Genomic DNA, 72,089 nt, shown 5'->3' on the forward strand with positions numbered 1-72,089 from the left:
GATGAAACGAACACTGTACAATATGGCATTCATTGTTCTGCTTGTTTTCTTGCACGTGCCTCTTCCATCACTTCGAATTTGTTGAATAACGATCGTCGAGCTGCTGCGGCATTGCGTTTTTGCGTGTTGGAGCCACAACTAAATACGCACCCATACAGGGCATCCGAAGGTTGGAGCAACCCGATGGCCATCACCAGCGCAACTATGATATAGGCAGTCTGCAAACAATGAAATACATTGTATTATGCGCCGAGTGTGGTGATTCCTTCAAAAGATATGAATAATATTATGAATTTAGTTACCAAACATGCCAAATAATACTGTCAGTGCATCCTGTGGTTGTAACTGTCATTAGAAGAAATCTGACTTAGAGGTCTGGTGCAGAGCCACACACGATGCAGACTGACAAAACATTTACGAAATTGACTGTGGTGTGAGGTGAATTCATAAGACCGCCACGAGATGATTCCTGCAAGTTTCCCTATCTGACATGTGTGGCTACTGAGCGCTAGTCCGATGTTATGAGGAGATGTCTGAACCACATGAGCTGACAGGTAGTAATAAGCGGTAGTCAAACAGTTCGCGCTGTGTGTGGGTTTCAATGATCCACAGGATGATATAAGGCGCTCGGACATCGGGTATATGGCAGACAGACATTAAAGCTGACATGCAGGCATACCTGAAAACGCCTGTCCAACACGTTTCAAACGTCCTCAGATAGACTACCAGTAGGCCGCAGTGGCGCTACCGTATTCTCCAACAGAGCACTGGATGTGGAGCACAGATATGAGCATCAGTTCATATGTCTTACTATAAATAGCCATTACGACCTTGAGCGATCATTGTTGGAAATCGAATGCCACCTAATCAGACAGTTCCTCAATTCACGCATGGTTTGAATATTAGCAAAGCGGGAAATTGTTTTGCATCTTTATAACTCGAAAAATAGCTACGTGCTCCTATAATCATCACAGGGTGTCATGTTCATCTCCTGATTATGTATCTTATGAATTCACTTTGCCAATATTGTAAAAGGGCAAATTTTTAAAGGCCACTTTGAAACTGAAAATGGTACAGATGGCACAAAAGACGCCATTCTCTCAAGCTTGTACGTGAAATGAAATACTGAAAAATATATTCATTGACAACAACGGCCTCATGGCATAGTTGGTAAGACGGCAAGGATCAAGTGGCGAGAATTCCCAGTTCGAACCCGCTAGAGGAATATTTTTCATTTTTCTTTTCACGAGAGCAGTCAAGTAAGATGGGTGTCTATCATTTTTCAAGTGCAGCTGGTCGTTTGGTGGTCGGGCGTTGGTGTTTTCTAACTTGGCCGTTAGGGTTTTTATGCATGCATGTCAGTTTTAATGTAGTGAGATGTCTGCCAGACGTTCACATATTTGGCCGATTCCTTGCACCTGAAAGGTGCCAAAAAACACTGAATTCAACTGCTCAGGCTGGTCTTACCATGAAAACCCAGAGGAAATAACTAACTGATCCATATATAGAAATCATGATGATATTGTGTGTACCACCACCTGGCTTCACCATGAAAGCCCAGAGGAAAAACGATGCTCTATTACAGAATCTACGACGATGATCATTGTGTTTACCATGTTCCATACAGAGTTTGTAAAGAGATTTCTAAACTAATTTTTCATAAATACTGGATTTTTAGAGAAGTGTTTGCCTATGTAGTTACCTTCATGGTGTAGATATGTCTCAGATTGCAGTTACGACAGATAGTAGAATTGTGAGTGGACCTGAAAAAAACGAATTTCATGATTAAGATTGGGCTTGGCAAATTTTAAAGACGACTCACGCTACACCACCGTTAGAAGATCGATGTAGTTATTTGGTATATAGGGGCATTCCCATGCTGCCTGCTGCTCTCTCATATCCCACACTCTACACTGAGTTGACGTTTCCATCACCAAATTCCTATGAACTTGAAATATAAATAATCCGATAACACCACAGTGCAGCGATCGTCTCTAGGGATGAATGCATTATTGTCAATGCGTTGCTCCTTCAACTGTCTCGGACCCGGAGTCTTTTTAGCCAATCCCGTTTTAAGCATTTACACAATAACTCTGTGTATACACTCCAAAAATTAAATAGTAAATCATTTACCATTTGAAGTTGTTAACGATACGTTTACCAATAAGTAGTTAACATAACTATTTTCATAGTTAGAGTAACTACTTCAAATCCAAACAGCATGAATACTTTTTTACCATTTCAAGTAGTAAAATCAGCCAACCAATCAGAATCACTGATTTTGTGAATTAACCACTTGAAGTAGTAAGCTTCGACCAATCAGAATGCGCCCTCAGACAGCAGATGTCCAGCGTCGATCGCCGCCATTTTCAACCCGCTTCAAAAGCCAAACTTCGTTTTCGCTGATCTTTGAAATGGACGTTGAGGAAACGTTGGCCTCATGGGGGATGGGAGAACTAGTTAAAGTGTTCAAGGGTAAGATATAGCTTTTGTAGATATTCTTTTTTTCATGTTTCCGATAGCACAAAAGACATTTTTTTGACAATTTTGCATAGGCCTAAGGCAAAAAAGAAAACGCGCACCATTCGAAACCTGTTTTTAGTTCTCTTTTTCCTTCAGTTCTCACAACGCATGCACAGAACATTTTTATCACCAGTTCGATAGGCATGTAGGCTACTCTATTAATGAAGAATGCACTAAACTGGAAAAACAAGAAGTTTGTAGGCGATGTGATAAGTTAAAGACAACTTAAAAAGGCCCGCGAAAGTGCGCGCCCATCAGCGCTCTTGTGATAATCCGATGCGCGCCATGAAGAAAAGTGTCGCACGAAATTTTATGTGAACATTATTGAAAATTTGTTCCGAAGTATTAGTAGAGCATTCGCGCATTACATACATTTAATGAGATACTCGTTAGTTTGATTATTCCCGCCGAAAAAGTTGACGCAAGTGTGAAGTATTTCCGAGAGGGTGCACTCGGATCGAGTTAAAAATCGATGGAGGAAGTCGCCGGAACTGTTGACGTTTTATACTGATCTAAAATGCGATCGATTTCGACCTTATTCTGCCAAATGTTCCTTTTCCAAATACTTGCGAGCAGAAATTGTTGTCTCATTATATAGCAGAGTGTCAAATTCATGCATCTTGCGTGAAATGTCTTGCTGAAAAATGCTTCGGACACAGACGCTTCATTCAGAACAGATGATGTTAATTCATTCATGATTTGCATGCACTGACCCACCACCAACAGTGTATAGGCTACAATACATGTACATATGTACATGTAGGGCCCTACATGCAATGTAGGGCCATAGCCCTGTTAGTGATGAAGCCTGGCCACCATAGGCCTAAAGGCTTTGAAATGTCCACATTGAATTCAGTCGAAATCCACTGCCGAGACCAGAAGGCCTACTGGTCTGACTGGTCACTCGTCGTGAGACTGTTCATTCAATCTGGACGTTTTGATCTGGCATTCTGGATGGGTCATTGTCTGAATTGTCTGCAGTCTTATTGATAGTTGTAAGTTTTGCAGTGCAGTTTGCCTGAGACATATGATCATCCAGGACCACCAGGTCCAGTCAGTGTTCAGTAGTGTAGCTTATTCAATTCTATGTATTTGGAAAGAGAAGTTCGTTCTGTGGATGCTTTCTTGGATCCTTCCTGTCCTCTACTAAATGTCTTTATGATTATCTACCAACTCTGTATTTTTAACTGGTTATTATCGAATGAAATGGCCGGGTCGAAATTGAGTACTCTTAGATTACATTGAATAACAGTACCTGGTACATCATCGAATTGATATATCGGATCTCAGTAGGGTCTCCGCTTGATCCTCTCCTTTTGACAGGGTTCCGGGTATGGATACCTAGCAGCAACACAATGCTTGCCTGCATTAACAAGAGTGGTAGGCCTAGATAGATGGAAATTCTATAATGCATAGGGTTAGGGTTAGGGTTAATTCTATAATGGGGGGGGGGTCATAATTGGTAGTATTATATAATGATAGTATTGAAAAGTTTCACAACAGGGTGTACCAAGATTAAGTGCTGGTTTTTCAACCATAGGCTATAGATAGTGTGCAGCAGTGGTTGATGAATGATTGTGGTTGATGAATCTTTTTGTTCCAAAATTTGTTTTATTGATTCTAAATTGGCTGCTAGTGCTACAATAAAATTTGCACAGGATGTTGAAAATACTCCAAAATCCGCAAACCATTCCATTACATGTAGGCCGCTGAGAAGGGGTGGTGCTTTTGGACTACAACGTTTTTTGTGTCCATTTTGTGGGAGTTGAGGTTTTTTTTCTTTTTCTTGTAGAATTGAATCCTGATCAAAGTCAAACCAAGAATATGGAAGCATGTCAGTATTGACTGGCTGGCCTGTTGTCATTAATTACTGGTACTTAGTATACGTAATACCACCAGATTAAGCTTAAAGTATGGCAACCTTCATTTTTGCATGATTTTCATTTCTTTTAGGACTATATCTATTTTCAGATGAAGGCATTGATGAGGAGGCATTTTGTATGTTGGACGATGGAACAATAAAGGAGCTGATTCCAAAAATTGGTACCAGAACAGAATGAAGTTTACAAGGAAGTACCGCAATCTACTAGTCCCTGCTTTAACTGTCGACGCAATGTACCAGTATACACCATAGGCACGTAATTATAAGCGTTCAATAACTCCCCCGCCCCTCGACTGAAAAACACACCCTCAATGACAGCACATATAAAACTGTACGAGTGTTGACACTGTTGTCAGTTGGGCTGGAGCCTTTATCGTCATTTTCCTGTCAACGTCCAGGAATAAGGTAGGTGTTACAAAATATTCCAATGCAATAACTATTTCTGAATTGTATATGGTGCATTGCCACTTGCGATGTCGCAAAGCAAAAGCTTTTGCTGGTCTCGGTTTGGGTGCATAGAAGCATGATAGAGCAAAGGCGTGAACGTGCGTTCTCGCAATCGTCTTCAGTGGTAAACTACCATATAAGGGTGTAGGTAAAGGTCGGTCCCCGCCGAACGCGAGTTTGCTTGAATCGCAGAACAAACTCGTTTGTCTGGGTGTATTGGCGAGCGGTGGGGTGTAAAATAGCAAAGTCGCATGAATTGCGTGCGTTATTGCAATCGTAATAACATGTGGTGGAAATATCAATGAATGCAAATGCCTCTGGGCTTGGTCATTCTACGCCCCCTGCAAAAAAACGAACGAAATAAAGCTCTTGCGCGGATTACGACAAAGCATGGAACGCTTTTTCATTTCACGCCATACTGCACTGCCCTGAAACAAATCCAAAATCTCAATACGTAAAAATTAACACATGTATACTAGACCAGTTTGCTTCCATCGCCGCAGCAAACATGAGATCTTAAGCAGTATGTGGTGTGTTTACGAGCGATCAACGAATATAGAGTCAAATGAAGAATTCCGCAAAGCTGAAGAACTTCGAGTGCGCGAACATGAAACTCTATAGTCCTCCCAAAGGATGGATGGTGTTTCGAGCTATTCTCGAAGGTTTGGTTAAACCAGCGATCATACCTCAACCATTCTCCAAAACAGACATACCTTCTGCGTCAAATATCATTCACCGATGTCAGGAGGCAATAACTGAGGATTAAGATTATTTTGATATACATAGGGCCCCGGTATATATGTAGGTAGCATTAGGAAGGTCGCAATCAGTGACCTCTCCAAAGGTAACGGGTATAAACTCAAATGGAGGTGGTTAAATGCTGATTTTGTGCCTAACATAATCGCATTCTTGACTGTTTGCGCCACAATCACGGCATTGTGGATGTGATGATTTTTAAACCAATTCGGCAATGTAAACCGATTTTGAAGTGGGCGGCCAACCACACCACGACGTACACGTTTGTTAACTTTTTAAGAGAAATGGATTTATGGCGACAACTTGGTCAGGGAGAACCACCCTCCTTCGTGGTTACCCTCTGCTGATGTCAATGAGATAATATTTGGCAGAATTCACTTACCTTTTGTAAAATGCTACTGCACTACGCTTGGAGTCCAACGACTGAAATGGTTGTTGGTTCGGGCAAGGTTTAATATTTGTAGCCAGGTCTAGTAGGGCTTATTCTGGATGTGCGTCGAGTTATTGAGCACAAAGCTCTCATGAATGCTTGGAAATTCTGCTTCGTCACTGCACTGTCTGCAAAATTCCATTGACACTCGACTTCAACTTCAACCTGTTACTCCTACTCACTTGTTATTTTTCAAGTGGTTAGGATAGGTATGCATCTAGATGACAGGGCCCGGTGTGCAAGGGATAGTAGTCCTAGGGCTGATAGTCCGTGTAACAATAGCCCGCATTGCTAAATGTTTTGGTTAGGGTTAGCGGTACAATAGATCATGCTGCTTAATTGGTCAAATACAATGCTACCGGACTATGACTCCAGGGGGACTATATCCGCTGTCACACCGGATTTGAGAAGCCAGGATTTGTATTCTGGATGAATTGGCATGGATTTAGGACTAGAATTCCTCACATGCATTTGTGATGGACTCTATGATTTAGAATAGCATAATGCACGCCTCTGGAATTTTATCCTTAATCTCGTTAAGGATCCTAGGGTTCATTTCGTCAACCGGGATTCTTGTCTGGTTTATTCAAGTTCGTAAGTCTTGCTTACTTCCTCTACCTTGAAAACTATATCATTAATTTCCCCCAGGTTGTGCGGTTTGGACATTGGCATGTTGGACAATTCTTCCTTCGTGAAAACACGATTATGCGTTTTTGATCTCTTAGGTCCAGAGGAGATTCACCAAATTAATAACAGGAATGAGTGATCTAACATACTCAGTGAAAGGCTAGAGTCACTAGATCTCTTCAGCCTCAGACATAGGAGAGAGGTGATTTGATAAGCTTGTTCCAAATATTACATGAAACGGATTTGGCGAACTATCTGTGTGGCGGCGACGCATTACTCTCCGTATATAGGATCATGAATTTAAAGACAGACGACGTATCTGTACTCTGATATTTCCTTTAATTAATCATGCATTGCGTGAAAGATATTGTAAAACATCAGCAGCTTCAGGGTAGGGTTCATATCATTCAGCGGTTTCACAACGCAGCTAGACTCCCTGACCGGGGCAATCCATTGCGTCATTATAATTTGGTCTCCTTATGGACTGCCACAAAAAGCGGGAATTCGTGCAACTGGACGATTAGCCAATGGACATTGCTTTAACGAAACTGTAAGTGCATTTTCTGTCACCGAATCAGAATATTCGACGTATACCGCTCTGGCATTAATAGCGTAGCTGATATTTATACACTTCTTTCCCATACTGCATATCTCCCATGGTTTAGATGGTACACGCACGCACAGCGCTGTATCGTTAGTTGACCTACAATGTACCTGTGAATAAACATCAAACAACACGATTCATGGAGTATGAAGATGACAAATCGCTGTTGGCTCTAACACGTGAACAGGGTATCAATCTCTTTGTTCCAAAAACATTAACATATAAGGACAAAAGGTTTCAAAATCAATAAGAAAATATGAAGCGGACGGAAGAAAGAACAGATGACAAGGACCTAATAAATATGTCCATAACATCTCTGAAACAAGGCCTATTACTTCATGACTTTGCCAGAACAACCACAGATGTTACACCGGTATTGGTGTTGGTAGACATATGCCGAATCCCAGAAATAATAAATCCCAATCCATTTAATAGACTGTTTTTAGTCATAGGCCCAAGACATGCATCATACAACATTTGTGATATACATGTACTAGTTGTTTACACAAGAACGCAATACTACAGATTGGTTCAACAGAAATACCAGAGGACACACAAACAATCACCAAGATGCACATAATTTACAACAGAGAATATTAGGAAACCAGAAAATACCTTACAGGAAACATGAAAACACAAGAGAAACAAATCTGAATCTTTTAATTTTGGTTATGAACACTTCACTTTCTAAACAGTATAGAAAACAGGCATTCAAAGTACAAAATACAAACACAGGCTGCAAAACATGCAGAATGAACAGTCATGAAATGTACTGCAGATTACAGCACAGCAGAGTTAGTCAGTTTGTTGTTATTTTAACCATATTAACCCGTTGAATCACTATCATGAGGATTTTACAGGTCCAGTTTCACAGGGACGCGTACGGTGCGTCCTTTGCGAGTAACAATCGGCGGAGTATCAGCAACACGCGATGTCCCACTAGAGACCAGAGCTTCTGGCACAATGCCAACAGGCGCATTCAGCGGATCAACGGACACATCTGAATCGAGCGGCACATCCAATGAAACAGAAGAATTCGATTCCTTAGTCGAAGCAGGTTCACTGACAGGGGGCCTCACTATTATCATCAACACTACATAACTCCAAACTATGGAGTCTCTGGACAGCTCTCTGAAGGACACCCTTGGCTGTTCTGAGAGTAATACTCCTAACCACACCGTCAGGACCAGGGTGCAACTGGATCACAACAGCGAGAGGCCATTGAAACCTTTTAAAATATTCCTCCCTTACAAGTACCACAGAACCTACCTTCAACTCACCGTTCTCTTTGAATTTGCTCACAATGTGAGGAAGACTACCAAGGTATTCTTGGGTCCACATCTCCCAGAACCGTTGAAGTCTCACTTCCTGTAGCATCTTCCTCACAGTCAGCTTTTAAGCCGTTACCTGGATGTCTTCAAAGGGCACATCACCATCTTCAGGCTGAAAATGACATCTCCTGCCATCCAATGAGAAAATGAGAGAATGAGAGAATGAGAGGGTCAGTAGTGTCTACTGTGTCTCCAGTTAAAGTCAGAGGCCTGGAGTTGACACATCTTGGGTAACCTGACCAGCTTAGCCAAATCACCTCTCTTGCTTTCTCCGCAGCTGCTGATGCCATCCTCCTCCGTTGAGGCAAGGCACTTCGACACATTTAACACAGCCTCCGAAGCTGCATGCACGAGTTTTGGATACCATATCCAGCACTTTACCTGAAATGTTGATTTCAGTTTGGAGAGCCCCCTCTTCCGTGATGTGCATCTCCACCTCTTCTTGAGCCCGACGATAAGAACTCGGTCGCAGGTCAGGCTCGTCCAGCCCTGATTGGATTATCGCTTCGTCTATGCCAGTATCCTCTGACTTATGTTCAATGAGGGGCAATTCAAGATTTTTCACAGCTCGGGTTAGCCAACCCTGGGCGTAGCTGCGCCTCTTCAACGCTGTCTGCAGCTCAGCAGACATGCTTCATGTACTATAAACTACACTACAGTCACATGAACATGGCGATGTACACACGAATGTACACTGCTGTGTTTGGTTGTCGGAACACAACACGCCGATCAGCCGACGGATAAAGTTAACTTTACCAGTTCTCTACCAAACAGTTCAATTCGAAGCCTCCGCACCGTACGGAATTACACTTCCCGGGTTTCGGCTCCATTAAATGTCGGGGATCTTTCCCGCATATAGGGTCAAACCCTTCCTTTTGTCGATAAACAGAACGAAACACCTGATTCTACAAATCAACACGGCGCACTCCTCACACACGTGGGTTTATTCTCATTACCATACAAACACAAGAACATTTCTAGCGACGCACATTTACATACAGGGTGTGACAAAGACAGTCCGCCACATTAGTAAAGAACCAGTTGAAGACGATGTCGTTTTACCTTGTTCTCGGCCGATCTTGAATACACATGGCTGCTATTTCTTCTACTGTAAATCTGATGACCTTCATCACTGCTACTGAGCTTGCACAACTCTATCGACGAATCAAACTCAAACGTCTGGCATGGTGTTTTTTCATGACAAACGGAGGAACACGCAAGCAAAGATAGTGTTTGGCAATTTCCCAGGTTTGGTCGTTGGATAGACAACTCAATATAAGCTCTTTGAAACGATGATGACATCCATAACGCCAGTAAGGATTTCTGCTTTCCGACATGCATTAACAAAAAAGCCAACTCGTACCAGAACATTGTAGTCATTTTACCGTGAAACTGAACGAAGCTTTGAACAAGGGCAATCACGGGCACGAGCCTGCGCAGATGCCAATTGTTTTTCGATCGCCAGTGATCTGAGTCATATTTGACTTCCCGGTCGGCTGTAAGTTCTCGTTAAGTCCTCGTGAATGCTTTAATAATGCTGTTGTATTGTAGACGCACATATTGACCACTTATGGAAAATGAACCTTTACCACCTGGCTCATTTCTCCAGTTGCCTTTTAGACTCGATCAAATAGAACTTGGATAAGAATTGACCTGGATATATTTTCCAATTTAATCGCAATAAAATCTAGTTTTATCACCGTCCAAAGACGGTATGAAATCAGACATTTGAACCATTGCCTGGTTTGATTGATTATGTTTAATGGCATCGAACAATCATGTGCATTAATTTAGGCGTTACGTTTGATATTCAGGAATGGTCTTAAATCGGGGAAATTAGATTGTTCATAAAATTAGTAAACTATGAACTATATTCGACCGAAGCCAATCGCCGGTTGTAGGTTTGCCCCGGAGCACGCGTTGGTAATTTCTTTGACGATATCAGATTGATGTTTTGCGTTTTGTCGCTTATCTTTTCAACATCCGGGCCTATATGACCTTGTCGGTGTGATGTAGTAGCGTCCTTACTCGGCGACCTCTTCCTGGCCAGGCTGCTGTAGTGCAACCTCCTTGGATGTTAAACCTTGCCACACAGGGTGTACCATAGAGGCTGGTCTTGGGCCTGATTCCTGGTTCTCCGAGTCTACTGTTGTGCGTGTGATCTATCGCCAATGTCAAGAGAACTCAAATCGTTTGAGAAACGCTCAACTGTCGACGACCGATACGAGAACTCCAAATGGATCGAGACAGACGGAACAAATTTAAAGTAAGTGCCCGCAAGCGGACTCAATTTCTGCACATTAGATGAGTGATGCGTTGGAAACAGTCCTCCACGATTCTGCTATACCAATAGTCAGACTCTGAATAACTTTATTGAAAGTATGATACATAAATATGGATTATGGCTGCCTCATTGACATTTTGTTATGTCCCTGGTCGATATGAAGTTTGGTAACAATGAATAAATCGATTAAGGTCGACAAATAGACAAAAACAGGAAAGAAAATGTTGTAGTATCTGATCTCGAAATAGAGGAATCGCGGCGAGAAGGATATTGAAATGGTTGCCGGGTCAATTAAATGTTAGAGGGTGTAGTTGGATTCCTGTTCTCTAATAAATGCGAGAACCTTACATCTCGGGGGTTAATGTTTTCAAGCCAAGTTGGCGCACTGTTATGCATGTAATTATAAAACTTATAAATAGCCATAAATAGAACACTGCTTAGAAATGCATCAATAAATTCAATATTGATACGACAAAAATAATGCAAATCACAAAACAAGAATTAATGTCGGGTATCGATCTGAGGTTGCCCAGCTCATATACGAGCGGTCCTACTAACGCCACAAGAGCCATTCGCGAAAACGTCGAGCCAGAGAGGCAAACTATCCTGCTTCTGACGATGCATGTTGCGTATGAACAACGACAAGCTTCTTCATTGCCTATACGAGTATATTCCTTTAGATCATGTCTTTCACCATAATTCCCTGGAGAATTTCAGCAATTTTGCCCCAAAACATCCCCAAAAGTATTCCGGGATAAACCAGCCACTAAATGTCCATAATATTTCATCAATATATCCCTATAACCAGCCGAAATGCGGCCTTAGTTTGATTTGTTAAGCACTGTAGATAAGGAGATGGTGTCGCTCGAGGAGAGATACGTACTGGTGGGCGATAGCGACCGGTTAGGGATGATATTGATGAAAATCAGTAGCCGGATATCGGCTGGTAAGGTTTTATTATATCTAACAGGGATATAATTAGGAAGCTCGTGCACTTAATCATTCTAATATAAATGTTGAATATCCGCTGTTTATCTTTGACAGGCTAAGAACAAACTAGGGAGTCGTTGAAATCATATCTCTGAGAACGGATACATCACTTTTGAAGAAGTAATAGGAAAATGTTTAAGTCCGATGAAAGGAAAACGTTGTATTTCCATAGTTTCCCAAAGACGTATTTTGGTGGTCAAGCCGATTATTGTATGGTGAAGTCGTAGATATAGCCGTAAGAGTGAAAAGGGGTATGGGATGATAACTCCAAAATGACAAAATGATCATAAAAATATTTTCACGCCGATGTAATGTTTTTGGTTGTTCAACATATTTTTGTGTTTTAAATGCAAAAGCCTCAAGTTCGATAGTTAAAAAAGTGAGCAACAGAGAAAACCGTGATAAACTGCCTCTCAAAATTCCCAAATGACTAGAAGGTGACTCTAGAAACGGAAACACTCAAAACCGTAAAAGCTGTGGAGAAGTTTGAAATGTCCTTTGTTATATTGTCTCGGATCAAAATTAAGAAGTAATATTATGTGCTTTTAATGCACCGGTGAGTCGGGAGCTTGTACCCCTCTCCCTCAAGCATCGGCACAGAAACGTTTCTTGTCCCAAAACGAATGAATCTTGAAGGAATAAAGGTATATGCATTGCGAATCCTGAACCAAATGTGAATGCCCGTCGAATTGACGTCGAACTCTCATCTGACAATCAGTCGCCAAAACGGGTCCATGCACAGGGGAAAAAGCACTGGTCATGCCCTTATTTCATGCTTAGCTAATTAGAATACCATATTGTTCTTTTGAAAGGGCATTGGAGTATCATTTTAATCTACTCGTTACCATAACACATTACCTTTTTGTATGCAAGTTATTACCTTTAATACTCAATGGGTCATATGAATAAAAACTAGCATTTGCTTTCTCTACCGATTTTGAAGCATTTGCTTGTACTCGTATGAATATAACCGTAGCAAATGCTTGGAAATTTAAGTCTTTGCTACAAGTCAAAGCAAACGCTTTTTAGTCTCTAGAGTATGCTTCGAAAGGGAGGAAATGCTTGTCTTCATATGAATAAAGCATAGCTTGCTTTTTACTTGATAGGAAATTCTTCGGTTTTTCAAGGTTGCTCCTGAGGTTGCTAGAAAATTAAAGTAAGAGGTTTGCCATCTTCCGAATGGCTAATTTCATGCGTTTTGGTCACGAAAATTGTATTTGCCATTAAAGCCATGTCGCGTAGATATATATCATTTACTGCATCGATTTTATGAGGCCACGTGTAGCGGAGGTCGAAGCACTTGACAATTTATTCGGAGGAAACTCGAGATGGGTCTTTGAGCACGAAATACCAAATGTTAAGTGTCACTTCATAATCTGCGAGAACTCAGGTTTCGGTCTGGCGAGGTGGACGACAAATTTTTCTATCAAAGTAAAACAATTGCATAGGGGCTCTCCCTTAGCAGTAGAGGCTCTATGATGTATAACGAGGCAAATTATTAAAAGGATGAAGGACTTCCCCAGTTAGATGACAGGTGAGTCGGATGATGGTGACGCGAGAGAGTGTGTCAACGAGGAGAGAACACTTAGCACTTTCGCCAACATCTTTCATCAGAAGACCTCTTGACCCCCTATCCTCGAATACCAGGGTCAGCCGTGTGCTCCTCTCCCACACACATCACTCAAAAAAATTGATCATTTATAGGTGCCAAGTGAAAAGCCCTGACGTTCAGGATGGTTTAACCCCTTCTAATTAACAATACAAAAACCACAAAATGAAATAGATTACCAGCACCGACCATTCATAAGAAATATGACATCGGGACTGACGTTCAAGAATTTGCTAGAAGATTTTTAGCAAAGCTTCTGCAGTGAAAGGTCCACATTATTCATACGAAAACAAGCATAATCTTCTACTTTTAGCAAATACTGCCTACTTTAAGGATTTGTTTCCAAGGAAATGCTAGTTTTTATTCATATGGCTCATTGCCAAGTGAAAGGTCCTGATTTTCGGGATGATTGACTCAAAGATCCTTATACGTATACACGTAGTAATACTGAGTTATACGGTTACCTTGGAACTATTTGCAACCAATCACTCTTCCGCCAGCGTGACCTAGCCACAATCATGGCGCGTACCCTAAGGCCTGTCTTCAGATTGCCGAATATCTAACGTCAAACATGAACGCCCTGATAGCTCAGCGGTTAGAGCGCTGCGCTTTAGATTGGGTGGTCACGGTTCGAGCCCCGGCGAATGTATTTTTTCGTTTTTTTAAAATGTCTTCTTTCCATTTTTCATCCATGAACGTTTTATCAGGCGCGGATTCGAATTAGATTCAAACCCTGGCGAATATTATATCGGGTTTTTTTAAAGCTTTCTTTCAATTTTTCATATATGAACGTTTATCAGGCGCGTATCCAAAGGGGTGCACCGCGACACGCCACCTGATTGTTATAGAATCTTTGTAATTGACCATGAAATTTTGGAACACACCTGTAGTGCAGCAATTATGATGAGAAATGCAGTGCACGCTCCCTCTTCTTCCAGTTCCTGGATCCGCCAGCGCTCTTAAACCATCATCATTATTATCATTATCAATATCATGATGAAGAAAACCCCTTCACGCGCGAACTTTTCAAGGTGAAGTCATACTGATTCCAGGTTTTCGAGCACTCCAGGGAATGGTTTGACTATCAGTCGGCGGAGCTTTCTAAATGCAATTGCCCGGTGCATCTGCACTTTCGGCTTCCAAAAGAATCGACTCGAATCTTAATTCAAATCTGCCATTGCCGACATCATTGGCGCCAAAAACTATTTCTTTTGACCCTGTTGACCTCGCTTCTAAAAATTTTGTTTTTAAACCATTCAAACATTTTAATCAACTGCAAACATTTTCAATAAAATCACCGAGCTATATATATACGATATATTAAGAAATATCTATAGTAATATTGAGTTATACGGTTACCTTGGATTTATTTGCACCCAATTACTCTTCCGCCAGCGTGACCTAGCCACAATCATGGCGCGTACCCTAAGGCCTGTCTTCAGATTGCCGAATTTCTCACGTCAAACATGATACTCTGCAGAAAGAGGAGTAATGTTTTGTACCTTTCTATCCGTATACGCATAAGGATCCGTGATAAGGCCCTGATCTCAACCTCCTTATCATGTACATGTAGAGTCGGTCTTCCAACGCAAGTCTTGTCTCCCAATCACCGGTAATGCAGGAGTTCGGAGCAGATATGACCAGATTCCGAGAAATGTCTGTGAATTGGCTGTACACATGTTACACTTCTTAATTAAATCAAGAGGAGTCGTAATTGTGAGTCGATTTGGGTATGTAAAGTGCCGCTATTCCGTATCTTAATTATAGGCTCTCCCTTAACCTAGGTCTATGATATCGTAATTAGAGTCTCTCCCTTAACCTAGGTCTATGTTATCTTAATTAGAGGTTATCCCTTAACCTAGGTCTATGATATCTTAATTAGAGGCTCTCCCTTAACCTAGGTCTATGATATCTTAATTAGAGGCTCTCCCTTAACCTAGGTCTATGATATCTTAATTAGAGGCTCTCCCTTAACCTAGGTCTATGATATCTTAATTAGAGGCTCCCTTAACCTAGGTCTATGATATCTTAATCAGAGGCTCTCCCTTAACCTAGGTCTATGATATCTTAATTAGAGGCTCTCCCTAACCTAGGTCTATGATATCTTAATTAGAGGCTCCCTTAACCTAGGTCTATGATATCTTAATTAGAGGCTCCCTTAACCTAGGTCTATGATATCTTAATCAGAGGCTCTCCCTTAACCTAGGTCTATGATATCGTAGTTAGAGGCTCTCCCTTAACCTAGGTCTATGATATCTTAATCAGAGGCTCTCCCTTAACCTAGGTCTATGATATCTTAATTAGAGGCTCCCCCTTAACCTCGGTCTATGATATCTTAATGAGAGGCTCTCCTTTACCTAGGACTATGATATATTAATCAGAGGCTCTCCCTTAACCTAGGTCTAGATGTATAGCGAGGCAAATAATTAAACGGATGCAGGACTTCCCCGATTTTACACTCTTAACCATCAGAGTTAATCGGTCCGTTACCTCCCCTCATACCTGCCATAATTCTGTATCTCATTCGCCTCGAGTTGTGGTGAGCCAATCAGAACGCTGCTTTCAAAATTGTGAATTTCATGAATGAGTCATTTTATTCCCTCCTCCAGTCTTGATCCCATCGGATTGGCATGCTGCCAATATAAACTTTCGATACAGCGGTTTTGAACGTAGAAGACTAGATGCGAGGTTGTTTAGATCATGATCAAAGTGCGCTAGGCCTTCTGATTGGTTAATATCGGCGGTAGTGTGCGATCTAGTGAGGAATAACAGAACCAACTTATACAGGCAGATCTGCGTATTGTGTCAAGGGTTTGTGTAACGGAGTCCGAGTCGGCGGAGTGGATCCAAGGCTTGAGGGTCAAGATGCGATTTTGTTGATGACAGAGTCGGATGATGAAGACGCTAGAAATGGTCAACGAGGACAGAACAGCACCATCGCCGACATTTTTTCCTTAGGAGACATCTTGACCCCCTATCCTTGAATACCAGGGTCAGTTGTATGCTCAGCTCTCCCACACACATAACGGAAAAAGCTCGGTCATACAATGACATAGTAAGTGCCAAGTGAACGACCCTGAAGTTCGGGATGATTGACCCCCAACCAACAATACCGAAACCACAAGATGAAAAAGATTACCAGCACAGACCACTCATAAGAAATATGACATCGGGACTGATCTTCAAACATTTCCTTGAGAAAATTTTAGGAAAGCATTTGCAGTAAAAGGTCAATATCATTCATACGAAAACAAGCATGATCTTTTACATTTTGCAAATACATCTTCTACTTGAAGGATTTGCTTCGGAGGAAATGGTAGCTTTTATTCATATGACCGATTGTCCCTTACACATCAAGTATCATACAGCCTTAACCATGTGTTGTGTAGTAGATCGAGTAGCTCCTTGGTACTAACGAGAGAATAACTTCTTGTGCGATGGTTCATTGACCAAAGATCTCAGTGCCTTCTTAACATTTTTGTAGATGGTTATTTCTGACAAGATATAGTACAATTTATTATTTGTGAGGTGACTATGGCAATACTGCATAATGTCACCATTATAACGAACAATAAAATGATGGCAGCCTTCAAAATCAATTTGAGTGAAACTGAGTTCTCCATCAGTTGAATTGAAGTGGAGCATTCTCGCCCCATTAAGTACAACTATTAGTGTTCGTCTTACCAAGAAAACATTCGTGACGTGAACGTACTCTTCAGTCTGGAGATGAAGCTTTTTTTGCAAGAAACGTTTAGATGTCGGGTCATAAAATGATATAGTTATCAACTGATGAGATGAGGTAACCGTTTTTTTCAAAATACAAGGAATATTGTAATACGTATGATATATAGCATGTGTCTGTTTGAATGGCCTTATCTCATGACTACACATGGCAATAACAGAAATATTTATTTGGTGTTTTTTCATTGTCACATGCTCCACAATATTGCAATGAACTAGGTAGTGCCTACGTTTTCGAATCAAGACAATCATCGTCATACTTCGTTCATAAAACCAGTAATGGTAGTAGGTATACGAATGCCTAGCTGGTAAGTCTTTTGCCAGCCTGAGTTTAATGTGGCCTTTATTCCTGAATTTAGAATCATAGAGAATGTGTTTACTAACAATGACAAAGCTCTTATATTCTCCACGTATACGGAGATAGCCTGAATGTGTTAAGGTTCTGACGAATGCTGGATATCCACTGAGAATACGTGAAAGGTTAAATATATAGAAAACAAGCCGTGTCTTTGTAATCCCATATCTGAGGACGAAAATATCATTATTGAAGAGGAAGTAGGAACGGTCATATTTAAGGAAGTGTCCTTTGAAAGAAATTCGACTCCGAAGGTAACTGAGTTGAGACTTTCTAATCTAAAAGATTTATGCATGATTAACGCAAAGAAATATTTGGACCGTAACTCAACATTTGATGATTTGACATGTTATTGTCATGGGCTTCTCCGGCATAAAACTCTCCACAATAAGTTAGTAACATGGTAAAGGACTGAAGCAAATGGGAATTCCCGCCGGTATACGATTTTTCATTGTTCCCGTTTTCAGGTGTTTTCATGCAATAAACAGGACAGGATCGGAGTAATAGGGAAACAGAGAAAACCATGCTAATCTGTAATACAGCGATCATAAACAATGACAGAGTAAACACTCGGAGATCTGTATAAAGTCCTGTCGAACGATGATGGCATTCTCAGCGAGAACGAGCTTACAAACAATTGCATCGCTTCTAAATTATTCACATTAATTGAGATAGCTTGCATGTTTGATCCACCTGATGAATATTGGATATCCACTATCAGTGTTAGAAATGATAATGAAGTAGAAAACACTACGGGAATTTGTAGTCGCGTCACCGAGAGCGAAAATATCATTAATGAAGGAAAGGTAGCAGGAAGAGGCATATTTAAAGACTCCTTTGAATTGAAAGAAATTCAACTTGGAACGTTACTTATTTGCGACTTTCTTATCTCAAATACTGTCTTTGTGTACCAAAAGAAAGGTCAAGACTCACATGAGTACTGAACTCAAAAAACATTGTCTTCGCGCTATGCATACTCTTTAAACTATCATTGTACTGCCTGTATAGTCTTTATAATATCCACTAGCGTGTTTCGTTACGATTTAACATCATATTACATAATGATTATCTAAGGTCTAGCCTCGCTAGCCAATAATCTCTGCCCAATTTTCCAAAGTGACAAATCGCGTCAGTGGGTCCAGGCCTTGTTAGTTGTCGGGGATCTGCCCACATTTAGGGTAAAACCCTTCCTTTTGTCGATAAACAGAAGGAAACACCTGATTCTACAAATCAACACGGCGCACTCCTCACACACGTGGGTTTATTCTCATTACCATACAAACACAAGAACATTTCTAGCGACGCACATTTACATACAGGGTGTGACAAAGACAGTCCGCCACATTAGTAAAGAACCAGTTGAAGATGATGTCGTTTTACCTTGTTCTCGGCCGATCTTGAATACACATGGCTGCTATTTCTTCTACTGTAAATCTGATGACCTGCATCACTGCTACTGAGCTTGCACAACTCTATCGACAAATCAAACTCAAACGTCTGACATGGTGTTTTTTCATGACAAACGGAGGAACACGCAAGCAAAGATAGTGTTTGGCAATTTCCCAGGTTTGGTCGTTGGATAGACAACTCAATATAAGCTCTTTGAAACGATGATGACATCCTTAACGCCAGTAAGGATTTCTGCTTTCCGACATGCATTAACAAAAATGTCAACTCGTACCAGAACATTGTAGTTATTTTACCATGAAACTGAACGAAGCTTTAAACAAGGGCAATCACGGGCAGGAGCCTGCACCGGATGCCAGTTGTTTTTCGATGGCCAGTAAACTGAGTCATAGTTGACTTCCCGGTCGGCTGTGGAATCGGTCGGCTGTAGGCTCTCGTTACTTAAACGTGTTGAATCCTCGTGAATACCTACATAATGGTGATGTATTGCAGAGCGTTTGACCGTTAATCGAAAATAAACCTATATTCTGGATGTTGCCCTTCAAACTCAAATTGAACTTGGATAATAATTGCCTGTAAATATTTTAGAATTTAATGTTTTGAAATAAACTCTAATTTTATCACTGTCCTAAGACAGCATCATTACTTACCCGGAAATCGGAACAAAGGCGATGTCGAAACATGAGTTATTGAAGAAATCAGACATTTAAACCATTGCCTGGTTTGATTGATTATGATGAATGGCATCGAACAATCATGTGCATTAATTTGGACGTTACGTTTAATATTCAGGGACCATATTCATGAAGCCTTCGTAACTTTGTCACTAAGAACGATTTACGTGGCTCTTAGTAAGACTTTAGTAACATCCTAGTAAGCCACTACGTATTATTCACAAAGCATTATTAACGTATTACTACCGCGTTACTTACTAAACCTCTCGTAACTACCTATATGCGTGAACGCGTTTGAGCTAACAGTCATGGATGTGTTATGTAGTTTTTTAGTTTTAGTTTTATTTATTTATTATAGTGACAAGTATACAGTCATAATATATGTACAGATATCTAGAAATTAACTTAAGTACACCCAGCCCTCCTGGGCTTATTTGTCACTTCGAACTAAAAAATACATAATAGTTTTTAAGTGTCCAAAACAAATAGAAAAAGTACACAATATGACGGTGAAAAATAAATGAATAATAATAATTAATTACCACCTGTGTTTAAACAAGAGTAAAAGAAACAGCACCCACCCCAAAATATATCTCTCAGGCAGGGAAAGTACGGACCGACCTTCTGTTTATTTAAACAAAATATCAGTCCGCACCCTCCACGCCCGAGAAACAAATTTTGAGGTTTGTGTTTGCCTATTGGTGCAACAGAAAATTAACTTGGCCTCCTCGGACATTGCTACAAATTCACGATGTGAAATACTAATAGAATTGAAAAAAGTAGCCCTCAATTCGTTAAATCGAGGGCAGGAACATAAAAAGTGCTGCTCATCTTCACATGTGTTTAAATTACAAAGTTTACAAATTCGAAGTGCAGGTGGCGTGCCACTGAAACGACCCGTTTCTATTTCCAGGGGGAGTACCCCACACCGAAATTGTGCAAATAAAGAACGCTGGTATCGCGTTAAAAATGAAAATACATAAGGTTCCGTTTGAAATAAGTGCTTGAACTTTACGTAAGTCCTCAACTTGGGTTTTATTCCTAATGATTGCTCCCAAGTCTCGGAGTGCAACATTCTGATCCGATCCTTAACCTCCGCAAGATTACACGATGTCGGTCTATTACTATCAACAAGATGACCCATATCAATGTTAGCCAGAATTGATCTCACTTGGGAACACCAGTTGGCATTATCGTGACTACGCCTCAGGTCCTCCCTGAAGACATCCCTCAGTATGCCTTCTCTATTGAGGCCACACAGCCGGTTCCAAAAAATAACAATCTTAATCCACCTTCTGTATCGACCCGGAATCCACCCAAAGTCCCCCTGGTACCCTATGATCGGGGCCCGGGGTGGCAGTCCAAGGAAATAACGTATTGCGCGATTTTGTACAGTTTCAAGTTTCTCGAACGCTGCAAATCCCCATACTTCTGACCCATAGTCTAGTATTGGGGCCACACCAGACTCAAATAACTTAGTGTACGTACTAAATCATATGTCTCTGAACTCACGAAATTTGTGAATAATACCACCGAGGGCTCTGCCACCACTTTGGCTTAGCAGCTCTGCGTTTGAGTTCATTTCCAAAAACTCGTCAAAAGTTACCCCTAAGTATTTATATTTACTGACTAGTTTGAGGGGGGTTTCATTTACTGAAAACTGGAATGCGGTTTGCCGCCGCCGCTTTTTTCTAAAGTGCATCACTTGTGATTTGTCCGCGTTAACCTTTAACCTCCATTTGTTACACCAGGTACCAAGATGGGAAAGCATACACTGTAGATTCTCCTCGTTCTCGCTCAAAAGAATAATGTCGTCTGCGTAGAGAAGGCAACATATATGTCGACCATCAATATTAAGACCTTTACCAAGCAAGTTTAACTCGTCTACCAAGTCATTCAAGAAAATATTGAAGAGAGTCGGAGAAAGCACATCGCCCTGCCTTACGCCTGTTGTAGTGTTAAAGCATCCTGTGTAAGAGTTGTTAAGCTTCACACTGGATTGTGTACCTTGGAACAGGTTCCTTATCACTCGAATAATTTTACCATCAATGTTATATCGCAGGAGCTTAAACAACATTAAGTCTCTATCCACCCAATCAAAAGCTTTTTGCATATCAACAAAGCATGCAAATGTCGGCAGGCCATCCTCTAGCCTATTTCTTACCAGAGAAGTTACAGTAAAGATATGATCTGTGCACGACCTTTTCTTACGAAAGCCATTTTGTTCATCGTTATACAAGTTGAGAAACTCCATATAATCCACAATTCTCCTGTTTAAAATTGAAGTAAAGACTTTATACACAGATGACAAGAGGCTTATCCCTCTGTAGTTCAACGGTACACATGGGTCTGGGCTTGCATTCTTAGGAATAGGAATAATTAGCGCTCCAGACCATACTGTCGGAAAGATGCCAGTGTCAAAAACACTATTAAAGAAGCGATATAAGGCTAGGGTGACTTCATCATTCTTCAGTGCCTCATTTGGAAGATTGTCTATGCCAGGGCTCTTATTACTTTTTGCACACAAACTTGCTTTTATCACCTCGTCATGACTTATTTGGCCATTCACAAATTCATTCTCAACAAACTCTGGCTCTCTCATCTGGTCCTGAGCCTCTGTCATTTTCGCCTTAACCTGATCGAAAAACCGAGTATCAAATTCCCGATTTGCCTCCTGTGGCCTGTTATATAGATTACAGTACGCATTCTGCCAACTATTTAACACAGAGTTTTTATCACCAGTGAGCGTGCCGTTTTCATACACCTGTTCTGGCACACAATTCGTTTTACGGGGTCCTAATTTCTTTATCGACTCCCAGAATGCCTTTGGGTCCGATGTTTGAATCTCATCAATATCTATCAACTTACTCCTAGAGTACCTACGCTCAGTGATTCTCAACCGTCGGTCAAAATTAGACCGTGCTTCAAAGTACACCGCCCTTAAACGTTTAGCTTCGGCCCGGACCGGACACCTAACAAACGCCCGTTCCTTATTTACCAAGTCGGTCCATAAATCTGACAACTCATCGTTCCAAAACGGTTTTGCACGTCTATAACGTTTCTTTGTTTTACGACCTATTCCTGATAACCGCAGATGAGAATCCATTTCGTGTAAAATAGTTTTACAGAACTGATCGTAAACCTCATCAACCCCTTCCTGGTTTCTGCGTAATTGCAACATATTTTCTAAGATGATGTTTATAGCACGTGACCACAAGTCATTATTCATAAAAATGTCTGGGCGCCCATCAAAGAAATACCTTACACTTCTAAAGCCTTTACCGACAGGATCTTCAACCGGGTCCCCAGGATCAGTGTCTAAACCAAGGTCATTTTCTATAAAATCTATAGTAACAGTCAGTATCGAGTGATCTGGGCTTTTGCAACGTTCAGTTAGCAGCCTTTGCATGCCTAACGTATCTATAAGATCGGAGACTAACTCAACTCTACAACTGGAGCAGTTTTTAATAAAATCTTGTGGCACCACCAAATAGTCAACAATCGATTTGCCTCTGGGTGACACAAAAGTAAAGTTGTCCAATTCGGGAGTAATCCGCCCATTCACAACACAGAACCGTATGTCCTTTAGGAAATCAATAAATTGTTGGCCTTGGTCATTGCGAGAATTATCTAAGACCACTCGAGGTGGAGCGCAGTCCTCTCCGTCGATGACGTCACTCAAACTACCAATCCTGGCGTTGAAGTCTCCCCCTAAAATCATACAGTCTGCATAGCTAAAGGCGTATATCTGAGCTATCAGATGAGCATAGAATTCTGTTGCATCATTACAGTTTGACGAGCTTGGAGGTAGATAGCATGCTACTACAACGAGCGTGTAATGAGTAGATTTATTCCTTAACTCCAAAATCAGTATCCCCTCCACGGATTTATCACCAATATTAATATCATACGTGTCTGCCAGCCTATCGCGCACTAAAATGCCGACACCCCCCGACCCATGAGGGGCATCTCTATGAATGAGTTTGCGTTTGTGATCGAACCATCTATAGTCCGGCACTTGAACTGAACTAGAACCGGTGAGATGTGTTTCATTCAGGCACACTATATCGCTATTGACATGACGTATAATTTCACTTTGCAGTTCCTCGTTTTGGGGCTTCCATCCGTTGGTATTCCAACTCGAAACAGTTATCTGTGAGGGCTGGGGGTTGCCCTACCTTTGAGCTCCCCGTCCAAAGGTGCCGAAACCCCCCCTTCTCCCACGTCCACGAAAACCATTACCACCGCGTCCTGCCCCGTTGATACCAGCTCCATCTAGCGGCTCTTTGGCCAAATCAGCGTCGTGCTTGTCTGCTTCGTTTACCGTCTTGTCTTCGGGCTGGACGGCTCCCGTCCGGACTAGTCGTCCACTGCCAGTGAACCGGAACTTTTGGCCATCGGGGACTACTTTGAGAATTTCTCTGAAGTTGAGATCGATTATGTAATTCAGTTGCGCACGACCTCATTGTCTAAAGCGAATATTTATACAGTGGCTGGACTAGCTAACGTCGTTTCGGAGATATTTGTCACACTGTAAACATGGAGAGTCAGAAATCGAGGAGCAAGACCGTTAGCCAGCAACGTGAGGAGGCAAAGGGGAATCGCCGGAAGGCGAATTTCTCGCCAAGTGAAATTATGAAGTTAGTTGATCTAGTCGAATTGAATTGGTCCGTGATTTACAATAAATTTTCCGATATCGTAACGCTTAAGAGGAAGGCCGACACGTGGACAGAAATAACAAGAAAAATCAACAGTGTTGGAAAAGTCCTAAGGACTACCAAAGCGGTTCATCACAAATGGGATGACTTGAAGTCGAAGGCAAAGCAGAAGGCTGCCAAAAGGAAAACGGTGATGAACCGAGCCTCCATCGATTTTTCCATCTTCCAAACGTACGTTCAGTGATACTTCGAACTCGCCTGTGGTGAACGTTGTATCGTCTGTCGGCTGCATCTGCCGGGCGGGAAACTGGTGTCATGAGGCAGGGTCTGAGTGAATAGGCACTGTCACCTAGTAGGCATCCTTCATCATTAAGTAGTCCACGTTCCATATTTACTTTCAAGTTGCAGTTTGACCAAATAAACGCATCGTGTGTGGCACCTGGCCATCGGGCAACAATATTTGTGAATTTCATATCATGAGAACAAATACCCTGCACATTTATCGCATGGCACTGTTTCCTGCACACGTATGATGCCTCGTTTACGGATGGGCACTTTACTGGAATAAGGGATCCATCTATGCAGCCGATGACATTTGGAATCCGGTACCGTTCTGTGTAAAACCCCTCCTTTTCACGTTCTTGCTCGTCAGCCGTTCGAGGAAATGTTATAAACTGCCGTGCTTTACGTTCTGAAGCGGCTGCAACTCTGGTAACATTCCTTGATATTGTAGGTTGACTCAAGCCACTTGCCATGTCGCCATTGGCAAGCTGCAAACTTCCGGTAGCGAAAAAGCGGAGCCCAACGCAAACTTGGAGAGATGCTGGTGCGGCATGGGAGCGCAAGGTGTCCAGGGCAATTCGGTCCTCACACAGGTCGATGACTTCAAGAAGGACTGGTCTAGTCATCCGGTAGCGCTGATACAAATCTACGTCATCATAGATGTCAAGAGGCTGCAATCAGTCTCTAAACACACGCTGCCTTCGTAAAGCCCGTCTGGCTTCTACATCTAAAAAGATCAACTCCTCTGCCATGATCGCTGTATGTGAAAGTGTCGCCAACTGTCTAAGAAAACGCTACGAACCCGAAAACACCCCACGTAACACTAGTAACGACTTACGAAATCGATTGAAGTTACGAGTGCTTCATTAATATGACGCAACTCGCTAAGAACGACCTACGAGTACGTAAACGCTCACTAAGGAATAAGAAGGCTTCATGAATAAGGCCGCAGGAACGGTCTTGGGAATCGGGGAAATTAGATTATTCATAAAATTAGTAAACTATGAACTATATTCGACCGAAGCCAATCGCCGGTTGTAGGTTTGCCCCGACCGGAGCACGCACACACGTTCGTAATATTATTGACGATATCAGATTAATGTTTTGCGTGTTGATGCTGTTCTTTTCAACATCCGGGCCTATATGACCTTGTCGGTGTGGTTTAGTACCTTTCTTTCTCGGCGACCTCTTCCTGGCCAGGCTGCTGTAGTGCAACCTCCTTGGATGTTAAACCTTGCCACACAGGGTGTACCATAGAGGCTGGTATTGGGCCTGATTCCTGGTTCTCCGAGTCTACTGCTGTGCGTGTGATCTATCGCCTATGTCAAGAGAACTCAAATCGTTTGAGAAACGCTCAACTGTCGACGACCGATACGAGAACTCCAAATGGATCGAGACAGACAGTACACATTTAAAGTAAGTGCCCGCAAGCGGACTCAATTTCTGCACATTATGTGAGTGATGCGTTGGAAACAGTCCTCCACGATTCTGCTATACCAATAGTCAGACTCTGAATAACTATATTGAAAGTATGATACATAAATATGGATTATGGCTGCCTCATTGACATTTTGTTATGTCCCTGGTCGATATGAAGTTTGGTAACAATGAATAAATCGATTAAGGTCGACAAATAGACAAAAACAGGAAAGAAAATGTTGTAGTATCTGATCTCGAAATAGAGTAATCGCGGCGAGAAGGATATCGAAATGGTTGCCGAGTTAATTAAATGTCAAAGGTTGTTGTTGGATTCTTGTTCTCTGATAAATGCGAGAACCTTACATCTCGGGGTTTAGAGTTTTAGAGCCAGGTTGGCGCACTGTTATGCATGTAATTATAAAACTTATTAATAGCCATAAATAGAACACTGCTTAGAAATGCATAAATAAATTGAATATTGATACGACAAAAATAATGCAAATCACAAAACAAGAATTAATGTCGGGTATCGATCTGAGGTTGCCCAGCTCATATACGAGCGGTCCTACTCACGCCACAAGAGCCATTCGCGAAAACGTCGAGCCAGAGAGGCAAACTATCCTGCTTCTGACGATGCATGTCGGGTATGAACAACGACAAGCTTCTTCATTGCCTATACGAGTATATCCCTTTAGATCATGTCTTTCACCATAATTCCCTGGAGAATTTCAGCAATTTTGCCCCAAAACATCCCCAAAAGTATTCTGGGATAAACCAGTCACTAAATGTCCATAATATTTCATCAATATATCCCTATAAGCAGCCGAAATGCGGTCTTAGTTTGATTTGTTAAACACTGTAGATAAGGAGATGGTGTCGCTCGAGAAGAGATACGTACTGGTGGGCGATAGCGACCGGTTAGGGATTATATTGATGAAAATCAGTAGCCGGATATCGGCCGGTAAGGTTTTATTATATCAAACAGGGATATAATGAGGAAGCTCGTGCACTTAATCATTCTAATATAAATGTTGAATATCCGCTGTTTATCTGTGACAGGCTAAGAACAAACTAGGGCGTCGTTGAAATCATATCTCTCAGAACGGATACATCACTTTTGAAGAAGTAATAGGAAAATGTTTAAGTCCGATGAAAGGAAAACGTTGTATTTCCATAGTTTCCCCAAAGACGTATTTTGGTGGTCAAGCCGATTATTGTATGGTAAAGTCGTAGATATAGCCGTAAGAGTGAAAAGGGATGATAACTCCAAAATGACAAAATGATCATAAAAATATTTTAACGCCGATGTAATGTTTTTGGTTGTTCAACATATTTTAGTGTTTCAATGCAAAAGCCTCAAGTTCGATAGTTAAAAAAGTAAGCAACAGAGAAAACCGTGATAAACTGCCTCTCAAAATTCCCAAATGACTAGAAGGTGACTCTTGAAACGGAAACACTCAAAACTGTAAAAACTGTGGAGAAGTTTGAAATGTCCTTTGTTATATTGTCTCGGATCAAAATTAAGAAGTAATATTATGTGCTTTTAATGCACCGGTGAGTCGGGAGCTTGTACCCCTCTCCCCTTAAGCATCGGCACAGAAACGTTTCTTGTCCCAAATGAGTGAATCTTGAAGGAATAAAGGTATATGCATTGCGAATCCTGAACCAAATGTGAATGCCCGTCGAATTGACGTCGAACTCTCATCTGACAATCAGTCGCCAAAACTGGTCCATGCACAGGGGAAAAAGCACTGGTCATGCCCTTATTTCATGCTTAGCTAATTAGAATACCATATTGTTCTTTTGAAAGGGCATAGGAGTATCATATCATTTTTAATCTACTCGTTACCATAACATGATACCTTTTAGTATGCAAGTTATTACCTTTAATACCCAATGGGTCATATGAATAAAAACTAGCATTTGCTTTCTCTACCGATTTGAAGCATTTGCTTGTACTCGTATGAATATAACCGTAGCAAATGCTCGGAAATTTAAGTCTTTGCTACAAGTCAAAGCAAACGCTTTTTAGTCTCTAGAGTATGCTTCGAAAGGGAAGAAATGCTTGTCTTCATATGAATAAAGCATAGCATGCTTTTTACTTGATAGGAAATTCTTCGGTTTTTCAAGGTTGCTCCTGAGGTTGCTAGAAAATTAAAGTAAGAGGTTTGCCATCTTCCGAATGGCTAATTTCATGCGTTTTGGTCACGAAAATTGTATTTGCCATTAAAGCCATGTCGCGTAGATATATATCATTTACTGCATCGATTTTATGAGGCCACGTGTAGCGGAGGTCAAAGCACTTGACAATTTATTCGGAGGAGACTCGAGATGGGGCTTTGAGCACGAAATACCAAATGTTAAGTGTCACTTCATAATCTGCGAGAACTCAGGTTTCGGTCTGGCGAGGTGGACGACAAATTTTTCTATCAAAGTAAAACAATTGCATGGGGGCTCTCCCTTAGCAGTAGAGGCTCTATGATGTATAACGAGGCAAATTATTAAAAGGATGAAGGACTTCCCCAGTTAGATGACAGGTGAGTCGGATGATGGTGACGCGAGAGAGTGTGTCAACGAGGAGAGAACACTTAGCACTTTCGCCAACATCTTTCATCAGAAGACCTCTTGACCCCCTATCCTCGAATACCAGGGTCAGCCGTGTGCTCCTCTACCACACACATCACTCAAAAAATTTGATCATTTATAGGTGCCAAGTGAAAAGCCCTGACGTTCAGGATGGTTTAACCCCTTCTAATTAACAATACAAAAACCACAAAATGAAATAGATTACCAGCACCGACCATTCATAAGAAATATGACATCGGGACTGACGTTCAAGAATTTGCTAGAAGATTTTTAGCAAAGCTTTTGCAGTGAAAGGTCCACATTATTCATACGAAAACAAGCATAATCTTCTACTTTTAGCAAATACTGCCTACTTGAAGGATTTGCTTCCAAGGAAATGCTAGTTTTTATTCATATGGCCCATTGCCAAGTGAAAGGTCCTGATTTTCGGGATGATTGACTCAAAGATCCTTATACGTATAGTAATATTGAGTTATACGGTTACCTTGGAACTATTTGCACCCAATCACTCTTCCGCCAGCGTGACCTAGCCACAATCATGGCGCGTACCCTAAGGCCTGTCTTCAGATTGCCAAATATCTAACGTCAAACATGAACGCCCTGATAGCTCAGCGGTTAGAGCGCTGCGCTTTAGATTGGGTGGTCACGGTTCGAGCCCCGGCGAATGTATTTTTTCGTTTTTTTAAAAGGTCTTCTTTCCATTTTTCATCCATGAACGTTTTATCAGGCGCGGATTCGAATTAGATTCAAACCCTGGCGAATATTATATCGGTTTTTTTTAAAGCTTTCTTTCAATTTTTCATCTATGAACGTTTATCAGGCGCGTATCCAAGGGGGTGCACCGCGACACGCCACCTGATTGTTATAGAATCTTTGTAATTGACCATGAAATTTTGGAACACACCTGTAGTGCAGCAATTATGATGAGAAATGCAGTGCACGCTCCCTCTTCTTCCAGTTCCTGGATCCGCCAGCGCTCTTAAACCATCATCATTATTATCATTATCAATATCATGATGAAGAAAACCCCTTCACGCGCGAACTTTTCAAGGTGAAGTCATACTGATTCCAGGTTTTCGAGCACTCCAGGGAATGGTTTGACTATCAGTCGGCGGAGCTTTCTAAATGCAATTGCCCGGTGCATCTGCACTTTCGGCTTCCAAAAGAATCGACTCGAATCTTAATTCAAATCTGCCATTGCCGACATCATTGGCGCCAAAAACTATTTCTTTTGACCCTGTTGACCTCGCTTCTAAAAATTTTGTTTTTAAACCATTCAAACATTTTAATCAACTGCAAACATTTTCAATAAAATCACCGAGCTATATATATACGATATATTAAGAAATATCTATAGTAATATTGAGTTATACGGTTACCTTGGATTTATTTGCACCCAATTACTCTTCCGCCAGCGTGACCTAGCCACAATCATGGCGCGTACCCTAAGGCCTGTCTTCAGATTGCCGAATTTCTCACGTCAAACATGATACTCTGCAGAAAGAGGAGTAATGTTTTGTACCTTTCTATCCGTATACGCATAAGGATCCGTGATAAGGCCCTGATCTCAACCTCCTTATCATGTACATGTAGAGTCGGTCTTCCAACGCAAGTCTTGTCTCCCAATCACCGGTAATGCAGGAGTTCGGAGCAGATATGACCAGATTCCGAGAAATGTCTGTGAATTGGCTGTACACATGTTACACTTCTTAATTAAATCAAGAGGAGTCGTAATTGTGAGTCGATTTGGGTATGTAAAGTGCCGCTATTCCGTATCTTAATTATAGGCTCTCCCTTAACCTAGGTCTATGATATCGTAATTAGAGTCTCTCCCTTAACCTAGGTCTATGTTATCTTAATTAGAGGTTATCCCTTAACCTAGGTCTATGATATCTTAATTAGAGGCTCTCCCTTAACCTAGGTCTATGATATCTTAATTAGAGGCTCTCCCTTAACCTAGGTCTATGATATCTTAATTAGAGGCTCTCCCTTAACCTAGGTCTATGATATCTTAATTAGAGGCTCCCTTAACCTAGGTCTATGATATCTTAATCAGAGGCTCTCCCTTAACCTAGGTCTATGATATCTTAATTAGAGGCTCTCCCTAACCTAGGTCTATGATATCTTAATTAGAGGCTCCCTTAACCTAGGTCTATGATATCTTAATTAGAGGCTCCCTTAACCTAGGTCTATGATATCTTAATCAGAGGCTCTCCCTTAACCTAGGTCTATGATATCGTAGTTAGAGGCTCTCCCTTAACCTAGGTCTATGATATCTTAATCAGAGGCTCTCCCTTAACCTAGGTCTATGATATCTTAATTAGAGGCTCCCCCTTAACCTAGGTCTATGATATCTTAATGAGAGGCTCTCCTTTACCTAGGACTATGATATATTAATCAGAGGCTCTCCCTTAACCTAGGTCTAGATGTATAGCGAGGCAAATAATTAAACGGATGCAGGACTTCCCCGATTTTACACTCTTAACCATCAGAGTTAATCGGTCCGTTACCTCCCCTCATACCTGCCATAATTCTGTATCTCATTCGCCTCGAGTTGTGGTGAGCCAATCAGAACGCTGCTTTCAAAATTGTGAATTTCATGAATGAGTCATTTTATTCCCTCCTCCAGTCTTGATCCCATCGGATTGGCATGCTGCCAATATAAACTTTCGATACAGCGGTTTTGAACGTAGAAGACTAGATGCGAGGTTGTTCAGATCATGATCAAAGTGCGCTAGGCCTTCTGATTGGTTAATATCGGCGGTAGTGTGCGATCTAGTGAGGAATAACAGAACCAACTTATACAGGCAGATCTGCGTATTGTGTCAAGGGTTTGTGTAACGGAGTCCGAGTCGGCGGAGTGGATCCAAGGCTTGAGGGTCAAGATGCGATTTTGTTGATGACAGAGTCGGATGATGAAGACGCTAGAAATGGTCAACGAGGACAGAACAGCACCATCGCCGACATTTTTTCCTTAGGAGACATCTTGACCCCCTATCCTCGAATACCAGGGTCAGTTGTATGCTCAGCTCTCCCACACACATAACGGAAAAAGCTCGGTCATACAATGACATAGTAAGTGCCAAGTGAACGACCCTGAAGTTCGGGATGATTGACCCCCAACCAACAATACCGAAACCACAAGATGAAAAAGATTACCAGCACAGACCACTCATAAGAAATATGACATCGGGACTGATCTTCAAACATTTCCTTGAGAAAATTTTAGGAAAGCATTTGCAGTAAAAGGTCAATATCATTCATACGAAAACAAGCATGATCTTTTACATTTTGCAAATACATCTTCTACTTGAAGGATTTGCTTCGGAGGAAATGGTAGCTTTTATTCATATGACCGATTGTCCCTTACACATCAAGTATCATACAGCCTTAACCATGTGTTGTGTAGTAGATCGAGTAGCTCCTTGGTACTAACGAGAGAATAACTTCTTGTGCGATGGTTCATTGACCAAAGATCTCAGTGCCTTCTTAACATTTTTGTAGATGGTTATTTCTGACAAGATATAGTACAATTTATTATTTGTGAGGTGACTATGGCAATACTGCATAATGTCACCATTATAACGAACAATAAAATGATGGCAGCCTTCAAAATCAATTTGAGTGAAACTGAGTTCTCCATCAGTTGAATTGAAGTGGAGCATTCTCGCCCCATTAAGTACAACTATTAGTGTTCGTCTTACCAAGAAAACATTCGTGACGTGAACGTACTCTTCAGTCTGGAGATGAAGCTTTTTTTGCAAGAAACGTTTAGATGTCGGGTCATAAAATGATATAGTTATCAACTGATGAGATGAGGTAACCGTTTTTTTCAAAATACAAGGAATATTGTAATACGTATGATATATAGCATGTGTCTGTTTGAATGGCCTTATCTCATGACTACACATGGCAATAACAGAAATATTTATTTGGTGTTTTTTCATTGTCACATGCTCCACAATATTGCAATGAACTAGGTAGTGCCTACGTTTTCGAATCAAGACAATCATCGTCATACTTCGTTCATAAAACCAGTAATGGTAGTAGGTATGCGAATGCCTAGCTGGTAAGTCTTTTGCCAGCCTGAATTCAATGTGGCCTTTATTCCTGAATTTAGAATCATAGAGAATGTGTTTACTAACAATGACAAAGCTCTTATATTCTCCACGTATACGGAGATAGCCTGAATGTGTTAAGGTTCTGACGAATGCTGGATATCCACTGTCAATACGTGAAAGGTTAAATATATAGAAAACAAGCCGTGTCTTTGTAATCCCATATCTGAGGACGAAAATATCATTATTGAAGAGGAAGTAGGAACGGTCATATTTAAGGAAGTGTCCTTTGAAAGAAATTCGACTCCGAAGGTAACTGAGTTGAGACTTTCTAATCTAAAAGATTTATGCATGATTAACGCAAAGAAATATTTGGACCGTAACTCAACATTTGATGATTTGACATGTTATTGTCATGTGCTTCTCCGGCATAAAACTCTCCACAATAAGTTAGTAACATGGTAAAGGACTGAAGCAAATGGGAATTCCCGCCGGTATACGATTTTTCATTGTTCCCGTTTTCAGGTGTTTTCATGCAATAAACAGGACAGGACCGGAGTAATAGGGAAACAGAGAAAACCATGCTAATCTGTAATACAGCGATCATAAACAATGACAGAGTAAACACTCGGAGATCTGTATAAAGTCCTGTCGAACGATGATGGCATTCTCAGCGAGAACGAGCTTACAAACAATTGCATCGCTTCTAAATTATTCACATTAATTGAGATAGCTTGCATGTTTGATCCACCTGATTAATATTGGATATCCACTATCAGTGTTAGAAATGATAATGAAGTAGAAAACACTACGAGACTTTGTAGTCGCGTCACTGAGAGCGAAAATATCATTAATGAAGGAAAGGTAGCAGGAAGAGACATATTTAAAGACTCCTTTGAATTGAAAGAAATTCAACTTGGAATGTTACTTATTTGCGACTTTCTTATCTCAAATATTGTCTTTGTGTACCAAAAGAAAGCTCAAGACTTACATGGATACTGAACTCAAAAAACACTGTCCTTGTGCAATGCATACTCTTTAAACTATCATTGTACTGCCTGTATAGTCTTTATAATATCCACTAGCGTGTTTCGTTACGATTTAACATCATATTACATAATGATTATCTAAGGTCTAGCCTCGCTAGCCAATAATCTCTGCCCAATTTTCCAAAGTGACAAATCGCGTCAGTGGATGCAGGCCTTGTTAGTTGTCGGGGATCTTCCCCACATTTAGGGTAAAACCCTTCCTTTTGTCGATAAACAGAACGAAACACCTGATTCTTCAAATCAACAAGGCGCACTCCTCACACACGTGGGTTTATTCTCATTACCATACAAACACAAGAACATTTCTAGCGACGCACATTTACATACAAGGTGTGACAAAGACAGTCCGCAACATTATCTCCCCGCATTGGAGGAACTCCAAAGAGTAAGACTAGGCCTATGCCTAATGTAAGGACGGCTGCTTAATCTTAAGTGTATCACAACTCCTATTACTTATAGTGTGTGAGGGACTGTTGGAAATCTAATCAGAGCTATAGAATTACTGTATACTTTCCAACTGATTATACATTCAGTTCAGCTTGAAGCAAGTCTCAAAAGTAAACAGACAATCAGTTATACATGTAGTATTCACTTCGATTATCAACTTGAACTTATAACTCAAGATACAACTTGCAACTTAAAATCAAGTACTAGACGCAAGGGCCCAGCGCGCCGCGTAGCGGCAAAAAAGCGAAGCTGGCGAAACATTTATAACGGGTCACCGTCACTTATTATTGGACTTATAGCGCATTTACGGGGTTGCAACTATTGGCTCACTGTCTATAGTGACCATTAAAGTTGCATGGGTTTTTTAACCTCATTTTGCGATAACCTCGTTTGTCCATAAGGGCTGACCGATTCGGGCGCAATCGGCATCATTGGCTGTGTTTGGCATCATAGGTGTGTCTCGTGAAGTGATTTTGGACAACAAACCATCGTATATATCTGTTTTTTTCGTTTTTCCATGTAATTTTGCCACGCCCCTTTTCCAGGGTGTTATTCATATTGATTTATTATGGTCATATGTACGTACATTCGTACAAGGGGACGAGCTTACTATGTTCCAACAAATCGAGTACATTCGCAAAATGTTGATTTTTTGGACGCGTGTGAGTAGTGCAAATCGGCCACAAACAATTTATTCCATTTGATTCCATTTGATTCCATCGACAAATATTTAAAGAAAAGAACGAATATCGTGCCAGTTCGATAGTTTCAGGTTTGATTAGTAAGGTTTGATCCGGGGGGGGGGGGGGGGGGGTGATAATGATATGCTACATTAGCCGATAATCAACCTGGGATCGATGAAGTATTGCAGGTGTATGACTGTATGCAACTAAGCTTATGGTGAGCATTCGGAACGAGGTAATCACCGTAATTCCCGTCATCCTTTAATGTTTACATCGTTCACTGCTTGCTTTCCGTACAAAATCAGTAAGTTTTCAGATGTCGAGGTGATGGAAATACTCATCGAAGTGTCAATTAGTTGTCTGTGAATCGCTGGCAGCATTGGTATGACCTGGTTTGGGTGACACTGACTGACAGAGTTGCACTTGCAGCCTGATGCGGATGGCCGGTGAATTCTGAAGTCAACGTATACGTATAGGCCGGACATCCTAAACAGCGTCCACCAGCGTCCACCAGGTTTCAAAGTTATCAAAATTATATTTTCTTGACATAAATCAATAATATTATCAGTGCAGTGCCCTAGTAAGCGCGCAGCGCCTTTAGGTTGGGGGAAACCCCCCAAACCCCCTGGTTGGGACCCTGCTATAGTTCCTCCGCCAATTTTTTGTTTTGATAGACATTTTTCTCCGTGTATCGCATTAGCAGTAACTCAACTCCATCGTCATAATAGCCGGCAATGAAATGGAAAATGCCCCCCCCCCCCCCTGAAAGGTGTCCAGACTATCGTAGTCTGGGACTCTGGCAGATTCTAATGTAAAGTGCAAGCTCTATTGAACTCGCGCAACTGTCGCCATGGAGAGCCCCCCCCCCCCCCCCCCCCAACCCCCGTCCTTCTGACATGTTTTAGCCAGTGCATTGGGGGAAGGCCCCTCAAACCCCCTATTGGCCTCTCAATAAGTCCTTCCGAGCTGCTTACCCTGGGGCGCTCGAGTGGAACCCCCAAACCTTCATGATGGTGCAGTCCTTTGACAGAGCGAGGAAGAGGTACTCCTTTGATGGTACCCTAACTGCAACCCTCAACCATCATTACCCTTCCTTTTCACTGGCATGATATTGGCAAGACTCCCACGAGGTCGTACTGGTGGCTTCCTTGAGGCAATTGCTTGTGGTCGTACCTGGGCAACCAATTCAAGGGGTCAGGGATCTAGGGATCAGGTTTTTCCCCCACCAACATGTTGCCGAATGGTTAATGCATAAAAAATTGGTTGGAAAGGGTTTTTGCTGGCCAAGAGACTTGAAGACACTTTACTCTTGAGGAACACCAGACTGATGAACAAAGAACTCAAGGAACCCTCTTCATACCTGGGAGCATAAAAAGCCTGCTAGCGAATATTGATTATTCTTTAGAAAAAAACAGAAGATCTGCAAAACCAATGGTACCCCATAAAAACATGCATTCCTCCTTATGGTGTCTTCGGATCCCACCACGGCCCATGTGGAATTCGTTCAAAAGGTTTATTGAAATCTCAAAATAATTTTTTTTTTCGGAACGCCTTCCCGTCTTTTGCTTCATTATTTCGGGATTATATCCATTTTAAGCATCTTTTGGATATCATTACTAAAGTCTCAAAAATCAAAACACATATTTCGGGGGGTAAACCCCCAGAAATTGAAGTTTGATTAAAAAACAGTGAGAATAATCGTCTGGTTCTCTCTCGGAGCTCAGAATAGTCGAGTTACTACTTTCGCGCGTTTATCTCTTCTGGCGGCCATTTTAAGTCAAATTTAAGCCATTTGAAACGAATCCATGTACTTGAGAAACATTGTTTACATTGGATGACGTCGTATGCACGTTAACCATAGTAGCGCTTCGCAGAAAAGCCTGCTGCGCGCTTAAAATAGGTTATTTAAAACATATTTTGCAAGTTTTATTGCAATATAGCTTCACACCACAAGTTTGTTGTGGCAATCTACGTCATCATGTCTTTAGTGGCCGCATCAGGGACACCATGCTAAGTCACATAAAGTGTGTCGTGGAGGCGTGTCCGCCAGACTACCGCGTGATTGGTTGACCTAGTTGATATCTGTGTCAATTCGTTGTTTTTGCGACGACCAATAATGACGAATCATCAGCAAGAGTATTGACTTGTCGTAGTGGCCGGTAAGGGCGATGGGACGAGGCCTTATCACTAAGTCCGTAGTGTAACTACATGTAGTTGTAACAACCCTTCTTGGTTTATGCACTTATTTATACCCTTAAAGAAGCAAATGCTTTCAACACATATAATCTGTGCCTCTTATGATTCAGCGATATCTAGAAATCATCACTTGCGTGTTTCCAGGGAATGTGAAGATTTTTTCATATTTTTGCATTTTTCTCCAAATATAGGGTTTAAAATGTGCCTTAGCCTGATTATACTTCTAAGCTCTTCAATTGGTACTCGCATTTTAGTCTGGTGGTCCGCCATCTTGGATTCAGTAAGTGAACCAATTGGTCCAGTCCCTGTTGACAACATTATAGCAATCATTTCTCACAGTGAGCCATTATCGCCGAAGGGCTTGTTTTGCTTTATAGTGTCACCAGGAAAGAAAAGCATGCGACCTAACGCCGATCTATTTGTATAAAGTGATAATTGAAAGGTATATAGTAGGAAATATCAATAAAATAATCATTCCATGTCGTCTTTTGAGGGCATTTTTGATTGTAAAAAATATATGTGTACGTCACCGGAGTCTCTGCAACGATAATTTTATCACAGCAGTCTCGCGCAAGTAGAAGTTCTTTACCTATTAGTTCTTCACTTATTAGTCTGGCGCAAAGCCAGACGTTTTCCATGACGATTTCACTACGATGTTTGACCAGAAGGAGCAGTGCGCGAGATATGCTAATGAGCAGACTTCCCTCGCTTGAGTTTCGGAAGAATGTTCCATATCGCGCTAAGCTGACCACTGATGACCATGACAGGCGTCCATTGGACTGGTACAGGTTGGAACTGAACATTGAATATGCTGGTGGTGACGCTTTCTGATGAGAAGTTGGTCATAACTGATGCAGTATCCTTGGACTTGTCCACAGCATCGTTCAATCATTGCTCTCTGAGCTGGCTTGATTCTGTACCTACACAAATACTGAGACCAAATGCCTGTTGTGTTGTGCTTTAAGAGAGGCTGGCGCCATGCCTAGTCTCTCTTTAAGCACAGTCAACAGACACCAACCCCCTCAGACTCAGAAACCACAAACGCCCAACTCTTCCTGCTACCTTAATACTTCTGAATTGCCAGGTTACAAAATGATTTTAGACCGAAACTTCTATTTACTTCACAGTATTACTGGCTACAGTAGAAGAGCAGGGCTTGTGATATCTCCCAAAATACCAGACTTATTTCAATGTGGTTTGAACTGGGTTTTCACAAATCTTGTTGTTTATATAAACATTCTAATTTCAGTGAAATGTGTCATTGTCTTCATTATGTAATCGACCATTTTAAAAAGGTCAAAAAAATAACTTTTTTATTTCAGGAAAATTTCCACCAAAAATTACACTAGTGTTGTAGTACAGCAAGAATTAATGCAAGTATCAATTCGTGTCTTGTACCCCCCCTCCTCAAGGGTACGACACCTTATCACCCTATAACGACATCTTAAGGCTCAAGCATCACCCTTTTTTCACCAAGGCTACTTTTTCTTTCGTCAAGACATCACCATCAACAATACATCAGTTGTCACCATCATATAAAGTAACCGGACTAATTTTACTGGGTAAGGCTGTATGTTCGACAAGACATCGACACATTAGCATCCTTATTCTTTCCAGCTTCGCCAAATTTTCACTGAAGGAAATATAAACACTACTCAAGCATCGGCAAAGATTAGTGGTGATAGCTCAACTACCCTTGAGGAGGGGGGTACAAGAAACGAATTGATACTTGCATAAGACTTTCTGGGATGTTTTCATGTTGATATCTTATCAGCTGTGTTCTCACTGAATCCGATCTGAAGTCGTTCTCCGTAAAACGTCCGACGGAAAACGTTTTAGCAAAAACGCACACTAGATTTTAAAAGCGTTCTCAAAGCGTCTTCAAAACGTTTTGAGCGGGTCACACTGAAGTCGTGTTGGTTGTAGATAGGAGTATTTCTATGAACGTTTTGCATCTGCCCCTCTACGTCCTCGTCCCTCCACAGGCCCAGGAGGGCAAGAACTTCAATCCTGGCCCACACATTACCTCTCCCAGCCATTCTAAGCGAAGCAAGCACAAAATAAATGAAATGTCAGACACACGCAGCATCCAGGCTTCAGAACGGAAGTAAAGTAAAAATCACTAATGCGCATGCGTACACCACAGAACCGTTTTAGCTGAAACGGTTTCAAGACGACTTGAAAGCGCATCATGAACCGTTCTCGTTAAAACGGTTTCAAAACGTTTTAAGGACCCTCTAGTGTGGCACCCTAAACCGTTTTAAAGACTTAAAACGTTTTCAAAACGTTTTAAAGGCCCAGTGAGAACACAGCTTAAGATGATGCTCTCAAGCCAAAGTCGCCGCTGCCGGAAGTAACATGATGCAGCTTTACAACACTTCCGGAAAATACGAACAGGTGCATTGGCAAATAATTGAAGGCATAGAGAAGAGTCTATAGGATAGAGAAAAACCAACTGCAGAGAAAGGCTGATCACATCTTGTAACGACTCAACCAACCAGCACCAGTAGCCCACTACACCTCCCACCAGCAGAGACCGGCATGGACGTCAACAGTGACAGACAACAAGTTTCCAGGCTGACCCAGAGGATTGAGGCTTGGTATCCTGTGTCACACGGTGGGTCAACAGTCGACTCCCTATCTACGTTATTAGAGAACTGATCTTGTTGCCAGACTGTCCCACAGGATTGCGGCTTGGTATATATCCTGTGTCTAACGGCGGAACCACAGTCGACTCACTGACCCAGAGGATTGTAGCTTGGTATCCTGAGTCACATGGTGGGACCACAGTCGACACACTATCTGCTCTACAAGAGAACTGCTCTGGTTTCGAGACTGTCCCGTCAGATTGTGGCTTGGTATCCTGTGTCACACGGTGTACATGGGACCACATTCGACACACTATCTGCTTTACAAGAGAACTGCTCTGGTTTCTAAACTGGCACAGAGGATTGTCGCTTTGTATCCTGTGTCAAACGGTGGGACCACAGTCGACTCACTATCTGCTCTACGAGAGAACTGCTCTGGTTGCGAGACTGGCCCGGAGGATGGCGGCTTGGTATCCTGTGTCTAACGGCGGAACCACAGTCGACTCACAACGCAGATCTAGAGGATTCTGGCTTAGTATCCTGCTTCACACGGTGAGTCAACGGACGACTCACTAACTGCTCTATGAGAGAACTGCTGGCCTAGAGGATCGCAGCTTGGTATCCTGTGTCACACGATGGGACGACAGTCGACTCATTATCTGCTCTACAACAGAACTTCTCTGTTTGCGAGACTGGCCCAGAGGATGGCGGCTTAGTATCCTGTGTCACACGATGGGACGACAGTCGACTCACTATCTGCTCTACAACAGAACTTCTCTGTTTGCGAGACTGGCCCAGAGGATGGCGGCTTAGTATCCTGTGTCACACGATGGGACGACAGTCGACTCACTATCTGCTCTACAACAGAACTTCTCTGTTTGCGAGACTGGCCCAGAGGATGGCGGCTTAGTATCCTGTGTCACACGATGGGACGACAGTCGACTCATTATCTGCTCTACAACAGAACTTCTCTGTTTGCGAGACTGGCCCAGAGGATGGCGGCTTAGTATCCTGTGTCACATGGTGGGACGACAGTCGACTCACTATCTGCTCTACAACAGAACTTCTCTGTTTGCGAGACTGGCCCAGAGGATTGTGGCTTGGTATCCTGTGTCACATGGTGGGATCACAGTCGACTCACTATCTGCTCTACAAGATAACTGCTCTGGTTGTCAGACAGTCCCGCAGTATTGCGGCTTGGTACCCTATGTCACACGATGGGACCACAGTCGACACACTATTCACTCTAAGAGGGAACTGCTCAGTGGCACAAAGGATTGCGGCTTGGGATCCTGTGTCACACGGTTGGACCACAGTTTACTCACTATCTGCCCTATAAGAGAACTGCTTTGGTTGCCAGACTGGCCCAGAGGATTGTGGCATGGTATCCTGTGTCACACGGTGGGACCATAGTTTACTCACTATCTGCTCTATAAGAGAACTGCATTGGTTGGGAGACTGTCCCAGAGGATTGTGGGTTGGTATCCAGTGTCACACGGTGGGACCACAGTCGACTCACTGGCCCAGAGGAATTCGGCTTGGTATCCTATGTCACACGGTGGGTCCAAAGTCGACACACTCTCTGCTCAATAAGAGAACTTCTCTGGTTGCGATACTTGCCAAGAGGACCTCCCTCCAGCAGAGATCGGCCTGGACGTCAACAGTGATAGACAAACGTCGCCAGACTGTCCCGCAGGATTACGGCTTGGTATCCTGTGTCACACGGTGGGACCACAGTCGACTCACTATCTGCTCTACAAGATAACTGCTCTGGTTGTCAGACAGTCCCGCAGTATTGCGGCTTGGTACCCTATGTCACACGATGGGACCACAGTCGACACACTAATCGCTCTTCGAGAGAACTGCTCACTGGCCCAAATGATTGTGGCTTGGTATCCCGTGTCACACGGTGAGACCACAGTCGACTCACTATCTGCTCTAGAACTGCTCTAGTTTCGAGACTGGCCCAGAGGATTGTAGCTTGGTATCCTGTGTCACACGGTGCAGTTTTGACCACAGTCGACACACTATCTGCTCTGTAAGAGAACTACTCTAGTTTCGAGACTGGCCCAGAGGATAGTGGCGTGCTTTCCTGTGTCACACGGTGAGTCCACAATTGATTCACTATCTGTTCTACAACAGAACTGCTCCGGTTGCCAGACTGGCCCAGAGGATGGCGGCTTGGTATCGTGTCTAACGGCGGAACCACAGTCGACTCACTGGCCCAGAGGATTGTGGCGTGGTATCCTGTGTCACATGGTGGGACCACAGTCGACACACTATCTGCTCTACAAGAGAATTGCTCTGGTTGACAGAGTGTCCTGCAGGATTCCGGTTTGGAATCCTGTGTCACACGGTGCACGTCGGTCCACAGTCGACACATTATCTGCTCTATAAGAGAACTGCTCTGGTTTCGAGACTGGCCAAGAGGATTGCAGCTTGGTATCCTGTGTCACACGGTGGAACCACAGTCGACTCAAAGGCCCGGAGGATTGTGGCTTGGTATCCTGTGTCACACGGTGAGTCCAAAGTCGACTCACTATCGGCTCTATAAGAGAACTGCTCTGGTTGCGAGACTGGCTCGGAGGATGGCGGCTTAGTGTCCTGTGTCTAACGGCGGAACCACAGTCGACTCACGGGCCGAGAGGATTGTTGCTTGGTATCCTGTGTCACACGGTGAGTCAAGGGTCGACACACTCTATCTGCTCTCTAAGAGATCTGCTCTGGTTGCGAGACTGGCCCGGAGGATGGCGGCTTGGTATCCTGTGTCTAACGGCGGAACCACAGTCGACACACAACCCAGATCTAGAGGATTCTGGCTTAGTATTCTGTTTCACACGGTGAGTCAACGGACGACGCACCAACTGCTCTATGAGAGAACTGCTGGCCTAGAGGATTGCGACTTGATATCCTGTGTCACACGCTGTACCGCACCACCACATTGATGAGTGAATCTTAAATATCAAGAATCGAACTTTTGGCCATGGCACTACACAACCTCATTAAGGAGTAACTATCAAGAATCGAACGTATGACCAACGCAGCCTTTCATCGCTTTCGAGGAAGAAACGACATTTTTTCTCTCATTTCAAGAATGAAACAGATGCCTTTATTTGCTTTTAGGAAGAAGCGAGAGGTTTTCTCCTATTTCTCGAAGAAACGGCTGCCTTTCATTGCTTTCGAGGATAGACGTATGGTGATCCAATGATTCCGAATACATAAAACTAGGTTTTAAAAGCAAATAAAAACAAATCAGTGCGGACTGGTATAACTATTTGTGATTTATTTAGTATTGTGGTAATACATCATATTTTGAACTCTTGTGACGCACTCACGTGGATGAAACGAACACTGTACAATATGGCATTCATCGTTCTGCTTGTTTTCTTGCACGTGCCTCTTCCATCACTTCGAATTTGTTGAATAACGATCGTCGAGCTGCTGCGGCATTGCGTTTTTGCGTGTTGGAGCCACAACTAAATACGCACCCATACAGGGCATCCGAAGGTTGGAGCAACCCGATGGCCATCACCAGCGCAACTATGATATAGGCAGTCTGCAAACAATGAAATACATTGTATTATGCGCCGAGTGTGGTGATTCCTTCAAAAGATATGAATAATATTATGAATTTAGTTACCAAACATGCCAAATAATACTGTCAGTGCATCCTGTGGTTGTAACTGTCATTACAAGAAATCTGACTTAGAGGTCTGGTGCAGAGCCACACACGATGCAGACTGACAAAACATTTACGAAATTGACTGTGGTGTGAGGTGAATTCATAAGACCGCCACGAGATGATTCCTGCAAGTTTCCCTATCTGACATGTGTGGCTACTGAGCGCTAGTCCGATGTTATGAGTAGATGTCTGAACCACATGAGCTGACAGGCAGTAATAAGCGGTAGTCAAACAGTACGCGATGTGTGTGGGTTTCAATGATCCACAGGATGATATAAGGCGCTCGGACATCGGGTATATGGCAGACAGACATTAGAGCTGACATGCAGGCATACCTGAAAACGCCTGTCCAACATGTTTCAAACGTCCTCAGATAGACTACCAGTAGGCCGCAGTGGCGCTACCGTATTCTCCAACAGAGCACTGGATGTGGAGCACAGATATGAGCATCAGTTCATATGTCTTACTATAAATAGCCATTACGACCTTGAGCGATCATTGTTGGAAATCGAATGCCACCTAATCAGACAGTTCCTCAATTCACGCATGGTTTGAATATTAGCAAAGCGGGAAATTGTTTTGCATCTTTATAACTCGAAAAATAGCTACGTGCTCCTATAATCATCACAGGGTGTCATGTTCATCTCCTGATTATGTATCTTATGAATTCACTTTGCCAATATTGTAAAAGGGCAAATTTTTAAAGGCCACTTTGAAACTGAAAATGGTACAGATGGCACAAAAGACGCCATTCTCTCAAGCTTGTACGTGAAATGAAATACTGAAAAATATATTCATTGACAACAACGGCCTCATGGCATAGTTGGTAAGACGGCAAGGATCAAGTGGCGAGAATTCCCAGTTCGAACCCGCTAGAGGAATATTTTTCATTTTTCTTTTCACGAGAGCAGTCAAGTAAGATGGGTGTCTATCATTTTTCAAGTGCAGCTGGTCGTTTGGTGGTCGGGCGTTGGTGTTTTCTAACTTGGCCGTTAGGGTTTTTATGCATGCATGTCAGTTTTAATGCAGTGAGATGTCTGCCAGACGTTCACATATTTGGCCGATTCCTTGCACCTGAAAGGTGCCAAAAAACACTGAATTCAACTGCTCAGGCTGGTCTTACCATGAAAACCCAGAGGAAATAACTAACTGATCCATATATAGAAATCATGATGATATTGTGTGTACCACCACCTGGCTTCACCATGAAAGCCCAGAGGAAAAACGATGCTCTATTACAGAATCTACGACGATGATCATTGTGTTTACCATGTTCCATACAGAGTTTGTAAAGAGATTTCTAAACTAAGATTTCATAAATACTGGATTTTTAGAGAAGTGTTTGCCTATGTAGTTACCTTCATGGTGTAGATATGTCTCAGATTGCAGTTACGACAGATAGTAGAATTGTGAGTGGACCTGAAAAAAACGAATTTCATGATTAAGATTGGGCTTGGCAAATTTTAAAGACGACTCACGCTACACCACCGTTAGAAGATCGATGTAGTTATTTGGTATATAGGGGCATTCCCATGCTGCCTGCTGCTCTCTCATATCCCACACTCTACACTGAGTTGACGTTTCCATCACCAAATTCCTATGAACTTGAAATATAAATAATCCGATAACACCACAGTGCAGCGATCGTCTCTAGGGATGAATGCATTATTGTCAATGCGTTGCTCCTTCAACTATCTCGGACCCGGAGTCTTTTTAGCCAATCCCGTTTTAAGCATTTACACAATAACTCTGTGTATACACTCCAAAAATTAAATAGTAAATCATTTACCATTTGAAGTTGTTAACGATACGTTTACCAATAAGTAGTTAACATAACTATTTTCATAGTTAGAGTAACTACTTGAAATCCAAACAGCATGAATACTTTTTTACCATTTCAAGTAGTAAAATCAGCCAACCAATCAGAATCACTGATTTTGTGAATTAACCACTTGAAGTAGTAAGCTTCGACCAATCAGAATGCGCCCTCAGACAGCAGATGTCCAGCGTCGATCGCCGCCATTTTCAACCCGCTTCAAAAGCCAAACTTCGTTTTCGCTGATCTTTGAAATGGACGTTGAGGAAACGTTGGCCTCATGGGGGATGGGAGAACTAGTTAAAGTGTTCAAGGGTAAGATATAGCTTTTGTAGATATTCTTTTTTTCATGTTTCCGATAGCACAAAAGACATTTTTTTGACAATTTTGCATAGGCCTAAGGCAAAAAAGAAAACGCGCACCATTCGAAACCTGTTTTTAGTTCTCTTTTTCCTTCAGTTCTCACAACGCATGCACAGAACATTTTTATCACCAGTTCGATAGGCATGTAGGCTACTCTATTAATGAAGAATGCACTAAACTGGAAAAACAAGAAGTTTGTAGGCGATGTGATAAGTTAAAGACAACTTAAAAAGGCCCGCGAAAGTGCGCGCCCATCAGCGCTCTTGTGATAATCCGATGCGCGCCATGAAGAAAAGTGTCGCACGAAATTTTATGTGAACATTATTGAAAATTTGTTCCGAAGTATTAGTAGAGCATTCGCGCATTACATACATTTAATGAGATACTCGTTAGTTTGATTATTTCCGCCGAAAAAGTTGACGCAAGTGTGAAGTATTTCCGAGAGGGTGCACTCGGATCGAGTTAAAAATCGATGGAGGAAGTCGCCGGAACTGTTGACGTTTTATACTGATCTAAAATGCGATCGATTTCGACCTTATTCTGCCAAATGTTCCTTTTCCAAATACTTGCGAGCAGAAATTGTTGTCTCATTATATAGCAGAGTGTCAAATTCATGCATCTTGCGTGAAATGTCTTGCTGAAAAATGCTTCGGACACAGACGCTTCATTCAGAACAGATGATGTTAATTCATTCATGATTTGCATGCACTGACCCACCACCAACAGTGTATAGGCTACAATACATGTACATATGTACATGTAGGGCCCTACATGCAATGTAGGGCCATAGCCCTGTTAGTGATGAAGCCTGGCCACCATAGGCCTAAAGGCTTTGAAATGTCCACATTGGATTCAGTCGAAATCCACTGCCGAGACCAGAAGGCCTACTGGTCTGACTGGTCACTCGTCGTGAGACTGTTCATTCAATCTGGACGTTTTGATCTGGCATTCTGGATGGGTCATTGTCTGAATTGTCTGCAGTCTTATTGATAGTTGTAAGTTTTGCAGTGCAGTTTGCCTGAGACATATGATCATCCAGGACCACCAGGTCCAGTCAGTGTTCAGTAGTGTAGCTTATTCAATTCTATGTATTTGGAAAGAGAAGTTCGTTCTGTGGATGCTTTCTTGGATCCTTCCTGTCCTCTACTAAATGTCTTTATGATTATCTACCAACTCTGTATTTTTAACTGGTTATTATCGAATGAAATGGCCGGGTCGAAATTGAGTACTCTTAGATTACATTGAATAACAGTACCTGGTACATCATCGAATTGATATATCGGATCTCAGTAGGGTCTCCGCTTGATCCTCTCCTTTTGACAGGGTTCCGGGTATGGATACCTAGCAGCAACACAATGCTTGCCTGCATTAACAAGAGTGGTAGGCCTAGATAGATGGAAATTCTATAATGCATAGGGTTAGGGTTAGGGTTAATTCTATAATGGGGGGGGGGGGGGTCATAATTGGTAGTATTATATAATGATAGTATTGAAAAGTTTCACAACAGGGTGTACCAAGATTAAGTGCTGGTTTTTCAACCATAGGCTATCGATAGTGTGCAGCAGTGGTTGATGAATGATTGTGGTTGATGAATCTTTTTGTTCCAAAATTTGTTTTATTGATTCTAAATTGGCTGCTAGTGCTACAATAAAATTTGCACAGGATGTTGAAAATACTCCAAAATCCGCAAACCATTCCATTACATGTAGGCCGCTGAGAAGGGGTGGTGCTTTTGGACTACAACGTTTTTTGTGTCCATTTTGTGGGAGTTGAGGTTTTTTTTCTTTTTCTTGTAGAATTGAATCCTGATCAAAGTCAAACCAAGAATATGGAAGCATGTCAGTATTGACTGGCTGGCCTGTTGTCATTAATTACTGGTACTTAGTATACGTAATACCACCAGATTAAGCTTAAAGTATGGCAACCTTCATTTTTGCATGATTTTCATTTCTTTTAGGACTATATCTATTTTCAGATGAAGGCATTGATGAGGAGGCATTTTGTATGTTGGACGATGGAACAATAAAGGAGCTGATTCCAAAAATTGGTACCAGAACAGAATGAAGTTTACAAGGAAGTACCGCAATCTACTAGTCCCTGCTTTAACTGTCGACGCAATGTACCAGTATACACCATAGGCACGTAATTATAAGAGTTCAATAACTCCCCCGCCCCTCGACTGAAAAACACACCCTCAATGACAGCACATATAAAACTGTACGAGTGTTGACACTGTTGTCAGTTGGGCTGGAGCCTTTATCGTCATTTTCCTGTCGACGTCCAGGAATAAGGTAGGTGTTACAAAATATTCCAATGCAATAACTATTTCTGAATTGTATATGGTGCATTGCCACTTGCGATGTCGCAAAGCAAAAGCTTTTGCTGGTCTCGGTTTGGGTGCATAGAAGCATGATAGAGCAAAGGCGTGAACGTGCGTTCTCGCAATCGTCTTCAGTGGTAAACTACCATATAAGGGTGTAGGTAAAGGTCGGTCCCCGCCGAACGCGAGTTTGCTTGAATCGCAGAACAAACTCGTTTGTCTGGGTGTATTGGCGAGCGGTGGGGTGTAAAATAGCAAAGTCGCATGAATTGCGTGCGTTATTGCAATCGTAATAACATGTGGTGGAAATATCAATGAATGCAAATGCCTCTGGGCTTGGTCATTCTACGCCCCCTGCAAAAAAACGAACGAAATAAAGCTCTTGCGCGGATTACGACAAAGCATGGAACGCTTTTTCATTTCACGCCATACTGCACTGCCCTGAAACAAATCCAAAATCTCAATACGTAAAAATTAACACATGTATACTAGACCAGTTTGCTTCCATCGCCGCAGCAAACATGAGATCTTAAGCAGTATGTGGTGTGTTTACGAGCGATCAACGAATATAGAGTCAAATGAAGAATTCCGCAAAGCTGAAGAACTTCGAGTGCGCGAACATGAAACTCTATAGTCCTCCCAAAGGATGGATGGTGTTTCGAGCTATTCTCGAAGGTTTGGTTAAACCAGCGATCATACCTCAACCATTCTCCAAAACAGACATACCTTCTGCGTCAAATATCATTCACCGATGTCAGGAGGCAATAACTGAGGATTAAGATTATTTTGATATATATAGGGCCCCGGTATATATGTAGGTAGCATTAGGAAGGTCGCAATCAGTGACCTCTCCAAAGGTAACGGGTATAAACTCAAATGGAGGTGGTTAAATGCTGATTTTGTGCCTAACATAATCGCATTCTTGACTGTTTGCGCCACAATCACGGCATTGTGGATGTGATGATTTTTAAACCAATTCGGCAATGTAAACCGATTTTGAAGTGGGCGGCCAACCACACCACGACGTACACGTTTGTTAACTTTTTAAGAGAAATGGATTTATGGCGACAACTTGGTCAGGGAGAACCACCCTCCTTCGTGGTTACCCTCTGCTGATGTCAATGAGATAATATTTGGCAGAATTCACTTACCTTTTGTAAAATGCTACTGCACTACGCTTGGAGTCCAACGACTGAAATGGTTGTTGGTTCGGGCAAGGTTTAATATTTGTAGCCAGGTCTAGTAGGGCTTATTCTGGATGTGCGTCGAGTTATTGAGCACAAAGCTCTCATGAATGCTTGGAAATTCTGCTTCGTCACTGCACTGTCTGCAAAATTCCATTGACACTCGACTTCAACTTCAACCTGTTACTCCTACTCACTTGTTATTTTTCAAGTGGTTAGGATAGGTATGCATCTAGATGACAGGGCCCGGTGTGCAAGGGATAGTAGTCCTAGGGCTGATAGTCCGTGTAACAATAGCCCGCATTGCTAAATGTTTTGGTTAGGGTTAGCGGTACAATAGATCATGCTGCTTAATTGGTCAAATACAATGCTACCGGACTATGACTCCAGGGGGACTATATCCGCTGTCACACCGGATTTGAGAAGCCAGGATTTGTATTCTGGATGAATTGGCATGGATTTAGGACTAGAATTCCTCACATGCATTTGTGATGGACTCTATGATTTAGAATAGCATAATGCACGCCTCTGGAATTTTATCCTTAATCTCGTTAAGGATCCTAGGGTTCATTTCGTCAACCGGGATTCTTGTCTGGTTTATTCAAGTTCGTAAGTCTTGCTTACTTCCTCTACCTTGAAAACTATATCATTAATTTCCCCCAGGTTGTGCGGTTTGGACATTGGCATGTTGGACAATTCTTCCTTCGTGAAAACACGATTATGCGTTTTTGATCTCTTAGGTCCAGAGGAGATTCACCAAATTAATAACAGGAATGAGTGATCTAACATACTCAGTGAAAGGCTAGAGTCACTAGATCTCTTCAGCCTCAGACATAGGAGAGAGGTGATTTGATAAGCTTGTTCCAAATATTACATGAAACGGATTTGGCGAACTATCTGTGTGGCGGCGACGCATTACTCTCCGTATATAGGATCATGAATTTAAAGACAGACGACGTATCTGTACTCTGATATTTCCTTTAATTAATCATGCATTGCGTGAAAGATATTGTAAAACATCAGCAGCTTCAGGGTAGGGTTCATATCATTCAGCGGTTTCACAACGCAGCTAGACTCCCTGACCGGGGCAATCCATTGCGTCATTATAATTTGGTCTCCTTATGGACTGCCACAAAAAGCGGGAATTCGTGCAACTGGACGATTAGCCAATGGACATTGCTTTAACGAAACTGTAAGTGCATTTTCTGTCACCGAATCAGAATATTCGACGTATACCGCTCTGGCATTAATAGCGTAGCTGATATTTATACACTTCTTTCCCATACTGCATATCTCCCATGGTTTAGATGGTACACGCACGCACAGCGCTGTATCGTTAGTTGACCTACAATGTACCTGTGAATAAACATCAAACAACACGATTCATGGAGTATGAAGATGACAAATCGCTGTTGGCTCTAACACGTGAACAGGGTATCAATCTCTTTGTTCCAAAAACATTAACATATAAGGACAAAAGGTTTCAAAATCAATAAGAAAATATGAAGCGGACGGAAGAAAGAACAGATGACAAGGACCTAATAAATATGTCCATAACATCTCTGAAACAAGGCCTATTACTTCATGACTTTGCCAGAACAACCACAGATGTTACACCGGTATTGGTGTTGGTAGACATATGCCGAATCCCAGAAATAATAAATCCCAATCCATTTAATAGACTGTTTTTAGTCATAGGCCCAAGACATGCATCATACAACATTTGTGATATACATGTACTAGTTGTTTACACAAGAACGCAATACTACAGATTGGTTCAACAGAAATACCAGAGGACACACAAACAATCACCAAGATGCACATAATTTACAACAGAGAATATTAGGAAACCAGAAAATACCTTACAGGAAACATGAAAACACAAGAGAAACAAATCTGAATCTTTTAATTTTGGTTATGAACACTTCACTTTCTAAACAGTATAGAAAACAGGCATTCAAAGTACAAAATACAAACACAGGCTGCAAAACATGCAGAATGAACAGTCATGAAATGTACTGCAGATTACAGCACAGCAGAGTTAGTCAGTTTGTTGTTATTTTAACCATATTAACCCGTTGAATCACTATCATGAGGATTTTACAGGTCCAGTTTCACAGGGTCGCGTACGGTGCGTCCTTTGCGAGTAACAATCGGCGGAGTATCAGCAACACGCGATGTCCCACTAGAGACCAGAGCTTCTGGCACAATGCCAACAGGCGCATTCAGCGGATCAACGGACACATCTGAATCGAGCGGCACATCCAATGAAACAGAAGAATTAGATTCCTTAGTCGAAGCAGGTTCACTGACAGGGGGCCTCACTATTATCATCAACACTACATAACTCCAAACTATGGAGTCTCTGGACAGCTCTCTGAAGGACAACCTTGGCTGTTCTGAGAGTAATACTCCTAACCACACCGTCAGGACCAGGGTGCAACTGGATCACAACAGCGAGAGGCCATTGAAACCTTTTAAAATTATCCTCCCTTACAAGTACCACAGAACCTACCTTCAACTCACCGTTCTCTTTGAATTTGCTCACAATGTGAGGAAGACTACCAAGGTATTCTTGGGTCCACATCTCCCAGAACCGTTGAAGTCTCACTTCCTGTAGCATCTTCCTCACAGTCAGCTTTTAAGCCGTTACCTGGATGTCTTCAAAGGGCACATCACCATCTTCAGGCTGAAAATGACATCTCCTGCCATCCAATGAGAAAATGAGAGAATGAGAGAATGAGAGGGTCAGTAGTGTCTACTGTGTCTCCAGTTAAAGTCAGAGGCCTGGAGTTGACACATCTTGGGTAACCTGACCAGCTTAGCCAAATCACCTCTCTTGCTTTCTCCGCAGCTGCTGATGCCATCCTCCTCCGTTGAGGCAAGGCACTTCGACACATTTAACACAGCCTCCGAAGCTGCATGCACGAGTTTTGGATACCATATCCAGCACTTTACCTGAAATGTTGATTTCAGTTTGGAGAGCCCCCTCTTCCGTGATGTGCATCTCCACCTCTTCTTGAGCCCGACGATAAGAACTCGGTCGCAGGTCAGGCTCGTCCAGCCCTGATTGGATTATCGCTTCGTCTATGCCAGTATCCTCTGACATATGTTCAATGAGGGGCAATTCAAGATTTTTCACAGCTCGGGTTAGCCAACCCTGGGCGTAGCTGCGCCTCTTCAACGCTGTCTGCAGCTCAGCAGACATGCTTCATGTACTATAAACTACACTACAGTCACATGAACATGGCGATGTACACACGAATGTACACTGCTGTGTTTGGTTGTCGGAACACAACACGCCGATCAGCCGACGGATAAAGTTAACTTTACCAGTTCTCTACCAAACAGTTCAATTCGAAGCCTCCGCACCGTACGGAATTACACTTCCCGGGTTTCGGCTCCATTAAATGTCGGGGATCTTTCCCGCATATAGGGTCAAACCCTTCCTTTTGTCGATAAACAGAACGAAACACCTGATTCTACAAATCAACACGGCGCACTCCTCACACACGTGGGTTTATTCTCATTACCATACAAACACAAGAACATTTCTAGCGACGCACATTTACATACAGGGTGTGACAAAGACAGTCCGCCACATTAGTAAAGAACCAGTTGAAGACGATGTCGTTTTACCTTGTTCTCGGCCGATCTTGAATACACATGGCTGCTATTTCTTCTACTGTAAATCTGATGACCTTCATCACTGCTACTGAGCTTGCACAACTCTATCGACGAATCAAACTCAAACGTCTGGCATGGTGTTTTTTCATGACAAACGGAGGAACACGCAAGCAAAGATAGTGTTTGGCAATTTCCCAGGTTTGGTCGTTGGATAGACAACTCAATATAAGCTCTTTGAAACGATGATGACATCCATAACGCCAGTAAGGATTTCTGCTTTCCGACATGCATTAACAAAAAAGCCAACTCGTACCAGAACATTGTAGTCATTTTACCGTGAAACTGAACGAAGCTTTGAACAAGGGCAATCACGGGCACGAGCCTGCGCAGATGCCAATTGTTTTTCGATCGCCAGTGATCTGAGTCATATTTGACTTCCCGGTCGGCTGTAAGTTCTCGTTAAGTCCTCGTGAATGCTTTAATAATGCTGTTGTATTGTAGACGCACATATTGACCACTTATGGAAAATGAACCTTTACCACCTGGCTCATTTCTCCAGTTGCCTTTTAGACTCGATCAAATAGAACTTGGATAAGAATTGACCTGGATATATTTTCCAATTTAATCGCAATAAAATCTAGTTTTATCACCGTCCAAAGACGGTATGAAATCAGACATTTGAACCATTGCCTGGTTTGATTGATTATGTTTAATGGCATCGAACAATCATGTGCATTAATTTAGGCGTTACGTTTGATATTCAGGAATGGTCTTAAATCGGGGAAATTAGATTGTTCATAAAATTAGTAAACTATGAACTATATTCGACCGAAGCCAATCGCCGGTTGTAGGTTTGCCCCGGAGCACGCGTTGGTAATTTCTTTGACGATATCAGATTGATGTTTTGCGTTTTGTCGCTTATCTTTTCAACATCCGGGCCTATATGACCTTGTCGGTGTGATGTAGTAGCGTCCTTACTCGGCGACCTCTTCCTGGCCAGGCTGCTGTAGTGCAACCTCCTTGGATGTTAAACCTTGCCACACAGGGTGTACCATAGAGGCTGGTCTTGGGCCTGATTCCTGGTTCTCCGAGTCTACTGTTGTGCGTGTGATCTATCGCCTATGTCAAGAGAACTCAAATCGTTTGAGAAACGCTCAACTGTCGACGACCAATACGAGAACTCCAAATGGATCGAGACAGACGGAACAAATTTAAAGTAAGTGCCCGCAAGCGGACTCAATTTCTGCACATTAGATGAGTGATGCGTTGGAAACAGTCCTCCACGATTCTGCTATACCAATAGTCAGACTCTGAATAACTTTATTGAAAGTATGATACATAAATATGGATTATGGCTGCCTCATTGACATCTTGTTATGTCCCTGGTCGATATGAAGTTTGGTAACAATGAATAAATCGATTAAGGTCGACAAATAGACAAAAACAGGAAAGAAAATGTTGTAGTATCTGATCTCGAAATAGAGGAATCGCGGCGAGAAGGATATTGAAATGGTTGCCGGGTCAATTAAATGTTAGAGGGTGTAGTTGGATTCCTGTTCTCTAATAAATGCGAGAACCTTACATCTCGGGGGTTAATGTTTTCAAGCCAAGTTGGCGCACTGTTATGCATGTAATTATAAAACTTATAAATAGCCATAAATAGAACACTGCTTAGAAATGCATCAATAAATTCAATATTGATACGACAAAAATAATGCAAATCACAAAACAAGAATTAATGTCGGGTATCGATCTGAGGTTGCCCAGCTCATATACGAGCGGTCCTACTAACGCCACAAGAGCCATTCGCGAAAACGTCGAGCCAGAGAGGCAAACTATCCTGCTTCTGACGATGCATGTTGCGTATGAACAACGACAAGCTTCTTCATTGCCTATACGAGTATATTCCTTTAGATCATGTCTTTCACCATAATTCCCTGGAGAATTTCAGCAATTTTGCCCCAAAACATCCCCAAAAGTATTCCGGGATAAACCAGCCACTAAATGTCCATAATATTTCATCAATATATCCCTATAACCAGCCGAAATGCGGCCTTAGTTTGATTTGTTAAGCACTGTAGATAAGGAGATGGTGTCGCTCGAGGAGAGATACGTACTGGTGGGCGATAGCGACCGGTTAGGGATGATATTGATGAAAATCAGTAGCCGGATATCGGCTGGTAAGGTTTTATTATATCAAACAGGGATATAATTAGGAAGCTCGTGCACTTAATCATTCTAATATAAATGTTGAATATCCGCTGTTTATCTTTGACAGGCTAAGAACAAACTAGGGAGTCGTTGAAATCATATCTCTGAGAACGGATACATCACTTTTGAAGAAGTAATAGGAAAATGTTTAAGTCCGATGAAAGGAAAACGTTGTATTTCCATAGTTTCCCCAAAGACGTATTTTGGTGGTCAAGCCGATTATTGTATGGTGAAGTCGTAGATATAGCCGTAAGAGTGAAAAGGGGTATGGGATGATAACTCCAAAATGACAAAATGATCATAAAAATATTTTCACGCCGATGTAATGTTTTTGGTTGTTCAACATATTTTTGTGTTTTAAATGCAAAAGCCTCAAGTTCGATAGTTAAAAAAGTGAGCAACAGAGAAAACCGTGATAAACTGCCTCTCAAAATTCCCAAATGACTAGAAGGTGACTCTAGAAACGGAAACACTCAAAACCGTAAAAGCTGTGGAGAAGTTTGAAATGTCCTTTGTTATATTGTCTCGGATCAAAATTAAGAAGTAATATTATGTGCTTTTAATGCACCGGTGAGTCGGGAGCTTGTACCCCTCTCCCTCAAGCATCGGCACAGAAACGTTTCTTGTCCCAAAACGAATGAATCTTGAAGGAATAAAGGTATATGCATTGCGAATCCTGAACCAAATGTGAATGCCCGTCGAATTGACGTCGAACTCTCATCTGACAATCAGTCGCCAAAACGGGTCCATGCACAGGGGAAAAAGCACTGGTCATGCCCTTATTTCATGCTTAGCTAATTAGAATACCATATTGTTCTTTTGAAAGGGCATAGGAGTATCATTTTAATCTACTCGTTACCATAACACATTACCTTTTTGTATGCAAGTTATTACCTTTAATACTCAATGGGTCATATGAATAAAAACTAGCATTTGCTTTCTCTACCGATTTTGAAGCATTTGCTTGTACTCGTATGAATATAACCGTAGCAAATGCTTGGAAATTTAAGTCTTTGCTACAAGTCAAAGCAAACGCTTTTTAGTCTCTAGAGTATGCTTCGAAAGGGAGGAAATGCTTGTCTTCATATGAATAAAGCATAGCTTGCTTTTTACTTGATAGGAAATTCTTCGGTTTTTCAAGGTTGCTCCTGAGGTTGCTAGAAAATTAAAGTAAGAGGTTTGTCATCTTCCGAATGGCTTATTTCATGCGTTTTGGTCACGAAAATTGTATTTGCCATGAAAGTCATGTCGCGTAGATTCACTACATCGATTTTATGAGGCCACGTGTAGCGGAGGTCATAGCACTTGACAATTTATTCGGAGGAGACTCGAGATGGGGCTTTGAGCACGAAATACCAAATGTTAAGTGTCACTTCATAATCTGCGAGAACTCAGGTTTCGGCCGGCGAGGTGGACGACAAATTTTTCTATCAAAGTAAAACAATTGCATAGGGGCTCTCCCTTAGCAGTAGAGGCTCTATGATGTATAACGAGGCAAATTATTAAAAGGATGAAGGACTTCCCCAGTTAGATGACAGGTGAGTCGGATGATGGTGACGCGAGAGAGTGTGTCAACGAGGAGAGAACACTTAGCACTTTCGCCAACATCTTTCATCAGGAGACCTCTTGACCTCCTATCCTCGAATACCAGGGTCAGCCGTGTGCTCCTCTCCCACACACATCACTCAAACAATTTGATCATTTATAGGTGCCAAGTGAAAAGCCCTGACGTTCAGGATGGTTTAACCCCTTCTAATTAACAATACAAAAACCATAAAATGAAATAGATTACCAGCACCGACCATTCATAAGAAATATGATATCGGGACTGACGTTCAAGAATTTGCTAGAAGATTTTTAGCAAAGCTTTTGCAGTGAAAGGTCCTCATTATTCATACGAACACAAGCATAATCTTCTACCTTTAGCAAATACTGCCTACTTGAAGGATTTGCTTCCAAGGAAATGCTAGTTTTTATTCATATTGCCCAATGTCATAAGTGCCAAGTGAAAGGTCCTGAAGTTCGGGATGCTTGACTCAAAGATCCTTGTACGTATACAGATAATACTCTGTAGAAAGAGGAGGAATGTTTTGTACATTTCTATCCGTATACGCAAAGGATCCGTGATAAGGCCCTGATCTTAACTCCCTATTATGTACATGTTGAGTCGGCGTTCTAACGCTAGACTTGTCTCCAAATCACCGCGTAATGTAGGAGTTCGCAGCAGAAATGACCAGATTCCGAGAAATGTCTGTGCTTTGGCTATACACATGTTAAACTTCTTAATACACTCAAGAAGGAGTCGTAATTGTGAGTCGATTTGGGTATGCAAAGTGCCGCTATTCCGTATCTTAATTATAGGCTCCCCCTTAACCTAGGTCTATGTTATCTTAATTAGAGGCTCTCCCTAAACCTAGGCCTATGATATCTTAATTAGAGGTTATTCCTTAACCTAGGTCTATGATATCTTAATAAGAGGCTCGCCCTTAACCTAGGTCTATGATATCTTAATTAGAGGCTCTCCCTTAACCTAGGCCTATGATATCTTAATTAGAGGCTCTCCCTTAACCTAGGCCTATGATATCTTAATTAGAGGCTCTCCCTTAACCTAGGTCTATTATATCTTAAGTAGAGGTTATTCCCTAACCTAGGTCTATGATATCTTAATTAGAGGCTCTCCCTTAACCTAGGTCTATGATATCGTAATTAGAGGCTCCCTTTAACCTAGGTCTATGATATCTTAATTAGAGGCTCTCCCTTAACCTAAATCTATGATATCTTAATTAGAGGCTATTCCTTAACCTTGGTCTTTGATATCTTAATTCGAGGCTCTCCCTTAACCTAGGACTATGATATCTTAATTAGAGGCTCTCCCTTAACCTAGGTCTATTATATCTTAATTAGAGGTTATTCCCTAACCTAGGTCTATGATATCTTAATTAGAGGCTCTCCCTTAACCTAGGTCTATGATATCGTAATTAGAGGCTCCCTTAACCTAGGTCTATGATATCTTAATTAGAGGCTCTCCCTTAACCTAGGACTATGATATCTTAATCAGAGGCTCTCCCTCAACCTAGGTCTATGATATCTTGCCCTTAACCTAGGTCTATGATATCTTAATCAGAGGCTCTCCCTTAACCTAGGTCTATGATATCTTAGTTAGAGGCTCTCCCTTAACCTAGGTCTATGATATCTTAATCAGAGGCTCTCCCTTAACCTAGGTCTATGATATCTTAATTATAGGCTCCCCCTTAACCTAGGTCTATGATATCTTAATGAGACGCTCTCCTTTACCTAGAACTATGATATATTAATCAGAGGCTCTCCCTTAACCTAGGTCAAGATGTATAGCGAGGCAAATAATTAAACGGATGCAGGACTTCCCCGATTTTACACTCTTAACCATCAGAGTTAATCGGTCCGTTACCTCCCCTCATACCTGCCATAATTCTGTATCTCATGCGCCTCGAGTTGTGGTGAGCCAATCAGAACGCTGCTTTCAAAATTGTGAATTTCATGAATGAGTCATTTTATTCCCTCCTCCAGTCTTGATTCCATCGGATTGGCATGCTGCCAATATAAACTTTCGATACAGCGGTTTTGAACGTAGAAGACTAGATGCGAGGTTGTTCAGATCATGATCAAAGTGCGCTAGGCCTTCTGATTGGTTAATATCGGCGGTAGTGTGCGATCTAGTGAAGAATAACATAACCAACTTACAGGCAGATCTGCGTATTGTGTCAAGGGTTTGTGTAACGGAGTCCGAGTCGGCGGAGTGGATCCAAGGCTTGAGGGTCAAGATGCGATTTTGTTGATGACAGAGTCGGATGATGAAGACGCTAGAAATGGTCAACGAGGACAGAACAGCACCATCGCCGACATTTTTTCCTGAGGAGACATCTTGACCCCCTATCCTCGAATACCAGGGTCAGTTGTATGCTCAGCTCTCCCACACACATAACGGAAAAAAGCTCGGTCATACAATGACATAGTAAGTGCCAAGTGAACGACCCTGAAGTTCGGGATGATTGACCCCCAACCAACAATACCGAAACCACAAGATGAAAAAGATTACCAGCACAGACCACTCATAAGAAATATGACATCGGGACTGATCTTCAAGCATTTCCTTGAGAAAATTTTAGGAAAGCATTTGCAGTAAAAGGTCAATATCATTCAAACGAAAACAAGCATGATCTTTTACATTTTGCAAATACATCTTCTACTTGAAGGATTTGCTTCGGAGGAACTGGTAGCTTTTATTCATATGACCGATTGTCCCTTACACATCAAGTATCATATAGCCTTAACCATGTGTTGTGTAGTAGATCGAGTAGCTCCTTGGTACTAACGAGAGAATAACTTCTTGTGCGATGGTTCATTGACCAAAGATCTTAGTGCCTTCTTAACATTTTTGTAGATGGTTATTTCTGACAAGATATAGTGCAATTTATTATTTGTGAGGTGACTATGGCAAAACTGTATAATGTCACCATTATAACGCACAATAAAATGATGGCAGCCTTCAAAATCAATTTGTTGAGTGAAACTGAGTTCTCCATCAGTTGAATTGAAGTGGATCATTTTCGCCCCATTAAGTACAAATACTAGTGTTCGTCTTACCAAGAAAACATTCGTGACGTGAACGTAGTCTTCAGTCTGGAGATGAAGCTTTTTTTGCAAGAAACGCTTAGATGTCGGGTCATAAAATGATATAGTTATCAACTGATCAGATGAAGTAACCGTTTTTTTCAAAATACAAGGAATATTGTCATGCGTATGATATATACCATGCGTCTGTTTGAATGGCCTTATCTCATGACTACACATGGCAATAACAGAAATATGTCTTTGGTTATTTTTCATTGTCACATGCTCCACAATATTGCAATGAACTAGGTAGTACCTACGTTTTCGAATCAAGATAATCATCGTCATACTTCGTTCATAAAAATAATAATTGTAGTAGCTAAATGTAGCTGGTAATTCTTTTGCCAGTCTGAATTTAATGTGGCCTTTATTCCTGAATTTAGAATCATAGAGAATGTGTTTACTAACAATGACAAAGCTCCTATATTCTCCACGTATACTGAGATAGCTTGAATGTGTTAAGGTTCTGACGAATGCTGGATATCCACTGTCAATACGTGAAAGGTTAAATATATAGAAAACAAGCCGTGTCTTTGTAATCCTATCTCTGAGGACGAAAATATCATTATTGAAGAGGAAGTAGTAACGGTCATATTTAAGGAATTGTCCTTTTAAAGCAATTCGACTCCGAAGGTAACTGAGATGAGACTTTCTAATCTAAAAGATTTATGCATGATTAACACAAAGAAATATTTGGACCATATAAACTCAACATTTGATGATTTGACATGTTATTGTCATTGGCTTCTCCGGCATAAAACTCTCCACAATAAGTTAGTAACATGGTAAAGGACTGAAGCAAATGGGAATTCCGGCCGGTATACGATTTTTCATTGTTCCCGTTTTCAGGTGTTTTCATGCAACAAACAGGACAGGATCGGAGTAATAGGGAAACAGAAAAAACCATGCTAATCTGTAATACAGCGATCATAAACAGTGACAGAGTAAACACTCGGAGACCTGTATAAAGTCCTGTGGAACGATGATGGCATTCTCAGCGAGAACGAGCTTACAAACAATTGCATCGCTTCTAAATTATTCACATTAATTGAGATAGCTTGCATGTTTGATCCACCTGATGAATATTTGATATCCACTATCAGTGTTAGAAATGATAATGAAGTAGAAAACACTACGGGAATTTGTAGTCGCGTCACCGAGAGCGAAAATATCATTATTGAAGGAAAGGTAGCAGGAAGAGGCATATTTAAAGACTCCTTTGAATTGAAAGAAATTCAACTTGGAACGTTACTTATTTGCGACTTTCTTATCTCAAATACTGTCTATCTGTACCAAAAGAAAGGTCAAGACTCACATGAGTACTGAACTCAAAAAACATTGTCTTCGCGCTATGCATACTCTTTAAACTATCATTGTACTGCCTGTATAGTCTTTTTAATATCCACTAGCGTGTTTCGTTACGATTTAACATCATATTACATAATGATTATCTAAGGTCTAGCCTCGCTAGCCAATAATCTCTGCCCAATTTTCCAAAGTGACAAATCGCGTCAGTGGGTCCAGGCCTTGTTAGTTGTCGGGGATCTTCCCACATTTAGGGTAAAACCCTTCCTTTTGTCGATAAACAGAACGAAACACCTGATTCTACAAATCAACACGGCGCACTCCTCACACATGTGGGTTTATTCTCATTACCATACAAACACAAGAACATTTCTAGCGACGCACATTTACATACAGGGTGTGACAAAGACAGTCCGCCACATTAGTAAAGAACCAGTTGAAGACGATGTCGTTTTACCTTGTTCTAGGCCGATCTTGAATACACATGGCTGCTATTTCTTCTACTGTAAATCTGATGACCTTCATCACTGCTACTGAGCTTGCACAACTCTATCGACAAATCAAACTCAAACGTCTGACATGGTGTTTTTTCATGACAAACGGAGGAACACGCAAGCAAAGATAGTGTTTGGCAATTTCCCAGGTTTGGTCGTTGGATAGACAACTCAATATAAGCTATTTGAAACGATGATGACATCCTTAACGCCAGTAAGGATTTCTGCTTTCCGACATGCATTAACAAAAATGTCAACTCGTACCAGAACATCGTAGTTATTTTACCATGAAATTGAACGAAGCTTTAAACAAGGGCAATCACGGGCAGGAGCCTGTACCGGATGCCAATTGTTTTTCGATGGCCAGTGAACTGAGTCATAGTTGACTTCCCGGTCGGCTGTGGAATCGGTCGGCTGTAGGCTCTTGTTACTTAAACGTGTTGAATCCTCGTGAATACCTTCATAATGGTGATGTATTGCAGAGCGTTTGACCGTTAATCGAAAATAAACTTATATTCTGGATGTTCCCCTTCAAACTCAAATTGAACTTGGATAATAATTGCCTGTAAATATTTTAGAATTTAATGTTTTGAAATAAACTCTAATTTTATCACTGTCCTAAGACAGCATCATTACTTACCCGGAAATCGGAACAAAGGCGATGTCGAAACATGAGTTATTGAAGAAATTAGACATTTAAACCATTGCCTGGTTTGATTGATTATGTTGAATGGCATCGAACAATCATGTGCATTAATTTGGACGTTACGTTTAATATTCAGGGACCATATTCATGAAGCCTTCGTAACTTTGTCACTAAGAACGATTTACGTGGCTCTTAGTAAGACTTTAGTAACAGCCTAGTAAGCCACTACGTATTATTCACAAAGCATTATTAACGTATTACTACCGCGTTACTTACTAAACCTCTCGTAACTACCTATATGCGTGAACGCGCTTGAGCTGAACAGTCATGGATGTGTTATGTAATTCAGTTGCGCACGACCTCATTGTCTAAAGCGAATATTTATACAGTGGCTGGACTAGCTAACGTCGTTTCGGAGATATTTGTCACACTGTTAACATGGAGAGTCAGAAATCGAGGAGCAAGACCGTTAGCCAGCAACGTGAGGAGGCAAAGGGGAATCGCCGGAAGGCCAATTTCTCGCCAAGTGAAATTATGAAGTTAGTTGATCTAGTCGAATTGAATTGGTCCGTGATTTACAATAAATTTTCCGATGTCGTAACGCTTAAGAGGAAGGCCGACACGTGGACAGAAATAACAAGAAAAATCAACACTGTTGGAAAAGTCCTAAGGACTACCAAAGCGGTTCATCACAAATGGGATGACTTGAAGTCGAAGGCAAAGCAGAAGGCTGCCAAAAGGAAAACGGTGATGAACCGAGCCTCCATCGATTTTTCCATCTTCCAAACGTACGTTCAATGATACTTCGAACTCGCCTGTGGTGAACGTTGTATCGTGTGTCGGCTGCATCTGCCGGGCGGGAAACTGGTGTCATGAGGCAGGGTCTGAGTGGATAGGCACTGTCACCTAGTAGGCATCCTTCATCATTAAGTAGTCCACGTTCCATATTTACTTTCAAGTTGCAGTTTGACCAAATAAACGCATCATGTGTGGCACCTGGCCATCGGGCAACAATGTTTGTGAATTTCATATCATGAGAACAAATACCCTGCACATTTATCGCATGGCACTGTTTCCTGCACACGTATGATGCCTCTTTTACTAATGGGCACTTTACTGGAATAAGGGATCCATCTATGCAGCCGATGACATTTGGAATCCGGTACCGTTCTGTGTAAAACCCCTCCTTTTCACGTTCTTGCTCGTCAGCCGTTCGAGGAAATGTTATAAACTGCCGTGCTTTGCGTTCTAAAGTAGCTGCAACTCTGGTGACAATCCTTGATATTGTAGGTTGACTCAAGCTACTTGCCATGTCGCCATTGGCAAGCTGCAAACTTCCGGTAGCGAAAAAGCGGAGCGCAACGCAAACTTGGAGAGATGCTGGTGCGGCATGGGAGCGCAAGGTGTCCGGGGCAATTCGGTCCTCACACAGGTCGATGACTTCAAGAAGGACTGGTCTAGTCATCCGGTAGCGCTGATACAAATCTACGTCATCATAGATGTCAAGAGGCTGCAATCGGTCTCTAAACACACGCTGCCTTCGTAAAGCCCGTCTGGCTTCTACATCTAAAAAGATCAACTCCTCTGCCATGATCGCTGTATGTGAAAGTGTCGCCAACTGTCTAAGAAAACGCTACGAACCCGAAAACACCCCACGTAACACTAGTAACGACTTACGAAATCGATTGAAGTTACGAGTGCTTCATGAATATGACGCAACTCGCTAAGAACGACCTACGAGTACGTAAACGCTCACTAAGGAATAAGAAGGCTTCATGAATAAGGCCGCAGGAACGGTCTTGGGAATCGGGGAAATTAGATTATTCATAAAATTAGTAAACTATGAACTATATTCGACCGAAGCCAATCGCCGGTTGTAGGTTTGCCCCGACCGGAGCACGCACACACGTCGTAGATATAGCCGTAAGAGTGAAAAGGGATGATAACTCCCAAATGACAAAATGATCATAAAAATATTTTCACGCCGATGTAATGTTTTTGGTTGTTCAACATATTTTAGTGTTTCAATGCAAAAGCCTCAAGTTCGATAGTTAAAAAAGTGAGCAACAGAGAAAACCGTGATAAACTGCCTCTCAAAATTCCCAAATGACTAGAAGGTGACTCTTGAAACGGAAACACTCAAAACTGTAAAAGCTGTGGAGAAGTTTGAAATGTCCTTTGTTATATTGTCTCGGATCAAAATTAAGAAGTAATATTATGTGCTTTTAATGCACCGGTGAGTCGGGAGCTTGTACCCCTCTCCCCTTAAGCATCGGCACAGAAACGTTTCTTGTCCCAAATAAGTGAATCTTGAAGGAATAAAGGTATATGCATTGCGAATCCTGAACCAAATGTGAATACCCGTCGAATTGACGTCGAACTCTCATCTGACAATCAGTCGCCAAAACTGGTCCATGCACAGGGGAAAAAGCACTGGTCATGCCCTTATTTCATGCTTAGCTAATTAGAATACCATATTGTTCTTTTGAAAGGGCATAGGAGTATCATATCATTTTTAATCTACTCGTTACCATAATATGATACCTTTTAGTATGCAAGTTATTACCTTTAATACCCAATGGGTCATATGAATAAAAACTAGCATTTGCTTTCTCTACCGATTTTGAAGCATTTGCTTGTACTCGTATGAATATAACCGTAGCAAATGCTCGGAAATTTAAGTCTTTGCTACAAGTCAAAGCAAACGCTTTTTAGTCTCTAGAGTATGCTTCGAAAGGGAGGAAATTCTTGTCTTCATATGAATAAAGCATAGCATGCTTTTTACTTGATAGGAAATTCTTCGGTTTTTCAAGGTTGCTCCTGAGGTTGCTAGAAAATTAAAGTAAGAGGTTTGCCATCTTCCGAATGGCTAATTTCATGCGTTTTGGTCACGAAAATTGTATTTGCCATTAAAGCCATGTCGCGTAGATATATATCATTTACTGCATCGATTTTATGAGGCCACGTGTAGCGGAGGTCAAAGCACTTGACAATTTATTCGGAGGAGACTCGAGATGGGGCTTTGAGCACGAAATACCAAATGTTAAGTGTCACTTCATAATCTGCGAGAACTCAGGTTTCGGTCTAGCGAGGTGGACGACAAATTTTTCTATCAAAGTAAAACAATTGCATGGGGGCTCTCCCTTAGCAGTAGAGGCTCTATGATGTATAACGAGGCAAATTATTAAAAGGATGAAGGACTTCCCCAGTTAGATGACAGGTTAGTCGGATGATGGTGACGCGAGAGAGTGTGTCAACGAGGAGAGAACACTTAGCACTTTCGCCAACATCTTTCATCAGGAGACCTCTTGACCTCCTATCCTCGAATACCAGGGTCAGCCGTGTGCTCCTCTCCCACACACATCACTCAAACAATTTGATCATTTATAGGTGCCAAGTGAAAAGCCCTGACGTTCAGGATGGTTTAACCCCTTCTAATTAACAATACAAAAACCATAAAATGAAATAGATTACCAGCACCGACCATTCATAAGAAATATGACATCGGGACTGACGTTCAAGAATTTGCTAGAAGATTTTTAGCAAAGCTTTTGCAGTGAAAGCTCCTCATTATTCATAGGAAAACAAGCATAATCTTCTACCTTTAGCAAATACTGCCTACTTGAAGGATTTGCTTCCAAGGAAATGCTAGTTTTTATTCATATTGCCCAATGTCATAAGTGCCAAGTGAAAGGTCCTGAAGTTCGGGATGCTTGACTCAAAGATCCTTGTACGTATACAGATAATACTCTGTAGAAAGAGGAGGAATGTTTTGTTCATTTCTATCCGTATACGCAAAGGATCCGTGATAAGGCCCTGATCTTAACTCCCTATTATGTACATGTAGAGTCGGCGTTCTAACGCTAGTCTTGTCTCCAAATCACCGCGTAATGTAGGAGTTCGCAGCAGAAATGACCAGATTCCGAGAAATGTCTGTGCTTTGGCTATACACATGTTAAACTTCTTAATACACTCAAGAAGGAGTCGTAATTGTGAGTCGATTTGGGTATGCAAAGTGCCGCTATTCCGTATCTTAATTATAGGCTCCCCCTTAACCTAGGTCTATGTTATCTTAATTAGAGGCTCTCCCTAAACCTAGGCCTATGATATCTTAATTAGAGGCTCTCCCTTAACCTAGGTCTATGTTATCTTAATTAGAGGCTCTCCCTTAACCTTGGTCTATGATATCTTAATTAGAGGCTCCCCCTTAACATAGGCCTATGATATCTTAATTAGAGGCTCTCCCTTAACCTAGGTCTATGTTATCTTAATTAGAGGCTCTCCCTTAACCTAGGCCTATGATATCTTAATTAGAGGCTCTCCCTTAACCTAGGTCTATGTTATCTTAATTAGAGGCTCTCCCTTAACCTAGGCCTATGATATCTTAATTAGAGGCTCTCCCTTAACCTAGGCCTATGATATATTAATAAGAGTCTCCCCCTTAACCTAGGCCTATGATATATTATTTGGAGGCTCCCCCTTAACCTAGGCCTATGAAATCTTAATTAGAGTCTCTCCATTAACCTAGGTCGATGATATCTTAATTAGAGTCTTTCCCTTAACCTAGGTCTATTATATCTTAATTAGAGGCTCTCCCCAAACGTAGGTCTATCATATCTTAATTAGAGTCTCTCCATTAACCTAGGTCGATGATATCTTAATTAGAGTCTCTCCCTTAACCTAGGTCTATTATATCTTAATTAGAGGCTCTCCCTTAACCTAAGCCTATGATATATTATTAAGAGTCTCCCCCTTAACCTAGGCCTATGATATATTATTTGGAGGCTCCCCCTTAACCTAGGCCTATGAAATCTTAATTAGAGTCTCTCCCTTAACCTAGGTCGATGATATCTTAATTAGAGTCTTTCCCTTAACCTAGGTCTATTATATCTTAATTAGAGGCTCTCCCCAAACGTAGGTCTATCATATCTTAATTAGAGTCTCTCCATTAACCTAGGTCGATGATATCTTAATTAGAGTCTCTCCCTTAACCTAGGTCTATTATATCTTAATTAGAGGCTCTCCCTTAACCTAGGCCTATGATATCTTAATTAGAGGCTCTCCCTTTACCTAGGCCTATTATATCGTAATTAGAGGTTATTCCTTAACCTAGGTCTATGATATCTTAATTAGAGGCTCGCCCTTAACCTAGGTCTATGATATCTTAATTAGAGGCTATCCCTTAACCTAGGCCTATGATATCTTAATTAAAAGTTCCCCCCTAGCCTAGGCCTATGATATCTTAATTAGAGGCTCTCCCTTAACCTAGGTCTATTATATCTTAATTAGAGGTTATTCCCTAACCTAGGTCTATGATATCTTAATTAGAGGCTCTCCCTTAACCTAGGTCTATGATATCGTAATTAGAGGCTCCCTTTAACCTAGGTCTATGATATCTTAATTAGAGGCTCTCCCTTAACCTAGGTCTATGATATCTTAATTAGAGGCTATTCCTTAACCTTGGTCTTTGATATCTTAATTCGAGGCTCTCCCTTAACCTAGGACTATGATATCTTAATTAGAGGCTCTCCCTTAACCTAGGTCTATTGTATCTTAATTAGAGGTTATTCCCTAACCTAGGTCTATGATATCTTAATTAGAGGCTCTCCCTTAACCTAGGTCTATGATATCGTAATTAGAGGCTCCCTTTAACCTAGGTCTATGATATCTTAATTAGAGGCTCTCCCTTAACCTAGGTCTATGATTTCGTAATCAGAGGCTCTCCCTTAACCTAGGTCTATGATATCTTAATTAGAGGCTCTCCCTTAACCTAGGACTATGATATCTTAATCAGAGGCTCTCCCTTAACCTAGGTCTATGATATCTTGCCCTTAACCTAAGTCTATGATATCTTAATCAGAGGCTCTCCCTTAACCTAGGTCTATGATATCTTAGTTAGAGGCTCTCCCTTAACCTAGGTCTATGATATCTTAATCAGAGGCTCTCCCTTAACCTAGGTCTATGATATCTTAATTAGAGGCTCCCCCTTAACCTAGGTCTATGATATCTTAATGAGAGGCTCTCCTTTACCTAGGACTATGATATATTAATCAGAGGCTCTCCCTTAACCTAGGTCTAGATGTATAGCGAGGCAAATAATTAAACGGATGCAGGACTTCCCCGGTTTTACACTCTTAACCATCAGAGTTATTCGGTCCGTTACCTCCCCTCATACCTGCCATAATTCTGTATCTCATGCGCCTCGAGTTGTGGTGAGCCAATCAGAACGCTGCTTTCAAAATTGTGAATTTCATGAATGAGTAATTTTATTCCCTCCTCCAGTCTTGATTCCATCGGATTGGCATGCTGCCAATATAAACTTTCGATACAGCGGTTTTGAACGTAGAAGACTAGATGCGAGGTTGTTCAGATCATGATCAAAGTGCGCTAGGCCTTCTGATTGGTTAATATCGGCGGTAGTGTGCGATCTAGTGAAGAATAACATAACCAACTTATACAGGCAGATCTGCGTATTGTGTCAAGGGTTTGTGTAACGGAGTCCGAGTCGGCGGAGTGGATCCAAGGCTTGAGGGTCAAGATGCGATTTTGTTGATGACAGAGTCGGATGATGAAGACGCTAGAAGTGGTCAACGAGGACAGAACAGCACCATCGCCGACATTTTTTCCTTAGGAGACATCTTGACCCCCTATCCTGGAATACCAGGGTCAGTTGTATGCTCAGCTCTCCCACACACATAACGGAAAAAGCTCGGTCATACAATGACATAGTAAGTGCCAAGTGAACGACCCTGAAGTTCGGGATGATTGACCCCCAACCAACAATACCGAAACCACAAGATGAAGAAGATTACCAGCACAGACCACTCATAAGAAATATGACATCGGGACTGATCTTCAAGCATTTCCTTGAGAAAAATTTAGGAAAGCATTTGCAGTAAAAGGTCAATATCATTCATACGAAAACAAGCATGATCTTTTACATTTTGCAAATACATCTTCTACTTGAAGGATTTGCTTCGGAGGAAATGGTAGCTTTTATTCATATGACCGATTGTCCCTTACACATCAAGTATCATATAGCATTAACCATGTGTTGTGTAGTAGATCGAGTAGCTCCTTGCTACTAACGAGAGAATAACTTCTTGTGCGATGGTTCATTGACCAAAGATCTTAGTGCCTTCTTAACATTTTTGTAGATGGTTATTTCTGACAAGATATAGTGCAATTTATTATTTGTGAGGTGACTATGCCAAAACTGTATAATGTCACCATTATAACGCACAATAAAATGATGGCAGCCTTCAAAATCAATTTGAGTGAAACTGAGTTCTCCATCAGTTGAATTGAAGTGGATCATTTTCGCCCCATTAAGTACAACTATTAGTGTTCGTCTTACCAAGAAAACATTCGTGACGTAAACGTAGTCTTCAGTCTGGAGATGAAGCTTTTTTTGCAAGAAACGCTTAGATGTCGGGTCATAAAATGATATAGTTATCAACTGATCAGATGAAGTAACCGTTTTTTTCAAAATACAAGGAATAGTGTAATTCGTATGATATATAGCATGCGTCTGTTTGAATGGCCTTATCTCATGACTACACATGGCAATAACAGAAATATGTCTTTGGTTATTTTTCATTGTCACATTCTCCACAATATTGCAATGAACTAGGTAGTACCTAAGTTTTCGAATCAAGACAATCATCGTCATACTTCGTTCATAAAACCAGGAATGGCAGTGGTAAAATGTATGCCTAGCTGGTAATTCTTTTGCCAGCCTGAATTCAATGTGGCCTTTATTCCTGAATTTAGAATCATAGAGAATGTGTTTACTAACAATGACAAAGCTCCTATATTCTCCAAATATATCGAGGTATCTTGAATGTTTGATAGTTCTGATAAATACTGGATATCCACTGTCAAGACGTGAAAGGTTAAATATATAGAAAACAAGCCGTGTCTTTGTAATCCTATCTCTGAGGACGAAAATATCATTATTGAAGAGGAAGTAGGAACGGACATATTTAAGGAAGTGTCCTTTGAAAGAAATTCGACTCCGAAGGTAACTGAGTTGAGACTTTCTAATCTAAAAGACTTATGCATGATTAACACTATACAAATAGTTGATGTTTGGGAGTCCGATATGGAATTCCATATTGGACGACCTTAAACATCCACTATTTGCTATATTATGCAACCAAATGTCTTGGCAAAGAAATCAATCCAAGATCATTTGTAAACTTCATTTTGATTGGATTAAAACCTTTTAGGATCCGTTACGACATTTTTTGTGGATCCGTTATTGCTTTTTTGGATCCGATACGATGTGATGACTTGAAATCACATGATGTGAATCGAGTTACGCTATTGGCCAAGAACATTTGGTAGCATAATATAATGAAATATTTAGACCATAACTCAACATTTGATGATTTGACATGTTATTGTCATGGGCTTCTCCGGCATAAAACTCTCCACAAGTAGTTAGTAACATGGTAAAGGACTGAAGCAAATGGGAATTCCCGCCGGTATGCGATTTTTCATTGTTCCCCGTTTTCAAGTGTTTTCATGCAATAAACAGGACAGGATCGGAGTAATAGGGAAACAGAGAAAACCATGCCAATCTGTAATACAACGATCATAAACAATGATAGAGTAAACAATCGGACACGTTGGACCTGTATAAAGTCCTGTCGAACGATGATGACATTCTCAGCGCCCATTTTGTTAACAGTATGCTCAAATGTATGAACAACGAAATCCATACATACCAAAACATTATCGATGTATTAATACTAGAACTGGTAACAGTCTTTTTATATCTACCACCGCCTTAATTAACCGCTGGATGGAATCGCCTAATTTTTCGTATGTGCATGTGCTTTAATAGTTTCAGCGCAAAATGTGTTTTTCGTGTGTTTTTTTTCGTATGAGCATCCTGAGATACAGCTGTTTTTTCGTATTACAAGCTTGCTAGGCTAACAAGCAAAATACAATAGACGGTGCTGCCATTTATAAGCCCGGCGCCTTAGATATAGATGCAAGATCGCCCCGACATTTCTAGGAATCCTACTGGTCTAATGGTAAAGACACCGGCCTATCACGCCAGCTATACCCGATTTCGAAACCCCCAGCGGTCAAATGTTTTCCTTATTTTTTCATGATTCTTATTTTTTCCGTGATTCTTATAATTTTTTTAGTGAATATATGTATATATTAGTGAATCGCTCTTTCTGTAATAAGCAAACACTTGAAAAATATGGCGGTTCTGATCGTGCATATTATTTTTTGTTTTGTACCTACTGTTACATTAACTTTGAGGATGGAATTCGATCACGTTCAAAGTGCATAAGTGTCCATAAAATCAGATAGACTATACTTTCGAGACGAATTAAACGACATAGCCAGGCTGACATGTCCCGCACGCGCCGCCTGTTGTAAGTTTAACAAACTAATGTCATATAGATTCCGAGCCTCGACCAACACAAATTTATATGCCGACAACTCCGAAACGGTCAACTAAAGTAGGCCTACGGCAACTACATAGTCCCACCATGTTCACAGATTCTATTCAAATCCCATCGGAATGTCACATCATACCAGAAAATGCCAAGATTGTCGATGCAGTCATTACAGATTTGTTGCGGGGATTTGATCAAACATATAGGCCTACCCGAAAACAATCGCCAACACACGAACTGGTCCTTAAAAATCAACGACATATTATGCCATCGCCGGTTGCTGGCCTAGGATTTACATGTAAGCTTACATTTGAAATACTTTGATAGGCGTGATTACAATTGATCACACTGAAATATATTGCGTATTAGCACCCAAACATAGTGCTTTCCAATACGATAGATCATGATGACAGAGGACGTTTTGATTCCCAACAAAACCGAAACAAACGAAACATATCTAATAATATAAGACAACTTTGCTTAATGGGCCTCGAGTTTTATTGATGTTCAATGATCATGAGTGGTGGATATGGGGTTTGATCATTCGGCATTTAGACCTGAATTCAAAGTAACAGAGAACGAGCTTACAGACAATTGCATCGCTTCTAAATTATTCACATTGATTGAGATAGCTTGCATGTTTGATCCTCCTGATGAATATTGGATATCCACTATCAGTGTTAGAAATGATAATGAAGTAGAAAACAGTTCGGGACTTCGCAGTCGCGTCACCGAGACCGAAA

General features: G+C 41.5%; 2 long non-coding RNA genes across 2 annotated transcripts in view; both read right to left on the minus strand.

Annotated features, from left to right (window-relative positions):
- Window positions 1-6,090, minus strand: part of LOC135498252 (uncharacterized) — a 6,168-nt gene extending 78 nt beyond the window's left edge. Inside the window, exons 1-3 of the long non-coding RNA XR_010449034.1 lie at window positions 5,991-6,090; window positions 1,703-1,763; window positions 1-218 (exon numbers count right to left, since the gene is read on the minus strand). The exon at window positions 1-218 is cut by the window's left edge and continues 78 nt beyond it. This is a non-coding gene — a long non-coding RNA (uncharacterized LOC135498252). The remainder of the gene's footprint in view (window positions 219-1,702; window positions 1,764-5,990) is intronic.
- A 36,796-nt stretch (window positions 6,091-42,886) lies between these two features.
- On the minus strand, window positions 42,887-49,058 carry LOC135498440 (uncharacterized). Its single transcript, XR_010449051.1, has 3 exons — window positions 48,959-49,058; window positions 44,667-44,727; window positions 42,887-43,182 (listed from the first exon to the last, which is right to left on the minus strand). It is a non-coding gene; the product is annotated as an uncharacterized LOC135498440 (long non-coding RNA).
- Between the last annotated feature and the right edge of the window lie 23,031 nt (window positions 49,059-72,089).

This window comes from Lineus longissimus, chromosome 13 (genome assembly GCF_910592395.1).
Source record: "Lineus longissimus chromosome 13, tnLinLong1.2, whole genome shotgun sequence".
Taxonomy (NCBI): Eukaryota; Metazoa; Nemertea; class Pilidiophora; order Heteronemertea; family Lineidae; genus Lineus; species Lineus longissimus.